Source organism: Lactuca sativa, chromosome 1 (genome assembly GCF_002870075.4).
Source record: "Lactuca sativa cultivar Salinas chromosome 1, Lsat_Salinas_v11, whole genome shotgun sequence".
Taxonomy (NCBI): domain Eukaryota; kingdom Viridiplantae; phylum Streptophyta; class Magnoliopsida; order Asterales; family Asteraceae; genus Lactuca; species Lactuca sativa.
This window is the reverse complement of record NC_056623.2, coordinates 84,824,799-84,896,887: the sequence shown is the minus strand read 5'-3', so window position 1 is coordinate 84,896,887 and position 72,089 is coordinate 84,824,799. Positions and strand designations below refer to the sequence as shown.

Here is a 72,089-nt window from a genome sequence, read left to right as displayed (position 1 = left end):
AGATTCCCTTGATATCTACTAACCATGCTCAAAGCAAAGGCTACATCAGGGCGAGTACAAGTCATAGCATACATCATTGAGCCAACTGCGGAAGCGTATGGTACTCGGCTCATTTCTGCTATTTCAGCTTCGGTACTCGGACTTTGAGTCTTACTCAACTTGGCATTACTTTGTATCGGTAATTCTCCCTTATTCGAGTTTTCCATACTAAAACGTTTTAGTACTTTATCTAAGTAAGTGTTCTGACTAAGTCCTATTAGTCTCTTACTTCGCTCTCTCACTATCCTTATTCCCAAGATATAGGAAGCTTCTCCGAGGTCCTTCATAGCGAAGCACTTCCTGAGCCAGGACTTAACTTCCTGCAAAGTCGGGATGTCGTTTCCTATGAGCAGTATGTCATCGACATACAAAACGAGAAAGCTAACTATGCTCCCATTGGCTTTGACATATACACACGATTCATCTTCGCTTCGTACAAATCCAAGCTCTTTGACTTTCTCATCGAAGAAAAGATTCCATCTGCGAGACGCTTGCTTAAGTCCATAAATGGACTTCTCAAGCTTACACACTCTATTCGGATGCTTCGGATCAACAAAACCCTCTGGCTGAGCCATGTAAACATCCTCAACCAACTTCCCGTTAAGGAAAGCGGTTTTGACATCCATTTGCCAAATCTCATAGTCATGAAATGCGGCAATAGCTAGCATCACTCTAATAGATTTTATCTTCGCAACTGGTGAGAAGGTATCATCATAGTCAACTCCGGGAGTTTGAGTAAAGCCCTTCGCAACCAATCGCGCCTTATATGTGTGTACATTTCCATCCACGCCGGTCTTCTTCTTGAAGATCCATTTGCACCCAACGGTCTTACGTCCGGGCACATTATCAACCAAATTCCAAACTTGGTTGTCATACATGGACTGGATCTCGCTGTCCATTGCCTCTTTCCGTTTTACAGACTCCGGGCCTGCCATGGCTTCCTTAAAGCTATTAGGTTCATCTAGATTTATTAGTGTACCATCACTAATATATGTATCCCTTTCGGTAGTAATATGAAACCATAAAACTGGGGTTGAACTCTAACTCTTTCGGAACGTCTAAAAGGTAAGGACTGGTCAATAGGTTCAACCGGAGTTTCCTCCTCGGTTTGAGTGCCAGCAGTAGAGGTTCCTTCATCTATCAACTCTTGAATCTCTTCAAGCTCGATTTGCCTCCCACTGTCTCCTTGGCTTATGAGTTCTCGCTCTCGGAAAACTCCTCTCCTCGCAACGAAGACTACATTGTCCTTCGGTCTATAGAAGAGATATCCAAAGGATTTCTGCGGGTAGCCGATGAAAATACATCGCTCACTGCAAGGTTCGAGCTTGTCGTGAGTATCTCGTCTTACGAAAGCCTCACAACCCCAAACCTTGATATGTGCTAATGAGGGAGCTTTACCTGTCCACATCTCGTGAGGTGTTTTGGCAACCTTCTTAGTAGGGACTCGGTTAAGGATATGGGCGGCAGTCTCTAAGGCATACCCCCAAAAAAGAGATAGATAGTGAAGCACGACTCATCATAGAGCGAACCATGTCTAAGAAGGTTCGATTACGCCTTTCTGCTACACCATTCAACTGCGGTGTCCTAGGTGGCGTCAATTGTGAAACTATTCCACACTCCTTGAGATAGTCGTGGAATTCAAGACTTAGGTACTCTCCTCCTCGATCAGATCGAAGCATCTTGATTTTCCTGCCCAATTCATTCTCCACTTCATTCTTGAACTGTTTGAACTTTTCAAACGTTTCTGACTTTTGCTTGATTAAGTAGATATACCCATATCTACTATAGTCATTGGTAAAAGTCACATAGAAGCGGTTCCCATCCTTTGTGGTTGATCTAAACGGTCCACATATATCGGTATGTATGAGGTCCAATAGACCTCACCCCTTTCACATGTACTAGTTAAGGGTGACTTGGTCATCTTTCCAAGTAAACAAGACTCGCATGTGTCATCTTCCCTAAGGTCGAATGACTCCAACACTCCATCCTTTTGGAGTTGGGCTATGCGCTTCTTGTTGACATATCCAAGACGAAAATGACACAAGGATGCTCTATCCATACTATTGGAAGAATCCATGCATAAAACATCATTTCTTAAGTTATCTACAATCATAACAGTTTCATAAATTCCATTACATGGTATTGCTTCAAAATATAAGACACCATTTAGATAAGCACAAATAGAACCATTCTCATTATTAAAAGAAAATCTAAAACCTTGTCTAAACAAACCATGAAATGAAATGATGTTTCTTGCCATTTCTGGCTAATAGCAACAATTGTTCAAATCTAAACATAAACCATTCCTAAGCACTAAAGAATACACTCCAATCTTGGTCACAGGCGACGATCTTCTGTTCCCCATGATTAGATTTATTCTTCCATGCTCCACATGCCTATTTCTTTTTAGTCCCTGCAATTCAGAACGAATATGGTAACCACAACCGGTATCAAGGACCCAAGAAATAGCATGAGATGAATCGTTAGATTTAATTGTGTATATACCTACGAAAGATGGCTTGATCTTTCCTTCCCTGATGGCTTACAGGTAGTCTGGGCCGCTTCTCTTCCAATGCCCTATTTTGTGGCAGTGGTGGCACTCTGCCTCCTTTGGGTTAGGGTTAGGCTTAGCGGTATCAACTTTGGTCCCACTAGAAGAGGAGCCATCTTGGGACTTTCCCTTGTGGTGGCTCTTAGACGGAGCCTTCCTCTTCTTGCCTCTTCCTTGCCCAATGGCCAAAACAGGAGCAGCGGGTGGATTGGGAGTGGGTGCAACAGACTTGTCCTTGAGGTTGCTTTCAGCAACCCTAAGGAGACCTTGGAGCTTACTTAGGGTGACCTCTTCTTTTTTCATGTGGTAGGTCATCCTAAATTGGTTGTAACACGGAGGCAAGGAGTTAAGCACCATGTCGATCGCTAAGTCTTCCCCAAAGTCAACATTCAACTTGCGAAGACGATTGACATATCTTTGCATCTTTTGCAGGTGCACGGTTAGAGATTCACCATGACCCATTTTGGCGGAGATCATGTTAGTGAAGATCTCGTAACGTTCCTGCCTCGCGTTTTGGTGGTATCTCTCTAACAAGTCTTGGTGTATTTCGTACGGATACATGTCCTCATAGGACTTTTGGAATTCGGCATTCATGGTGGCTATCATGATGCAATGTACCTTCGTCGCATCACGCTCGTGAGTTTCAAAACCAGCCATTTCAGTCGGAGTAGCGATTTCTGGGTTGATTTTCTCGAGCTTCTCATCGAGGACATACTCCTTGTCCTCATAGCGAGCAATTGTGCGAATGTATCTTATCCATTCGCTAAAGTTCGTCCCATCGAAAGTCACCTTTTGACAAAGGCTCATCAATGTAAACGAGCTAACAGCAGCGTTGTTCGCGTTCGACATCTATAAATAGAAATGACAAAGATAGATTAGAATTTGAATCCCTATTTATTAGGGCTAGGATCCAACAACAATATTTACAAATTAGAAAAGGGATGTCGTGATCTAACATGCAAACAATTTGAAGGTAAGTGAATGACGATTCACTAATTGTCCACCAAGAAAACCTAACTTTAAGTTCTTAATGTATTGAGAATTCCTAGGTTTGGATGAGATTCATTGAAACTTTTCAATGGCATGTTTAAATCTCGATATGCCCCTCTCGTTTGTGACTGGGATACAGAGGATCACAAAGTGGGTGTGAATTACCATGCAAATTCACATTGTGCCTTCATTGTAACAATCACCTATTCGATGTGCCGGTAAACCACACACGCTCCACTAACTTGTTAGCAAGGGTGCAAAGTGTAATTTCATGGGATTGCATCAATTCACTTTTCCTAAAGTAACTAGGATTGGGAATTTTTTGAAAAAAAACATGTAGTTATTTTATAGGTTCATTATACTTATTAATGAGGAGAGAGAGTTGCCCTATCCTACCCGTTCGGCTAACGACCCTCCACCGATCAAGCAAGTAGTGGGTGAGAGTGTTCACCCATTAAGCGCCATTTTATAGGCAGCAACTTTATACCCACCTTATAGACCGACTTCGTGAATGAGGCCTACTAACGGTAAGAGTAGCATTTTAATTATACATACATATATATATATATATATATATATATATATATATATATATATATATTAATCTTGTAATATTATATTAGTATAGGGTTGAATTTTAAACTTGTAAAATTCTAGGGTTTGAAATTTAAATTGTCTAAATTAAACTTTTAATCACAAAACATAAATTTCAAAACTTAAGGGCAAGTTTTAAACTTTTCAAAACATAGGGGATCAAATAACAAATAATCTAAATCACATAATTATCCATATGTGATTTATTTAATTATTTCTTGCAAAACAATTTACCAATTTAATTAAGATAATTAATCAATTATCACACAAGGAAATTAATATTTAATTAATTGATAAATATCTTCAATTAGGTCAAGAATATACTCATATATATCTCAAAATCGGATTTATATTGACCTAACAAGATTAAGGTAAGTTTTCAATAGATAAACAACAAGAAATCCCGAAATTAGCTCTTTCTGACGCTCGAACTCGCCGAGTACCACAATGGACTCGCCGAGTACCACCATGGGACTCGCCGAGTTCATCAGGCAGAATGAAAAAGTTTGAATTTTGCAAGCAACAAACAAGCAATCAATGCATCAAATCAATAGAAACCAATCTAGGCTCTGATACCACTGTTGGGTTTTATCCATATGAACATTCCTATGTGCACATACAAAACCCTAATGCTTGGATCTAGGTTTCTCTAATGAACATGCATTGAATCCAAGACTTCTAATGGTAATTCTATCATAATAACACTAAGAAATCAGAGTTATAAGTTTACCTTGAATCACTTGCTTGATCTTCTTGTCCTTGGAGCTTTAGAGTCATAATTGTCACTCCTCTAATGGCTTACAAACACCAACTAGCAAGAGGATGATTTGAGAGAGTGTGGAGGGATATGAAATTCGACCAGGGTTCTTCTAAGTGCAAGAGTACCGATTTCATCAACCCTATGGGTCTATTTATACTTGTAAGGCTCCTAGGGTTTCACCTTTAAACCCTAATTGGATAACTTAGGCCCTAAGCAATCCTAATCCCTTTCATGATAAGACTTGGACGATTTCAAGGTCTATCCAAAGCCTCAAACCGTCCACCCCTTCATCTTAAAGGAATTACAACCCAAAGTATAACTATCACACATTTGACAGTTTATGCCCTTCTATTTAATTAATCTCCTTAAGTCACCAAATTAATTCCTAATTAATTTATGACTTATATTAATCAAATAACAATATTATTATTCCTTATATTATTCTTATAATATATTAATAATATTCCTTCTCTCATTATAAATCATCCTGTCAAGTTGCTATGGTGAAGGCAACCCAAAAGGACCATGCACAACCGGGTCAAATACTTACCAAATATAGTTGCAGCCTTAGACACTATTCCAACATATATATATATATATATATATATATATATATATATATATATATATATATATATATATAACATTCGTGATTTGGTATGTTTCCCTTTTAGCCCTTTAATGCAAAATCTTTATCTTTTGGTCCGTGGATAGTACGTGGGCTGTACTCGATGTGTACACTTAGCGTACTAGCTCTTTTCTGGACATGAGATTCACCCACATACGTGGGGCGTACGTGGACTACGCATGGCATACGTGGTGTCGGGGCAAACCCTAATTTTTAGCTTGAAAGTGAGATTTGGTGGTGTTTTTAGTGAAGAAGAAGAAGAAGAACACTTGGTGGTTGCTTGGGAGTAGCTTGGGCTTCTAGATACAGGGTCATCTTCATCTTGGAAACTCATTTGACGTCAAAAGCTCCCATCTTGAGGATTCTTTATGCTAGATCCAACTTAGGGTGTTATTTATGCATTCTTTAGTCTTTTGAGCTAAAGTCGAGGTTTTTATCTACTCTAGAAGTCATGGATGTTAGATCTTCGCTCCATTGAGGTCCCTTGTTTATAAAAATGTAATTTTATGAGAGATTATGGTCCATGAAAGTGTTAAGATTCTTATTAAGCTTCTTTTTGAGTGTTGGGTCCTATTAAGTCATTCATGGGTGTAAAGTTGTCAACTTTACGTGTTAAGTCACCTCCTAGAATCAGATCTGACAGTTTAGCATGTTGACTTAATCAAGTAAGTGCTTAATGGGTTGGGTTGGTAATCTGGGGAGTACACGGGGCGTACCCAACTAGTACAATGCACGTACTGACCCTGGAAAGAGTACGCTAAGCGTACAAGCTTAGTATGCCCCACGTATTCAGCAACTTGACCTTCAGATTGACTTCTTCAAGTTTGGGCCATATTTTTGGGCATTTTGGATTAAGGCCTTATTGGGCGATTGGACTTCTTAATTTGGGCCATAGATAGGCTATGGGCTTTCTTGGGATTAGGTCCATGATAGTTTTTGGGCCCAATTTGGAAGTTGGGCCACATTAGGCCTTAGGATGCCATTTAAGGAATTAGGGCCTTTTGAGTAGATGGGTTGGGCCTTAGTTTTGGGTCAAGTAAGAAAGAGGGTAAAATGGCCTTTTACCCTAAATACTGGAGAAGTAACATAGATTCTTGATTATGGGTTGAGATCCAATTATTAATTAGGTACTATTTGATGATGTTAACACAGGGATTTTCTGGGCCAACAGACTGAGATGTTATCTGAGGATTTTACAGCTTGAGCTGTTTAGCGGGTCGAAGGCACCAATGTCGGCCATGGTTTATTATGATTAGGATGCTAGTTGTCTGCGTGACTCTTGCATATATGATATACATATGTATACCGGGTAGGGCCCGATGACTATCATGTATTCTATTTATCTTTGTGATTATTGCTTGTGTTTATATGATTATATGTTTATATTTATATTGGGTTGCGCCTAACGCCAGGCCGTGCCTAATGAATAAATGATCTGTTCCGAGTGGGGATCGATATCGGGTGGGACCCAATGCCGGGCGGGGCCTGATGTCGGGCGAGGCCCATTATATGTTTGATATGTATGGTATGTGGTATTTTGCGGAACTCACTAAGCTTTGTGATTATGGTTTTGAATTTATGTTTCTGGTACGTCTAGTTTGAATGGGAAAGCCCGGGAAGATTGTAGTGCACACACCACATCGTTCCGCATTTTTATATTACTTAGATGTACTTGGTTGTTATTGATACACTTTGATTCACCATGTTTTCTATGATGTTTTTATGGATAACGGTTTTATTAACTTAAAAGTGGAAATTTTTAGTCTTACTTGTAACATTCGTAATTTGGTGTGTTTCCCTTTTAGCCCCTTAATGCAAAATATTTATCTTTTGGTCCCTAGCTAGTACGTGGGGCGTACTCTATGAGTACGCTTAGCGTACAAGCTCTATTCTGAATGCAAGATTCACCCACGTACACGGGGTGTACGTGGAGTATGCATGACGTACGTGGTGCAGGGGAAAACCCAAAATTTTAGGGTTTGCACCTTATTTAAGCAACTTATACCACCTTAGGACATTCTATTGATCAACCTCCATCACTCTCTACCCTAAAAACAAAACCCTAAGTGCTTTTGGATGAGCGTTTGAGTGCTTTTTAGTCTGGGATGGTAGCATTGATGGGAGCTCGCATGTTGACCTTCCGGGACTACCGAGCATGTGGGGCTCTGGATTAATTAGGGGGGAAGTGATGTGATTTATGAGCATTGAGTTGGCATGCTGAATTAAAGAACATGGTGATTTTGTCACACCCCCAAACCAAGGATGGCGGAAACGTCCGAGGGTGGAAGACTTCATGTATAGTATCACAACAAGAGTATAATAGTGCTCAAAGTAAACACAACCAACATAAATATAATTGAAAAAGTTACACCACAGTATAAGTTTACATGTTTCTAAATCAATTACATTATGTTGACAGAAATGAAATGTTTGACGCCTTAGCGTCCCATCCTCAAAAGCAGCTGATTACCTGATTTACTGATTTCTTGAGAATACAAGTAGTTTTGAAAGAGTGTCAACAATTAAGTTGGTGAGTTCATAAGTTTTTGAATGAAACGTTGAAATCCTTTCTTTGTAAAATTATTGTTTACTCCAGAATAATCCAGGATTTCATGAGAATCTCTCATTGGTGTCCTTAATAGGGTAAAAGCACTAAATGATTTGTATAGTTTCTTTTCTTCTCATCTGTTTCTCTATTAGAATTCTCCTAATGAAATTTTTGTTGGATCCTCCTTGAATCTTCTATTGATTGCCGGAGGATCTATCTAAGGGGTTTATACGAGAATGGGAATGTCTAAAGAATCTATGAGAAGATTTAAATTTTTACGAAGGTGATCCTTTCTGGTCCTTCTATAATCACATGGTGTGTACCGATTATATATAATCCAGATCAAATAGACCTTCGATGTAGCACCTAGTTCTTGGTACGTAAAATTTATCTTTGTGTTTTTCATTTTTTTAGCCTTGGACTCAGCGAGTTGTAGGTCCGACTTGCCGAGTAGAGACAGGACCCGGAGCATGTTTAAGTTGGCGACTTGGCAAGTCCCCGTTGTCTGATGAAACCCTAATTCCAAGGGTTTGCACCCTATGTAAGCTAGCTTGTGCAGCCCAAGCTCACCCTTTTCACCCTCAGAGCACTCTACATCAAACCCTAACTGGTTTCTTGTGAGATTGAAGTGTTTAGAGTGATTTCCTTGAAGTTTTTGGGAGAAGAAGGAGAGTGGATCAAAAAGAGGAGAAGGAGACCAGATATAGTTCTCTGAGGTATATCTCTGCTCCATTCTGTTTGTTTGCTTAAACCCCATTAGAGCACCTTTTGAGATCTTCTTGAACCTTTTCCAAGCTTGTGCATGAAGTAGAATCCATTATAGGTTGATTATCTACTAGATCTAGTCATGTTTGAGCTCCAGAAGCTCAGATCTATAACCTTTATGGGACTTAATTGCTTGAATGTCCTAGATCTACCTTCTTAGCCCCTATTTCGCCTTTAATCCCCATTCTATGCATTTCTACACGTAAAGTTGGAAACTTTACGTGAAAATCCTGCCCTAAGAACTCAGATCTGTAAATGGCATGGACTGGATTCGAACAAAATCGAGTGTATACTATTTGCATGTGGCAGAATCGGCGAGTTGCTCATCGAACTCGGCGAGTCGGGTCGCGAGTCCCCGAGTTTTCCCCCTTTTTGTTTATGCTGAGTAGAGTAGTGAGTCCTGGGAGGACTCGGTGAGTTGGAAGCTGAACTCATCCGGAAGGAACTCGGCGAGTCAATGCCCTGACTCGGCGAGTTCAAGGCAAGCTTCTTAGATCAAGAACAGACTCGACGAGTTGTTTATACAACTCGGCGAGTAAAAGCATAAAGTGTTCATCGGATGAAGATGAACTCGGTGAGTTGTTCATACAACTCGGCGAGTAGGATGAAGGACTATTGGCCTTGGGTATAGAAGGAAAGCTCCTCGAGTCAACGTCTAACTCGACGAGCAGAGACGGATTTATGGTCAGACTAAGGGAAAGAGACTCGGCGAGTTGGCAAGCCAACTCGGCGAGTCTGGTCAACTGGTAGTTGACTGTGACTTGACTCTTGATTTGTAAGGGTAAATGGTCAATTTACCCTGAAGTCGGTTAGCAGTATTTGACTAAGGGTTTTGTGGGAATTATAGCCGGAGGATCTCCCGAGCGGCAGTAGCAGCAGACAGTCAGTTCCCACGCAGATCGACAGTTACTTTGAGGTGAGTTTCCTTCCAGTAGGAACGGGTCTAAGGCACCAAGGTCGGCCCGTATAGAAGAGATATTAGTATTAGAGTGTGGGCCGAGCCCGTATCTCTTGGTTGAGTTGATTATGATATATGCCAGTATGATAGAGTTGTCTATACTTGTTGTCTGTGTGATACTTGTATATTATGGGTTAGCGGCTGAGTGTGGGCAAGGCCCGTATCTCTCTGAGAGTGGAGTGTGGGCGAGGCCCGTACCTCCCAGATAGTGGAGTGTGGGCTAGGCCCGTTTGTATTCCGCATTATGACATCTAGCTGGGAGATTGTACTCTGACATTTTTTTGATTATGACAATGTTTTCTGACATGCAACATCTTTTGTGAAATGAAATGGTTGTTGAATGATTTATTTCTAAATGTTTTGCTAAAGTACATGTTTTAAAAACGAAATTTTTGGCTCGTATTTTTGGGATGTTACAAGTTGGTATTAGAGCCCTGGTTTGAGGGATTCGAACACACCTTCGGGGGTGTTTGAACTCAAATCAAGGGACTAAAAGATTTTGGAAAAAGGAAATGTTTTCTAGAAGGCTACTAAAGGGCTCCTAAGAAAGAACGAAGTGTGTGATGTGTGCGACCGGCCAAGTTCAAGTAAGTATTCCCCAAAGTACCCATACAAGTTTATGTTATGCTTATCAGTTTCAGTAGAACAACATGCTAGAATAGGACTAAGGATCTAGGAGTGATGCCTTATGTGCCTGCTTTATGTGCTTCAGTGTGTGAAAAGTTGCATGCTAGGATTGAGTAGACAGCATTAGGATGGCCTGTTTAGGTTATGCCTGATAGTGCAAGTTTAGCATTGTATGCTAGTCCAGTCTCTCTCTAAGAGGATAGAGTTGCTTGAGATTGTTTCCTTTATGTCCAAATGCTGTTTGCTTTGTGCTATGTGGGCTTTGAAATGATGGGAGTTAGCTGTTAGGTAAATACGATAAAGTCACATGTGATCAGGGTTGAATAATCTCAGAGTGTTGGATTTGACCCTATTGTGTAGCTCTTATTTAAGTTGTAACCGTGGTAGGGATGAGCCCCTTACTCGAAGGATTATCCGAGCCTCATCACATGTGATTGTATTCAGGTAATGGCTAATTGGCATCACCAAGAGGCCTTCAGCAGCTGAGGACTAGGTTGGGTGAAGTCAAAAGTTTCCTAGGGTAAGCCTAGGATAGGAGTAGTAGAGATCATTGGTAGTGAAAGGGACCTAGTGGAGTCAAGGCAGTCCTTGGAGAAGGTACAGATAGATGTGGAAGGTAGTACGGGCCCGTACTACTGAAAGCAGAGGATCCGTACCTGAATCGAGGAATGCCAAGATAAGACCAGGGAACTTGTAGTAATTTTGATCCCTCCAGAGGTATCAGTATCGCTAACAGTTGTCATTTCTTTTGTATTTCAGAATAGTGGTACTACGTTCGAGGCCAGCAGTTGGCAGTACAGGAGAGGGATCAGGTTCGGGATCATGTTCCGAGCCAGTGGATGAGGGGCTACGCGAGTTCATCACATCTGAGATCACCAGAGGCATACTTGAGTCGACCCCCATCATCTTCGGGTCGATCAAGGAAGGGATATTGGAGTTGATGGAGGATCGCCTCCGGGCATTCAGGAGCGACATGGAATCTGGCTAGTTGGGATCTCGCACGCTGTCCTTCAAGGACTTTTGGGGCAGTGGTGCGCCGGATTTTCACGGGGCGAAGGACCCCATAGCTGCCAGACGATAGATTGCCAACATTGAGTCTGCCCAGATGATTAGCTTCTGCCCTGAGGGGTCGAATGTGAGGTTCGCAGCAGGGTGTTTACGAGATCAAGCTAAGGAATGGTGGGAGTCCGTGGGGGACTCATTGGGAGCCTCGGCTGTCGAGGCTATGACTTGGTCGGACTTTGCGACCAGATTCAGGACGGAGTTCGTGCCAGCTGTTGAGCTTCAGCAGCTGGCCAGGGAGTTCTTAGATATGAGGCAGACGACGGAGACTGTAGTGGAGATCACCGCCAAGTTCCGGGAGAGGGCATTGTTGGTGCCCCAGTATGCGGGTGATGAGGATATGAGGAGGACCCGATACCATGACATGCTACGGGCTGATATCCAGGAGCATGTTAGCTTTTCAGCTTGCCCTACCCTTGAGTCCATGATTGCCAGGGCAAGGGAAAGGGAGATTGATTTAGAGCACATTCGGAAGAGGAAAGCAGAGGCGGGGCAGGTGGTTGGGGCTTCGGGGAAGAAGCCTAGGGGATCAGATGGTAGGCCGAAAGGCCAAGGAGGGCCGGGCCGCTGCGGGATATGCGGCAGGACGCATGAGGGAGCATGTAGGATGGTATCAGCAGGCGGGTACAAGTGCGGCAAGGCAGGGCACTTTAGCAGGGATTGTACTACTCCTGCTTCGGCTATTCAGACATCGGAGTTGCTGTGTTTTCACTGCAACCAGAGGGGCCACAAGAAGGCCAATTGCCCCCAGTTGATAGCATCAGCGCCGATTAGGGCGTCGGCTCCAGCTACCCTGCGGATTACGGATGGCCGGCAGGCTAAGGCAGAGGCTCCAGTGGTGAGGAGCCGGGCGTTTCAGCTGACGGCAGATGAAGCACACGCCGCACCCGATGTGGTGACGGGTATGATTCTTTCCCTCTACTTTATTTTTATGATGTTATGATATTGATATGTGCTCTGTGTATATGTATTAGGATCGTTCCATGTGAACGGTATTCCTGTCTAGGTGTTGTTTGACGCGGGTGCAACCTGATCATTTGTTTCCCTTGCGCTAAGCAAGAGGTTTACTGAGTCTTCGGGCATGTTGGATTGCCCTTTAGAGGTTGAGATTGCCGATAATAGATCGGTGCGAGCGTCATCAGTATTCAGGGATTGTGTCCTGAAGCTTTTCGAGGAGCGCTATTTGGTGGATTTAGTTCCCATCCCGTTGTAGGGGAACAAGGTAATTATAGGCATGGATTGGTTGAGCCCTAATGGGGGGGGTGATAGATTGCGCACATCAGCTAGTGCGGATCAGGACCCCGAGTGGGGGAGAGTTGGTGATCCACGGTGAGAGGCCACAGCATGGACCTACAATGTGTTCAGCAGCGACAGCTAGGCGCTACCTTCAGCAGGGATGCGCAGGGTATGTCGCGTATGTTATGGATACCCGGGAGACGGGTAAGGCGATAGTGAGCGAAGTACCAGTAGTGCGAGACTACACTGATGTGTTCCCGGAGGAGCTTCCTGGAATACCTCTGGAGCGTCAGGTGTAGTTCAGGATCGATCTAGTTCCCGGTGCGGCTCCAATAGCCAAGGCACCCTATCGGTTGGCTCCTCCTGAGATGCAAGAGTTGTCTACGCAGTTGCAGGAGCTGCTAGACAAGGGGTTTATTCGACCGAGCAGTTCACCCTGAGGAGCCCCGATCCTATTTGTAAAGAAGAAGGACGGGTTACACCGGATGTGTATAGACTATCGGGAGCTGAATAAGGTAACGGTGAAGAACCGTTACCCACTCCCGAGGATTGACGACCTCTTTGATCAGTTGTAGGGAGCATCTTGGTTCTCCAAGATCGATTTGGGTTCCGGTTATCACCAGATGAGGGTCAGGGAGGAGGATGTACAGAAGACCGCGTTTCAGACGCGTTATGGCCATTATGAGTTCGTGGTGATGCCGTTTGGGCTCACCAATGCTCCTGCCGCGTTCATGGACCTCATGAACCGCGTGTGCAGGCTGATGCTGGATCGGTCTATGATAGTTATCATCGATGACATCTTGGTTTATTCCAAGACGCAGGAGGAGCACGAGGAGCATCTGAGAGAGGTTTTGGAGACCTTGAGAAGGGAGAGCTTGTACGCCAAGTTCTCCAAGTGTGAGTTTTGGTTGCGCGAGGTGCAGTTTCTTGGGCACCTCATCAACCGGAATGGGATTTCAGTAGACCCGGCCAAGGTGGAGGCCGTGATGAGGTGGGAGGTTCCGAAGTCTCCATCCAAGATTCGGAGCTTCCTAGGATTAGCAGGCTACTATCGAAGATTCATTCAGGATTTCTCCAAGATAGTCGTACCCCTGACACGGTTGACTAGGAAAGTCGTGGTCTTTTGATGGGGGCCTGAGCAGCAGGCAGCGTTCGAGATTCTAAGACAGCGATTGTGCGAGGCGCCGATCCTAGCCCTGCTCGAGGGCGTAGAGGATTTTGTAGTATATTGTGATGCGTCGATCTCAGGCCTAGGTGCAGTATTTATGCAGAGGGGGCATGTCATTGCTTATGCCTCGAGGTAGCTGAAGCCTCACAAGGAAAACTACCCGACACATGATTTGGAGTTGGGGGCGGTGGTTTTCGCCCTCAAGATTTGGCGGCATTACCTCTACGGGGTTCGATGTACCATTTACATGGACCACAAGAGCTTGAGGTACCTCATGAATCAGCCGAATCTGAACATGAGGCAGCGTCGGTGGTTGGATGTGGTGAAGGATTATGATTGCGAGATCCTTTACCACCCAGGGAAGGCCAATGTGGTGGCCGATGCGCTTAGCCGCAAGGCGGCGCTGATCAGGGATATTTGCACGAGGATGACTGTGGTGAATCCCCTGTTGGAGCAAATCTGGGAGGCTCAACAGGAGGCTATGAAGGAGGAACATCGGAAGAGTGAGCGAATAGTGGGTCAAGTCACCTCCTTCGATTATGATAGCCGGGGGTTATTGACACTACACCGCAGGGTGTGGGTGCCATATCTTGGAGGCGTGCGCCAGATTTTGATGGAGGAGGCGCACAAATCCCGATTCTCTATTCATCCAGGGGCGACGAAGATGTATAGGGATCTTCGTCTAGACTATTAGTGGCCCTGTATGAAGCGGGACGTGGCGTGGTACGTCGAGCGGTGTTTGACCTGCAGGAAGGTCAAGGCCGAGCATCAGAGACCGCACGGCAAGATGCAGCCGTTGGATATCCCGTTATGGAAATGGGAGAATATTACGATGGATTTTATCACAAAGCTTCCCCGGACGGCGCGAGGAGTGGATTCGATTTGGGTCATCGTGGATCGATTGACCAAGAGTGCTCATTTTATTCGGATTCAGGAGATTATCTCGGCCGAAAAGTTGGCCGATATCTACATCTGGGAGATAGTGGCACGGCACGGGGTGCCAGTGTCAGTGATATCAGATCGAGATGTGCGGTTCACTTCCAGGTTTTGGAAGAAGTTTCATGATGAGTTGGGCACTCGTTTGCACTTTAGCACCCCCTTTCACTCGCAGACGGATGGTCAGAGTGAGCGGACCATCCAAACTTTGGAGGATATGTTGCGGTCTTGCGTGCTAGACTTCGGTGGTAGCTGGGATACCTATCTTCCCTTGGCTGAGTTCTCGTACAACAACAGCTACCACGCGAGTATTTACCGTCCTCCATTCGAGATGTTGTATGGTCGGAGGTGCAGGACCCCGGTATGCTGGGGTGAAGTTGGCCAGAGGGTCATGGGGAGCACCGAAGTGGTGCTCAAGACGACCGAGAGAATCCAGCAGGTTCAGAGCAGGCTTCAGACTGCGCAGAGTCGGCAGAAAAGTTATGCCGACAAGCGTCGATCAGACCTGGAGTTCCAGGTCGGGGATATGGTTCTCCTGAAAGTGTCGCCTTGGAAAGGCATCATTCGATTCAAGAAGCGGAGCTCAGCTAGATCCACAGCACCTTCCATGTCTCCCAGCTGCGGAAGTGTCTCGTGGATGATTCAACGGTGGTACCGTTAGAGGATATACAGGTTGATGACAGCCTGAATTACATTGAGCGCCCAGTCACAATCCTCGACCGGAAGTCGAAGGATCTACGGAACAAGAGAGTGGAGTTAGTGAAGGTGCAATGGCAGCACCGAAAGGGGTCCGAGTGGACTTGGGAGCCGGTGGAAGAAATGATGGAGCATTACCCTGAGCTGTTTCAGGATCGGGCACCAGACTTCGAAGACGAAGTCTAAAATAAGTGGGGGAGATTTGTAGCACCTAGTTCCTGGTACGTAAAATTTATCTTTGTGTTTTTCATTTTTTTAGCCTTGGACTCGGCGAGTTGTAGGTCCGACTCGCCGAGTAGAGACGGGACTCGAAGCATGTTTAAGTTGGCGACTCGGCGAGTCCGTATTCCGGACTCGACGAGTCCCCATTGTCTGATGAAACCCTAATTCCAAGGGTTTGCGCCCTATTTAAGCTAGCTTGTGCGGCCCAAGCTCGCCCCCTTTCACCCTCAGAGCGCCCTACATCAAACCCTAACTCATTTCTTGTGAGATTGAAGTGTTTAGACTGATTTCCTTGAAGTCTCTTCTCCATTCTGTTTGTTTGCTTAAACCCCATTAGAGTACCTTTTGAGCTCTTCTTGAACCTTTTCCAAGCTTGTGCATGAAGTAGAATCCGTTATAGGTTAATTATCTACTAGATCTAGTCATGTTTGAGCTCCAGAAGTTCAGATCTATAACCTTTATGGGAGTTAATTGCTTGAATGTCCTAGATCTACCTTCTTAGCCCCTATTTCGCCTTTAATCCCCATTTTATGCATTTCTACACGTAAAGTTGGAAACTTTACGTGAAAATCCTGCCCTAAGAACTCAGATCTGTAAATGGCATAGACTGGATTCGAACAAAATCGAGTGTATACTATTTGCATGTGGCAGAATCGGCGAGTTGCTCATCGAACTCGGCGAGTCGGGTCGCGAGTCCCCGAGTTTTCCCCCTTTTTGTTCATGCCGAGTAGAGTAGTGAGTCCTGGGAGGACTCGGTGAGTTGGAAGCTGAACTCATCTGGGAAGGAACTCGGCGAGTCAATGCCCTGACTCGGCGAGTTCAAGGCAACCTTCTTAGATCAAGAACAGACTCGACGAGTTGTTCATACAACTCAGCGAGTCAAAGCATAAAGTGTTCATCGGATGAAGATGAACTCGGTGAGTTGTTCATACAACTCAGCGAGTAGGATGAAGGACTATTGGCCTTGGGTATAGAAGGAAAGCTCATCGAGTCAACGTCTAACTCGACGAGTAGAGACGAATCTATGGTCAGACTAAGGGAAAGGGACTCGGCAAGTTGGCAAGCCAACTTGGCGAGTCTGGTCAACTGGTAGTTGACTGTGACTTGACTCTTGATTTGTAAGGGTAAATGGTCAGTTTACCCTGAAGTCGGTTAGCAGTATTTGACTAAGGGTTTTGTGGGAATTATAGCTGGAGGATCTCCGGAGCGGCAGTAGCAGCAGACAGTCAGTTCCCACGCGGATCGACAGTTACTTTGAGGTGAGTTTCCTTCCAGTAGGAATGGGTCTAATGCACCAAGGCCGGTCCGTATAGACGAGATGTTAGTATTAGAGTGTGGGCCGAGCCCGTATCTCTTGGTTGAGTTGATTATGATATATGCCAGTATGATAGAGTTGTCTATACTTGTTGTCTGTGTGATACTTGTATATTATGGGTTAGCGGCTGAGTGTGGGCAAGGCCCGTATCTCTCCGAGAGTGGAGTGTGGGTGAGGCCCGTACCTCCCAGATAGTGGAGTGTGGGCTAGGCCCGTATCTCCCGGCTAGCGGAGTGTGGGCAAGGTCCGTATCTTCATGAGTGTGGGCAAGGCCCATATCTCCTAGCTGTATGTTCTATGCTTGCATGGTATGAGGTATTATGGGGGAACTCACCAATCCTCGTGCTTACAGTTTTCAGTTTTGGTTTTAGGTACGTCTTCGTCGAAGGGGAAGGTGCTGGCGCGGTAGCGGTACATCACACACACACACCTGTTTGTATTCCGCATTATGACATCTACCTGGGAGATTGTACCCTGACATTTTTATGATTATGACAATGTTTTCTGACATGCAACATCTTTTGTGAAATGAAATGGTTGTTGAATGATTTATTTCTAAATGTTTTGCTAAAGTACATGTTTTAAAAACGAAATTTTTGGCTCATATTTTTGGGATGTTACATTCGAATAAGTAATCCTACTCTAAAACCACATCCAAACAAGGAAAAGGAAGTAGAGTGAAAATCACATATTCTAAGTCTATAAAATCTCAACTATATATAACCTTAACGTATCCACTTAGTAATGATAGACATACAAGAGAAGATCTTTTTAACATTTCCCAAAAGTTTATTTAAAATATTTCCATGGTATTTTAATTATAAGTTTTATTCTTGGACTTCTAGATATAAGAAGTTGATAAGTTTTCAGTTTTCTTGTTATAGCATCCTAAAATACTCCTATAGTATTTTAACCTTTATGTTTGGTTCTAGAATTCTTCTGGTACCTAGGTAAGTTTTAGACTTGTTTTAACACTACAATCACTCCCAAACACATGTTGGTCATATCTCAAATAAATATAGTTGATCAGACTATATTGATCCCAGATATGATTACATAAATGTCCAAGTTTAATTGTAATGTCCAATATCCAAATACTTTTGTTTTGTTCCTCTTGTGATATTCATTCTAGTATATATATTATGCATGTACTTATACTTTTATAAAATGTTGTTATATTTTTAAAGTATGACTCTTGGTCAGAGTGTTTTTATCCCAATTGGTTTATAGTTGTATATATTTTATGACTAATATACTGAGTTTACTATAAACAATGCTCGGATACCAATCTGTCACACCCCCAAACCAGAATGGCGGAAATGTTCGGGGGTGGAGGACTTCATGTAAGTATCACAAAACATGCAATATAGTAATCAAAGTACAAACAACCATTGCATTAATAAGTATAAGTTTCACATAAGTGTTTAAACATTACAAATTCAAACACCAAAGTAGGTACAGTAGAAGACAAGAGTCGCAGTACGGTACTAGGTAGTCTTCTCAAAAGCTTCGGGAGTGAACCTGTCTACTGGATTCCTGAGAATACAAGTTATTTTGAAAGAGTATATCAACATTTAAGCGGATGAGTTCATAAGTATTTTAGTTCTATAAAGTATACTCTAAGTTCTTGGAAAAGTTCGTTGATTCCTCAACAAAATCCAATATTTACTGAGGTGATAAACTGATAACCTCAATAGTTCCCTCTGCAATTACTTAGTTTATACTAATTATATATAACCTAATATCGAATAGACAGTTAAATGGGTGTATCTGCCCTAAGCCCACAACCAAACAAGGAACAAGAAGTAAGGCGGAAGTCACACATTTCACTGTCAATCGGATATTACTTATTTATAACTCTGAGGTAAAAACTAATGAATTATAGAATTAACCACTAAATGTCCTTTATGTTATACTAGTTTACAGAGAGTGAATGACTAAGTTCCAATTGTAAAAGTAGTTTAATCCCATAAACCGTTTCATTTGTAAAATTAGTTTAATCCCATAAATTGTTTCATTTGTCAAAGTAGTTTAATCCCATAAATCGTTTCATTTGTAAAAGTAGTTTAATCACATAAACCATTTCATTTGTAAAATTATTCTTAGTTATATCCGTTCTACATTAAAACATTAGTATTAATCTTGGAAAATATTATATTATCCATAATACTACTTTGTTGTTTTAAATGTTCCAAAACCATAACTACAAGTATATTTGCCATACCTGATTTCATGATACGTAGTTTATACTGTAAGTAAAAACTAACAGATGGTATATTTGGTTAGGATATAATTATCTTTTCTTACTGTTTTAAGAGAACTATATTACTAAGTAATTTACTCGTTGTTTTATCCATGTGAGTTCTATTAACCATACTAATATGACTGATGTGCTAGATGCGACGTTCTTCAGGCGTCAGAAAAGATATGAAATTTGTCACCCTAGGCCTACCGGCCAAACTGTAGCGAAATATGAAGGTGTGGGATTGTCAGTCCTATATAGATCTATACACAAATTCACGCTCTCCTTCCAGGAGATTCTGGTTAATAAGTCAGGACTTAAGGTCATACTTAGATAAGTACACCATGAAGAGTCTCACAAATTTATTGTTTCAACGAGATTATGATGTATTATTACCCTGTGATTGCTAACCTTGGTACGTTGTATAGTACCCTTGTTAATGCAAACTCGATATGATGTATTATTACTTCTTTAATATATTATCCATATACTAAAAGTATTATACATATCTTGGTATAGATAAATGAACTGTTAGTATTTTCCTTGGAATAAAAAGTATACAATCGTGAATCATACTTGTATATTTAGTTTTGAATCATAAATTATACCTATTATAATTTATACGTTCTACGTGATTAGCATGTTCTCTCCTAAACGTACCTCTTTGCTCAGCATGATACAAATGTAATGATACCAACTGAAGTAACCTTTTGTATTCCCATATGTGTAATGTATATAATTAAGAAGGAAATGACTTTTGGACAATTAAGCTCACCTAAAATCCACATCCAAATAAGAAAAAAGAATTAACGAAGTTCCTTTGTCCTCAGCCCCTTTAAGTTTTATATATATATATATATATATATATATATATATATATATATATATATATATATATATATATATATATATATATATATACTTATACATATATGAATATGATATCGATAATTATAACTTGAAATAGTTTATAAAACCCTTTTTCAAAGAATTTAACAGTAATAAAAGAGTACACATGACTTTAAAGATTTAACATGGCTTTAAGTCATTTTGGAAGTATTTGGAAATCCTTAAAAGCATAAGGAAATCCTTTGTGTAATTATTATAACATACAATTATTAACACAATTTAGACTGTGTTCAACTTGTATTGCCCCCCTAAAAAGCATTTAAAAACCATTAAAAAGGTCTATATAGGGGTATGAACTCACTTGATAAGTGGTGATTTGGGCAGCGTTTCGTTTCTATGGAAGATCATTCTCGAAGAAACCGCGAGTTTTTGAGTAAAAATCGGGCTTAATGCGGGCAGCACTTTGACTGGAAAGAGGTTAACTTCTTGAGAATTCCGGGGCTTCGGGGCTTGCTTCGGGTTTTAGATACGATACCGGGGCCTTGGGGGTCGTAAGAAAGTTTAGGGGGTGAAAATGTGAAGAAGGGTGAAATTTTGGGTGAAAAACATCAAAAATCCGAGAAGTCTCACACCCTTTATATAGGGGTGCGAGGGTGTGATCCGAAGGGTGAGTCAGCAGCCACGCGTCATCAACTGTGAAGCCCACGAGGCCGAGGTTCGGATGCGAGACAGCGAGGCAAGGCGCATGTCAGATCCGGGGGAGGCGACTACTGTTCATGTGAGGGGTGTCAGCCGGCTACTGGACCTCGGATGCGGTCCAATCAGAGTGCAACACAGAGAACTTCGGTCCAATCAAAAGGTGACAGGTGGAAGCCTCGCATGCGAGGTGGAGTGGCCGAAATGTGACCATGCGATTTTTCCCGGTTTTCCATATTTTCTCGATTTTTGAGCCAAAAACTTGTAAAAATCATAATTTTTGCATAGAAACTCCGTTTTTAATGTTCTTTATATGCACGCGTAGGTAAAATTATACTCTGTGACTTTTGTTTAGACTTCGTTGGCTAATTTTGAATTTATTTTTAATATTATTATTTTTAACAGATTGGGACAGGAAAATCCGTTAAAAAATTCATAAGTTCTTCATCCGACGTCCGTTTTTGTCTGTCTTTTTACCGTTGTAATACTATTGAAGAGACCTTCAATTCTGGTTTAGGTTGTGCCGGCTAAAAATCACTCGATCTTTATTTCGAGTTTTTGGCTGTACATTGCTATACTGAAACTTAGAAAAATCATAACTTCCTCATACGAAGTCAGTTTTTGGCGTTCTTTTTTATGAAAGTTCTCGGTTTAACATAAACTAAAACTTTCATTTAGCTTGTTAAGGATAAAAAGCCTTTTATTGAAAATTTAGTTTTTACACTGAACAGTGTTTTGCCGGTTTTGTCGCGGATCTTCGATTGGTTATAACTTCTTCGTTATAACTCGGATTTCAGTGTTCTTTATATTTTTGGAAACCTTGTTACAATCTCTACCACATGGTTCATCCCAATCATGGTTATTGATCAATTTATTTTTGACCTAAATTTGACTGGTGTCATACCATGGCTCCTGGAGTAAGACCCTGGAGGGTTTCCAGTGCATCCCTATATGTTGTATGCATGGCTTATATGGCTTATGTAGCTTTTATAGCTGATATGGATTATGTGATTATGTAGATTGTGTGGGGTATGCTCTTGGGAACTTACTAAGCATTAGCTTATAGTTTGTTGATTGTTTCAAGTACTTCTGAGCCTAAGGGAAAGAGCAAGGCTTGATGGCGCGGCATGCACTCTCTTAGGTGTTTTGTGGGACACTCTGATATTTGAAATAAAAATATTGATATTATGAATTTGAAAAAAATTGTTCTTGATATTTTGTGGTTTATTGGAAATGTTTTGATTATTTAAAAATGAAAATTTTCTTTTAAAAATTCGAATTGTTACAAGTTGGTATCAGAGCCATGGTTTGAGGGATTCGGGCACACTCTCGAGTGTGTCAGGATTCAAACTAAGGCCCGTGGACACTGAAGAACTCGATGAGTTACTCGGGTAACTCGGCAAGTTGACTCGCGATTTCAGTTTTATGGACCTTGAAGGAAGTTGACGAGTTGCTAGATACACTCGATGAGTTGTGGTCAACATGGACTGTTGACCTCGACTTTGACCAGGGTTGACCAAGTTTGACTTTAAGGGTATTTATGGTATTTCGGGATTTTGAAAGTTAATCACATGATGGGTAAAGCAGTTGAGTTGGAGCTGCGCGTTGGGATATCTGATCTTAACTTATCAGTTCAACATTCTCGAGAGGTGAGTTTCCTCACCATACCAATGGGTCAAAGGCACCAAGGCCGACCCATTATTTGTTATGTGACATGCTAATTGGTTATGGGATATGTGGTATGCTAGTTGTAATTATAGTACTTACATGAAAGGCCACTGGGGGTTCCCGATGCACTTGGGTGTAAGACCTCGACGGATTTCCATGGCATCCTTAGTAAAGACCTCGGGGGGTTCCCGAGGCACTTGTGTGTAAGACCTTGGAGGGTTTCCATGGCATCATTGGGCTAAGACCATGTGGGGATTCCCATGGTTCCCGGAGTAAGACCTTGGAAGGTTTCCACGATATCCTTATATGTTCGTATGTCTGATTTATATGGTAAAGGGATAAGACCATGTGGAGGTTCCCATGGCACCTAGAGTAAGACCCTGGAGGGTTTCCAGGGCATCCCTATATGTTATATACATGGCTTATATGGTTTATGTAGTTTTTATAGCTGATATGGATTATGTGGATTGTGTGGGGTAGGGTGTTCGCGGTGCGGTTTGGTGCGGTTTTGAGTCGAAACCGCAAACCGCACCACATGTGCGGTTTGAAATTTTAGAAAACTGTAAACCGCACTGCGAAGGTTCTAAACCGCATTATGTGCTACGGTTTGGTGCGGGCGGTTTGTGTAGTTTTTGTGCGGTTTATGCAGTTTGAAAAAGGATATGTATTTTTAATATTATGTACATAAAATTTATACATAAATATATTAGTTATAGAATCAAGATAAGTTGGTTTTACCAATGTATTAACAAGACTAGTCATTGTTACATTAGATAATCAAATAAATAATCTATCACAAATTTGTTTATAAAAATTGAAATTGGTGATATCAAAATTAATTAGTAATAAAACCAAATTCGTATCTTCTGTGTAATTTTTATGTGTTTGTATTATATATATATATATATATATATATATATATATATATATATATATATATATATATATATATATATATATATATATATATATATATATATATATATATATATATATTTGCGGTGCGGTTTGAACCACAATGTTATAATTGGAAACTACAAACCACACCGCACAGTGCGGTTTAACAAAATTTCAAACCGCAAACCGCACCACACTAGTTCTAACCCGCATTATGCGGTGCAGTTTGGTGCGGTGTAGGCGGTTTATGCGGTTTGTGCGGTTTGATGCACACCCTTAGTGTGGGGTATGCTTTGGGGAACTCACTAAGCATTAGTTTACAGTTTGTTGATTGTTTTAGGTACTTCTGAACATATGGGCAAGGGCAAGGCTTGATGGCGTGGCATGCACTCTCTCAGGCATTTTTTGGGACACTCTGATATTTGAAATAAAAATATTAATATTATGAATTTGAAAACAATTGCTCTTGAGATTTTGTGGTTTATTGGAAATGTTTTGATTATTTAAAAATGAAAATTTTCTTTTGAAAATTTGGGTTGTTACAAAGAGGTCCAAGAAAACATTCTAAACTGATCAAAAGGGTGTTGGAGCCAATATATGAAACATACAATGCTCTTGGGACTTTGGAGAGTAATAAAGTTGCAAACTTTATTCCCAACTATCACTAAAAACTCATTAAAATAGACCAAAACACCAAATATACTTAGGGTGTGTTTCGTACAGAGAAATGGAATTGCAACAGAGAATGGAAATGCAGAGAAAGAGATTTAAGCTAGAGAAAGGGAATTGATTACATTGTTTGGTAGAATTGGGAATCCACTAGAGAAATGTTGTTGAAAATCATTTCTCTTGTTTGGTTGTATTATGCAGTGAAATGGAAATCTTTTATTACTTTGTTTATTCCTTTTTAAACAACATTTTTTTATTAAAGTTACAAATAGATCCAAACTAAAGAAATATTATCACGCCACATAATAAATATAATATATCAATATGAATAATGAAATAATAATAGAGTTATTCAATTATTAAACATAATATCAACACCACATAAAGAAAATGAAGTTTACATAAAAACATGGAATAAATTAATTGTTGGCACGTCTTGCAGTCCAATCAGTAAACATAGTATTAGCAACAAGATCTCGACGGTCAGTCCATCCTTGCGATGTCTCTACGGTAGAAATAATCTTGTCATGTTTGTCTCCAAATTGTGTATGATTAATAGGGATTTCTTGATCAAGGGGGTCTTCAGTCATGGTTGTACGTATGAAATTATGCATCAAACAACATGCAATGATTATGCGTGGCATAGATTCTATTGGATGGTATGCATTATCACGTAAAATAGCCCATCTAGATTTGATCAATCCAAAACATCGTTCTATTACGTTCCTTGCCGATGAGTGTCATGTTATATAACTCTTTAGCATTTGTAGGTGGTCGAGACTAATCATTAAGATTGTAACGTTGTCCGCGATAAGGTGTTAAAAAACCTTCACCATTTGTATAACCCGCATCACAAAGGTAGTATGTTCCTACAATAGATTCTACATATTTAGTTAGACTGTATTGATAATAATATTATGTAGCTTTATGTTTTATGTATATCATACCATGAGGTATTTTAAGACCATGTGGTCTACTAATAGCATCACGAAGTACTCGACTATCTGCTGCGGAACCCTCCCATCCTGCTAGTACATATATAAATTGAAGATCTCTCGAACACACTCCCAGTACATTAGTACAAATCTCACCCTTGCGTGTTCGATAAGGTTTTCTGTTTGCTGCAAGGACTTTAACTTTGATATATGTTCCATCTAATGCTCCTAAGCAACCCTGTACATAAAACAAATTTTTTTATTAATATTGGAATTAAATAAATTTATATTAATTTAGTACTAACCTTAAACCACCTCCACCTCTCGTCAGTTTCATCATCGGGTATTGGTACGGGTTTCTTGTAGAACTCTTTATGTAATCTGACATACCACATGTAAGACTAACTTGAAGTATCGACTTACAGTTTCACCTGACCGTTTGAATCTTTCTACTATAATCCTATTTTTTTCATTATGTGCAAGTATATGTAAGAACATAGCAACTTGCTTATCAACTAACATGTTTTTGCTATTTTTCAACCCTCCTCTTTGTTCAAGCATGTCACATAGTCTTGTAAATGCATTTCTATTCATTCTTATGTTAAACCACACTTGTTTTATCACTTTTATAAACTATATCATGAATACTATCACGTCCATTATGGTAACTCATTAAGTATTTTTGCCATAATATTGTAGCTTTTCTAAACGGTTCATAGCAAAATCATACATCATCCACCAACGAATAATAACATACATTACATAAAATGCTCTTACGACGGATGTCATAACATTTTGTCTATTTCATACAATCCGTTGTTGCAATGGTGTTCGTGTCATCTACATATATACAAACAAGGAAGAGTTGGGACAAAAAAGTTAAAAAAAACAAAATGTTTAAATATATTACAAAATCCTAACAGCCACTGTTTGGAGTTGCATAACTCAGCCAAAACCAAACCAAATAAGCGATTTCTTGAGTCTAATACGTAGACAACACAGAGGACTACAATCGAGAAAAAATTTCACCTTATTCCAAGCTCGTATGAAGATTTTATAAGGTTTCAAAGTTGGACAAAAAAGCTAAAAAAAAGCTAAAATATTGTACAAAAATTCTAACAGCCACTGTTTGGAGCTACATAACTCAGCCAAAACCAAACCAAATAAGCCTTTTCTTGAGCCTAAAAACGTATAAAAGACAGAGGACTACGATTTGAGAAAAAAAATCACCTCATTCTGAGCTTCTATGAAGTTTTTATGAATTTCAAAGTTGACAAAAATTGTAAAAAAAAGTGTTGAAACATTAAAAAAAATAATAATAACAGCCCTTGTTTAGGCTTGTATAACTCAACCAAAAATTAACCAAATAAACTGTTGTTTGATCCTAAAACATAGCCAAGACAAAGGGCTACAATCTGGAAAGAAAATCACCTCATTCCAAGCTCTTATGAAGACTTTATGAAGATTCAAAGTTGGACAAAAATTCTAAGAAAGTGTTGTCACATTATAAAAAAACTAGCAGCCCCTGTTTAGGCTTGTATAAATCAGCCAAAAAGTAACCAAATAAGTTGTTGCTTGATCTTAAAACATATCCAAGACAAAGGACTACAATCTGGAAAGAAAATCACCTTATTCCAAGCTCTTATGAAGACTTTATGAAGATTCAAAGTTGGACAAAAATTCTAAGAAAGTGCTGTCACATTATAAAAAAAAACTAACAGCCCATGTTTAGGCTTGTATAAATCAGCCAAAAGTTAAGCAAATAAGCTGTTGTTTGATCCTAAAACATAGCCAAGACAAAGGGCTACAATCTGGAAAGAAAATCACCTCATTCCAAGCTCTTATGAAGATTTTATGAAGGTTCAAAGTTTGACAAAAATTCTAAAAAAGTGCTGTCACATTATTAAAAAAAACTAATCTATAAGTATTGCCAAACACAATTAATTTTAACATATGAAGAATCGATTGTCATGAATATGTTTTAACTTCAAAAATAGAATTCAAACAGGTACAAAGAATCGATCATACCAAGATTTTAACACAATTCCAAATCAAAAGAAGAATCGATCATAACAAGATTTTAATACAATTTCGAAATTAGAATTATTGAATTGGAAGTATTCATAAGAAGATTAACAATCATACCTTCGATTGGAAGAAGATGATGCCAAAATCGCCCAAGAAGAAGCAATGCGTGAATGAAGCAACACTGCTGTGAAGACTTGATCCTATGTATCGATCGTATGTAGGGCAATCAAAATTACGTGGGCCGATTGCATGGTAATCGGCTTGAAACCTTTTGAGTGTTGATCGATTGCAAAATCTTGACCGATTGCACATAGTGGGGTTCGAATGGGGGGCAAATCGATTTCTCCGCTTTTTTTTTTTTTTGACATTCTCGGTTACGCCTCTTTTTTCTTTTCTCTCTTTTCTCTTTTAAAAATAGAGAATGGATATGATGGAAAGGGAACTGAATTATTTCTCAATTATTTATTTTTTGTATCAACCAAACAAGAGAAAGGGAGTCAATTCCTATTCTCTATTTTTAATTCCCTGTACCAAACACCCCCTTAGATCCAAGATGAATATTCAATAAAGCTTGGAACTTTATAACTTAAAAAGGTCTAGAAGGTATATAAGAGTTGAGATCTCCAATTGTCAAAGCTTCAATGATCAATTTGCATGAATACATTGCTCCAAAACCACGAAAAACTCCAAAAATGGATGAGAGAGGAGAGGGGAGGCTCAAATCTTGAAAATGGAAGCTAGGGTTTTTCCTAAGAGGTTTTAGATATGATGAGGCTAAGAAAATACCTTAAAAGGTGAATCTTTACCTTTAAATACATTGAAAACCCTAAAACTTTTGTAGGCTTTGGGTTGCACTGTTCTCATGTTGTGAGAATATATTCTCACCTCGTGAGCACTCTCACGTCGTGAGAATGGGTTTCACCCAATTTCGCTCCAACTTCAATAGTCATAACTTCTTCGTTTCTACTCTGTTTTCAGCGATCTTTATATCCACTGAAATGTATTGACGGACCCATAATTCTATCTAGTTAATTTTAGCTTAACACATGTCGAACTAAAAACCATAATTCATGAAAGAAGTCTAAACCATCATTTTTCCCATTTTACCCCTTGACTCCAAGACACAAACCAAGGATTTAATCATCATCCAATAAGGTCTAAACCCCATACCTTTGATGCCCAAGACCTTTACTTAATCCATTTATTGTCCATAATCCCAAAATAAGAAACTTCTCAAATCAGAATGTTACGGCCAGAGAAGAACATAGTGACGGTGGTGGTCGCATGAGAAGAACACAGTGGCGGTGGTGGTATGAAATAGCCCTAAAATCAAAAAAATTCATCAAATGGATTGCAAATCCCATTTAGAAGATAAAAAGAAAGAGGAAAGAGGGAAAGGAGCACCTACCGTCAGCGACGAAGCCTAGAAAAGTCTTTTTTCGGCATCGGTAAAGTCGACCTCCGGTGAGGGTGGAAACATGTTGCCGATAAATGGTGGACGAGGCCGGTGGCACCGGTAACTTGCTAAAATCATCGGTATACTCGAGTTGGGGGAATCAACGACGCCGGAGAATCAAAGGTGGGAACAATCGATTGTGTCTCGTGTTGGTTGCTCTGGGATAAGAGACCAATTAAAGGGATAACTCTTTTGCACCTAAACCCTAATTACAGCGACGAGTTGGAGGGAAGTATTGTCGGTCATATTTTGTAGACCATTAGCGATGAAAATGTCTTCTCTACTGAGAACGTTGCTATTGGGTATGAACGATCAACGAAAGAATGTAGAGACATGATTGACTCTTGGCATCGACACACCGATTGCTGACATGAAGCTTTTAGTGACGCCACCTTTAGCGACGAAGCTGACATTAGCGGCGACATTAGGCACGTTAGACCGGATATCGCCGCTAAAGCCAGTGTCGTCGTTAAAGGCTTTATTTCTTGTAGTGATTGACAAATAATGCTTTGCCAATGGACGGTTTAAGAGGGCGGCAACGATAGGGGTGAATGCCTCGTCCAATGATGAGGAACTTTTGAAGGGGTTGAATTTCTGATCCAAACACAAGTTGTATTGGGTTAGGAGGAGCCTAGTCTGGTTGGTAAAAGATTTCACATCATTATGTTTGATGCTTTTGGGTTTGCTAGAGTTTAGTTGAAATGCAAGCTAGACTTAAGGTTAGTTTGGTAATTCCTAAAGGTGGTTATTAATTATTAGTTAGTAACCAGAAGTTAGTTAATTATGGAAGTTAAAGCTAGTTATTATGTATTTAGTTAATTGGTAGTTATTGTTATTAAATAACCACCAAATTTGAAGGGTATGACGGTTATGAATGGTTGCACCTTTTCTTGTGTATAAATATGTCCAGAATATTGTAATTGTGCTGTGGAGTTCATAAAACTTATGTTAGTTCTTTGTGATAACAGTTTCTATATTCTTCATTCTTAAAAAATGAAGATGTTTTAAGATTAACTCCAATAGCAATTTTCTAAAATGAAGAGCATTAACATCTACCCGCCATGATAGTTCAAAAATCCTAAAATTCAGAAGGAATATATATATATATATATATATATATATATATATATATATATATATATATATATATATATATATATATCAAGTCCATAGTCAACCTACATTTAATGTTGATTCTAAAAATCTATTAGTTTGTAATCTATTTAGTTTGCATAAATCTAATAATGAATGAAGTTATTGAATCAAAATTAGGCATATAATCATGTATAGATACATGTTTGAGCATAAACTAAATATCCTTATGAAAACTAGATGTTTGTGCATTTCAGAATATGTAAAAAAATCCTTATTGTGGTCAAGCTTTTTCCATAAAACATTGTTTTATTAATGGAAATCATATTTGAAGAATTTCTAAAAAATATTCGTTGAGAGGAAAGAATGACGCTTTATGGTGGGGCTATAGTGACAAGAGGTGGTTTTAGATCGGATTAGAAAAAGAAATTTTTTTATATCTTTTATGCCTCCAATGTATCAAAATCCTAGATCTGCCACTTAAGAATATCTCACAGGATCTATATTAGAAACAAAACAAAATAACGGTTCCATATATGTCCTTATCATTGTATAGTGAATGCAAAGTGCTTAGTTAACCACTTGGGTAGTGGTGATTTGGTAAGGCATGTGGAAGATATGGTGGATAACCTATTGACCAATGTTCAAATCCTAGCACCACTCAGTCCTTGTGGCGGTGGAGGTTTGTCTGCAGTGACTCCAGGACATGAGCAAAGCCTTATGTTTGCAGCGGATGATTAGTCAGTGCGTGAAAGCTGGCCCGGAAAACCTCGTTAAGGAAATTCCCATTCCAAAAAAAGTGCTTAGTTGAAGTATTGCTTCGGTAAGATGCCAATTCAGAGGCTTCATGCCTGTTTGGAACACGGAAAAAAAACAGGAAAGTACAAAATGCTTATTGATTTAAACAACTATGTCAGTTTCTTACTTATTCTTCTCATGATAAAAACAGGTTTCTTGTTGTCTCTTTAAAGGTAACTACCAAACTCCATCTCCACTTCTTTAAGAATAATAGGGTGATGGCGGGACAGCTTTTTAGGCAAAACAAGAGCTATACGCATTTACCCCAACAGTCAAAGGAAGTTCAAACCTATCCAGCTTACTCATCTTAGAGCCTACTTTGTTTGAATAGGTGAATTTCAGCGTTTTGATGTGGTATTTCCAACAAAAATTTCATAGTGACACTTGTCTTCACACGCACAATAACAACCTTTATCATCATATCCACATTATGTCAACGATTAGCTTCAAATGATTTACAACGAGTGGATATTCCACATAACCTTGATTAACGTGATAAAGTCCTGGAACATTGTATTTTGAGGGTATTTTTGTCAATAACAGCTGATGACTTTTTTTACATCCAAACACCACTAACCCCATTGTGCATCCTCAACAATCATGACGAGAGTTCGTGTGGAAAGTGAAAGTCAATACTATCAGTAAATTTCACCACACTGGTACCTGATGTTTTTAATTAATATAATATATTTCTAAATTTTAATATATATACTAATTAAAGCAATATAAACAATTGAATTATTTATTTGGTGTTGGATTATAAATTTTAAGTTCTTTTATAGCATTGTCTAGATTTTATTTACATTGTTATTCCAAAATAACAGACGAGATTAATTTATGATTGATATTCTGGTGCGGAAAAGATATTGAAGAGGAGGACTTTGAAGAGGAGGGTTTTGAACAGGACCATCACCTATCCGGTGTTTCACGAACGCCCTCACATTAGCTGAAGCAACCTTTCTCCCATTAGAGAGTGGAAGCTTCTTCTTCCAACATTGGGTGTCCCTATATATTGCAACAGCACAGAAACAATCTTCCAGGCAGGAACTTTTACAGGTGTTTTCATTACTTGGGTTCATGTGCATGTAGTCTGAAAATGGCCAATCAATATTTTGGAGCTCGATGAAATCAAACATGCCTCGCCCATTATTGGAGTCAACTTCATCACATGTTGGAGTGAAATCAGCCTTGCAATCACCACTGGGATTATTTGGATCAACCAATGAGAAACCCTGTGGGCATTCACAGTTTGGCCGGTTACCATCAAAACTGCAAACGTTGTTAAACCCACAAGCTCCAGTGCTTGAACGATCACTTAAATCCACACATATGTTATCTGGCACGAACCATATAACTTTCCAAGTTGTATTGGAGGTGGGATTCTTCGGGAAGTAATATTGGCGAAAAACCCCATCAGAGTCTAGAGTAGCTCTTTGATAATAATCTCCAGAAGGAAGTGACCCTCTTGGAGTAAGATCAAATCGTTGGCCATTTCTTCTCAATATATACATGTATCCCGTTGCATCGAAGATCACTTGTTCACCGGAGTTTGTTGAATTGGTGGCATCATGAGTGTCGCTGGTATAGTAAGCATCATAAGCATTACCTGAAAGTATATTTCGAGTGTTAAGCACAAGATTTCCATCTTCTTGGAAACGTAACTGGAATTGTCCACCAGAGAAGTTTGTTTTGCTGATTGTTGAATTTATCCCTTCGCCCGACTCCATAAACATAGTAGGCAACAGCGTGTCTGCTGGATAATCAAAACTACCCCATAACTTGCGAGAATTGCTACCAAACATCACGAAGTTACCTGTATCATTCATAAAACCTGATGCAACACCCGAAATGGATCCAGACCTCCATACCTGTGTGCCCAGAGGATCAGTGAGTACGAGTCCACTTTCACGAAGTAGCTCAACTTTGGATCCTGTAGGCACCATCTGACCTTCTTCTGGATACCAGACGATGGTCTTGTCAGGTATCTTCTCGTACCATATGGATAACAAGAAATTATCGGTTCCTTGAACTTGTTGGAACCCAAAGGCAAACTCACCGGATGATGAAAGCCATGGTTTGACGTTGGGTGTGGCGGTGAGTGATGCACCAACAGATACAGAACCACCATTCTGTTGTGCAGCTATGAAACGTAGTAGGAATATAGTTAGAAAGACGAGACGCAGTAGGACTAGCGCCATATGAAATGGGTGAATGATAGACAACAGTGAGGAAATTAGGGTTTACTAAATAATAAGATCATTGATTCAAGGTCAACAGAAGAAAGACTTTTGGAGTCCACAAATAATGGAATAAGTGTTTTATGGGGTAGAAGATTCCATACTAATTATGACGATTCCTTACTAACAATTGTTGGACCATTTTTTTTTGTGGTCATCATTCAATGGGAATCCAATGTGTATGATCGATGAGGTAGCAATGAATGCAAAAATAGCCTAATGGAAAGCAATATGGAAGACGTAAAATATCTGGTATGTGATGTTACATTTCAGAATCGTACAAACTTTTTGTAATTTCAGTCTTCAAAGAGGATCCTGAAGCATTTTTAATGTTTGGAAAAAAAAAAAAAAAAAAAAAAGTAAGACAAAATTGAAAATTTTATCAAAAGTGTTTAAAAATCACTTTGATGCAAAAAGTTTTTGACCAGCATCATTCATTTATTTTGTTACGTTTTTTTGTCCAAAACATTTTAATAAATCTTAAAAAGACCGATTCACCTTTTTAGTTTTGTTTTTTCATTTTTTTAGATACAAAAATTAAAAATAAAATAAAAATAAATAAAATACCATCTAACCCCATCCTCTCTCCCACACTCTTCATATTACCATATCTCTCTCTCTCTCTCTCTCATAATTCTCTCTCTCATAATTTTGTTTTCATTCAGACGGAATATATGGACACATTATCATTGCCGAAATTTATGAATGTCGCCACCACCGTTGGAAGTTACTAAATCCGCCGCCAACGTCGAACTAACCACCACTACCGATTGGGGTCACTACAAGATAGTCGGGGGCATTACCGGTGAAGTTTGTCGCTGCGAAAGATAGGGATCTTCGTTTCTAACGTTATTAGCGGCGACATGTCGCTGCAAAAACGTCGTCGCTAATGGTCTGTTGGTCGCCGATAATGCGAAGACGTCGCCTCTATTGGTTTGTCAACGCTAATACTTCCTCGTCGCTGTTAAAACATAGATGCCGCTAATACTGTTCTGAAGCCGCTAAAGACGTCGGTGCAAAAACTATTTTTCGTTTTTTTATTTACAATTAAAATTATAAAAACATTATATTATTTATAAAATCTGGTAGGATTTTATAAAAATATTAACCCATATACAATAAAAAAACAATAACATTTATAAAATATTATTTCATCCAAAATATTAATCCATACAACCTAAAGTATTCTTCCAAACAAAACATTTCATAAACCCTAAAATTCGTACTCGTCATCATCACTCTCATCATTTCTTTCATTATTATTTGGTGGTTACAATGAGCGAAACCACTCTTCCAATGCCGCAGAACATGTCTGGTCCTTTAGTATCGTTTACAGCATTTTGAACTACAAAAACAAAAAAAAAAAAAAAAAAAAAAAAAACGAAAAACGAAAAAAAAAAAAAAACAAAAATATATTTCCAACATATCATAATAGTATTATACTTTCCAACAATTACCAAAATAAAAAAATACCAACATATCTAACTCTAAACAACATAACATTATAGCATTCTACTTACCAAAATTTACCAAACTACAAAATATCAACATATCAAACCATAACTAACATATCATTGTAGCATTCTACTTTCCAAAAATTACCAAACTACAAAATATCAACATATCAAACCATAACCAACATATCATTACAAAATATCAATATATCAAACCATAACCCATATATCATTATAGCATTCTACATTCCAAAAATTACCAAACTACAAAATATCAACATATCAAACCATAACCAACATATCATTATAGCATCCTACTTTTTTTCATTTTACCATTATAGCATTATACTTTTCAACTTAAACGAACAATTACCTGTGATTGTGGTGGTTCTTGTATCATCGGTTGTTCCTGATCGTACATAGACACAACGGTAGGAGGTTTACGCCTAATGCTTCTGATATGTCCGCGTCGAACACCCAATATTCTTTCAAAACATTTTCTTATATCAATTGGTGTTAGACCGCTTGCTACAGAAGAAGCTTGGGTTTTGTTGATTGATCTCCTCGAGTAAAGCATTATGTATTTTCAAAAATTGATAAACATCATAAAAATTAGATTACTAAATACCCTTGACGATATAAACATTTATATAAAAATACAAATTAACCACGTACGTATTGTTGCTCGACTGCAGGACTATAAAATACCCCTTGGCAATTAGATTTAGCCTTATAAAATGCTTCGATTCAAGTGATACCCTATTTAACATTAAAAACTAGATTAATTATACTTTAAATAAACATTTAAATATATCGTTACTTACTTCTTTGAAACATGCATTGTTGTATGAGCTCGACCCCCCTCTGTTTACAACTAGTTGTTTTGCGTGGACTTTTGTGTTTGACGTCGAACGCCTTAAATATCCGGGCGATTGAAAATGTTTGACGGCCTTCACCCAATTTTCAAATGACATACCTTTGGGGGGAGGTGTTTAGTGCCATTGGGATATCTGCAGGCCCCCCGATTTCCTTAAAATAAGAATTGGGTTTACTTTTTCGGCCTCTGTAAACTTTTGCAAGACTAGAATCAATGCTCCGCAACAATTGTGCATGCTCCAGATCCAAGTTAACCTTATCCAAATCAAACTTATTCTACAAATACAAAAAATGTTAGTTAACTAAATAACAATCACAACTAAACTTAAAATATTATCTAAGCTAGCTTTAGATGCATAATTTTTGCATTCCTTAATGTAGGGGAAACATTGTCCTAACTAGATACGTTCAAAGGGACGTTGTTCCACAAATACCTACCAATTTCATGTGTCAACCAATTACCAGCCTTCCCGATAGGGGAATATGTGATCTCCCTATTGAAAGCCAAATCCACGAGCTTTCCCTTGTTTGCCCGTATCCATTTTCCTAGCTCGATGTTCTTTGACAAGTCCCTTCTTTTCTTTGGAATCTCGGCTGAAAAAATACAATTAAAAATATTAGGCATGATAACTTATAATAAATTAATAAAAATAACTAATAAGTATATCATAATAAAACTTACCATCCTGTTCATGTTGCCTGTGACCAAAGCCTCCTGGAGGTGGTGGATCCCCAGCTCCATCACCTCCGTGTCCAAGGCCCATAACATCGGCCATCATGACAAAGAGTATTGTCTACAAAAACCTCATTTGTAGCCTATAAAATTACAAGATGTACAATAAAGAAATACAATATTAATAAAATTAGTTACCCTACAAAATTATAAGGCATGTAATGTAGACAACAAACATAAATAAAAGTTAAACATACAATATGAATAAAAGTTAGATATCAAATAAAGTTTCTATTACAAAAAAAAACATTTGATTTTTTTTAATCAGAAACTCTATCATATACTTAAATGTCTTCTTCATCAGTATCATAATTAGAATCGTCATCATCATAATCAGTCTCTTCATCGGAAACATTATCGACTCTACAAGTTGGCGGAGGTACTTTAGTATCGTCCTCATCATCATAATCAACATTGTTTTGTGCTACATCAACATTGTTTTGAAAGTATTGTGTGAAGTCGATAAAAATTCTAGCTCCAGATGAACAGTTGTTTTGAACTATGACAACATTTTCGGCCTCCACATTGTCGACATTTTGGATAGATTCAATGTAAGCATTTTGGACACGAGCATTCTCGGATGGTAGATCCCAAATACATTGATGATTAACATGTTCAACGACATAACAACGGTTGGTGTTTTGGTTTCTTCGATGATGAACAAGCTCACGGATGTAGAACACTTGTTTGGCTTGTGAAGCATATATGAGTTGATCATCTTGGTACGCTTCTTGTTATGTGATGATACTTATGAAATTATCATCAGGAATATCTCCTGTATCAAACCACTTGTACCGAAATATTACAGTCGAATAATGATATGGATATTGCACCTCCATAATCTCTTCTAACTAGCCATAATATTTCTCTCCATTCTCGCCCACTGCTAGAACCCCAGAGTTTTGCGTTTTGCGTTGTGCATCACAATTAAGTACCATAAACCTAACACCGTTGACTATGCACATGGTGTAAGTATAAACATCCACTTGTGAACCCATTAAAAGGACCGACAACTCTTTGTGGAATTCTGGAGAGTTTTCTTTTTCCATCTGAAAAACCTATTAAACATATGCTGATGTGTTATGCATTCTTGATGCGTTATATTGATCAAATATATTTGTTTGTTAATTATTATTACCTTTTCAAGAAACCAGACGGGAAATTTGGTCTTTTCGTCACTTTTAGGATGTTTAAATTTGAATTTTCTATATTGATGACAAAAACATATATATATATATATATATATATATATATATATATATATATATATATATATAATTGATGAATGGAAAAAAAGTACCAATAAATAATTAAAGATAATTAAGAATAAGAACACTTACTCGATGTATTGTCTGACTTCTTGAAAACTATTCAATATAAACCATTCAATATTACCTTTTTCCCTTACATCAAGATGTTTAATTTGCATTGTGCTGGCTGGTCGACACTTGGACTCAAACATCCAAACTTTGTTTTTTCAATGACAACATCCTTGTTTCTTTCAGGGCGATTGAATTGAGTCTGCACATCTCGAAGGTACATCGAACAAAATGACAAAGCTTCTTCAGCAACATAACCTTCAACTATACAACCTTCCGGCCTCGCCTTATTTCTGACGTAGTTTTTTAGCTTTTTCGTATACCTCTCGAACGGATATATCCATCTCATACATATTGGGTCTCCGACAATCGCTTCATTAGGTAAATGCGAAACTAAATGAATCATAATGTAGAAAAACGTTGGAGGATAAATCTGTTGGATTAGTGTCTAAGGCTGTAACTATATTTGGTAAGTACTTGACCCGGTTGTGCATGATCCTTTTGGGTTGCCTTCACAATAGCAACTTGACAGGATGATTTGTTAAGAGAGAAGAGATATTATTGTTAATATATTATGAGAATAATATATTAAAGAAATAATAATGATATTTGATTAATATAAGTCATATATTAATTGAGAATTAATTTGGTGACTTAAAGAGGTTAATTGAATAAAGGGGCATAAATTGTCAAATGTGTGATAGTTGTGTTTTGGGCTATGTATCCTTATGGATATAAGGGTGGACGGATTTTAGGGTTAGGAGACCATAAAATTGTCCAAGCCTAATATCTAGGAGGATCTTGGATTGCTTAGGGCCTAAGTTATTCAATTAGGGTTAAAGGTGAAACCCTAGTAGCTCATAGTATAAATAGATCCCTTGGGTGAGGGAAATCGGTATTCATGCAAGGCAAGAAACCCTAGATCCGATTTCTCACCCTCCTCTCTCTCTCAAGAACATCCTCTTGCTATTTGGTGTTTGTAAGCCATTAGAGGAGTGACAATTGTGACTCTAAGCTCCAAGAAGAAGAAGTATCAAGCAAGTAATCCAAGGTATTGTTCTAGATCCGAATTCATATGATTAGATTCAAATTTTTACATTAGATCTAGTATTGTAAGTCTTGGATACAATGCATGTTCAATTAGAGAAACCTAGATCCAAGCATTAGGGTTTGCATGTGCACATAGGAAAGTTTTTTTGGCTCAAACCCATCAGTGGTATCAAAGCTTTGATTGATTTCTATTGAATTGATGCATTGATTGATTTCTTGTTGCTTGAAAAATTTGATTTTGTGATTCTGCCTGATGAACTCGGCGAGTTCCACTGTGGACTCGGCGAGTTCGAGCGTCAGAAGGAGGTAGTTTCGCGATTTCTTGCTGTTTTACTTGAGGATACTTGCCTTAACGGTTTTGGGTCATTAAAATCCGGTTTTAATCATATATATGAGTATATTCTTGACCAAGCAAAAGATAATTACCAATTAGTTGAATAATAATTTCCTTATATGATAATAATTGATTATTTGAATTAAATTGGTGAATTGTCTTGCAAGTAATATTGAATAAGATCAAATTGAGATAATCTAATTAGTTGATTTGCTATTTGATCCTTATGTTTTGAAAAGTTTAAAATTTGTCCTCAAGTTTTGAAATTTAAGTTTTGTGATTAAAAGTTTAAAAATTTAAATTTCAAACCCTAGAATTTTACAAGTTTAAAATTCAACACTATACTAATATATTATTACAAGCTTTATATATATATATATATATATATATATATATATATATATATATATATATATATATATATATATATATATATATATATGATTTAAAAATGCTAGTCTGACCGTTAGTAGGCCTCATTCACGAAGCCAGTCTATAAGGTGGGTATAAGGTTGTTGCCTATAAAATGGCACTTAATGGGTGTACACTCACACCCACCGCTTGCTTGATTGGTGGAGGGTCGTTAGCCGAACGGGTAGGATAGGGCAAACCTCTTCTCATTAATAAGTATAATGAATCTATATAAAGTAACTAAACGTATTTTATAAAATTTCCAATCTTAGTTACTTTAGGAAAAGTGAATTGATGCAATCCCATGAAATTACACTTTGCATCCTTGTTAAGAAGTTATTGGAGCGTGTGTGGTTAACCGGCACACTAATTGGTTCTAAGCAAAGGTGGCAAGGGTGATTCATTCTTTGTCATAGTTCGATGGAGCGTGTGTGGTTTACCGGCACATCGAGTAGGTGATTGTAACAATGAAGGCACCATGTAGATTTGCATGGTTATTCACACCCGCTTTGTGATCATCGGTATCCCAGTCACAAACTAGAGGGGAATATCGAGATTTAAACATGCCACTGAAAGGTTCAATGAATCTAAAATAAATCTAGGAATTCTCAATACATTTAAAACTTAAAGCTTATGTTTTTCATGGTGAAGAATTAGTGAATCGTCATTCACTTACCTCCAAATTATTTGCATGTTGGATCACGACATCCCTTTTTTAATGTGTAAATAATGTTGTTGGGTCCTAGCCCTAATTTTTCAGTTTGGGTTTTGATTAGGGACTTAGTTCTAATTAACTTTGTTCCTTTCTATTTGTAGATGTCTAACGCAAACAACGCTGCTGCTAGCTTATTCACGCTAATGAGCCTTTGCCAAAAAGTGACTTTCGATGGATCGAACTTTAGCGAATGGATAAGATACATTCGCACAATCGTGTGTTACGAGGACAAAGAGTATGTTCTCGATGAGAAGCTCGAGAAGATCAATCCAGAAACTGCTAATGGCTGTCTTTGAGACGCATGAGCGTGATGCAACGAAGGTTCATTGCATCATGATAGCCATAATGAATTCTGAATTCCAAAAGTCCTATGAGGACATGTATCCTTATGAGATACATATAGACTTGATAGAGAAATATCACCAAAGCGCGAGGCAAGAGCGCTATGAGATCATAACGAATATGATCACGGCTAAAATGGGAAGTGGAGAGTCTCTAACCGTGCACTTGCAAAAGATGCAAAGGTATGTCGATCGTCTTCGCAAGTTGAATGTCAACTTTGGGGAAGATTTGGCAATCGACACTGTTCTTCACTCCTTGCCCTCATGCTACAACCAATTTAGGATGACCTACCACATGAACAAGGAAGAGGTCACCCTAAGCAAACTCCAAGGGCTCCTAAGGATTGCTGAGAGCAACCTCAAGGACAAGTTTGTTGCACCAACTCCCAATCCACCCGTTGTTCCTTTTTTGGCTGTTGGGAAGGGAAGGGGCAAGAAGAGGAAGGCTTCTTCGAAGAACCACCGCAAGGGAAAGCCCCAAGATGGTTCCTCTTCTAGTGGGACCAAGGTTGATCCTGCTAAGCCCAACCCAAACCCAAAGGAGGCAGAGTGTCATCATTGCCACAAAATAGGGCATTCGAAGAGAAGCTGCCTGGAATATCTGCAAGCCATCAAGGATGGGAAGATCAAGCCATCTTTCGCAGGGATTTACACAATTAAATCTAATGATTCATCTCATGCTATTTCTTGGGTTCTTGATACAGGGTGTGGTTACCACATTTGTTCTGATTTGCAGGGACTAGGAAGAAATAGGGATGTGGAGCTTGGAAGAATAAATCTAATCATGGGGAACAGAAGAACGTCGTCTGTTACCAAGATTGGAGTGTATTTTTTAGTGCTTAGTAATGGATTGAATTTAGATTTAAATAATTGTTGCTACTCGCCAAATATGGCAAGAAACATCATTTCTTTTCATGGTTTATTTAGACAAGGATTTAGATATTTGGTTAATAATGAGAATGGTTCGATTTATGCTTATCTAAATGGTGTTTTATATTTTGAAGCAATGTCTTGTAATGGAATTTATGAAACTGTTTTGGTTGTAGATAACCTAGGAAATTATGTGTTGTGTATGGATTCTTCCAATAGTATGGATAAAGCATCCTTGTGGCATTGTCGTCTTGGACATGTCAACAAGAAGCGCATAGCCCAACTCCAAAAGGATGGAGTGTTGGAGTCATTCGACCTTAGGGAAGATGACACATGCAAATCTTGTTTACTTGGAAAGATGACCAAGTCACCCTTCACTGGCGCTTGTGAGAGGGTTGAGGGTTTATTGGATCTCATACACACCAACGTGTGTGGGCCCTTTAGATCCACCACAGAGGATGGAAACTGCTTCTACGTGACTTTCACCGATGATTATAGTAGATATGGGTATATTTACTTAATCAAGCACAATTCAGACACGTTTGAAAAGTTCAAAGAGTTCAAACATGAAGTGGAGAATCAATTGGGCAGGAAAATCAAGATGATTCGATCTGATCAAGGAGGAGAGTACCTAAGTCTTGAATTCCACGACTATCTCAAGGAATGCGAAATATTTTCACAATTGACGCCACCTAGGACACCGAAGCTGAATGGTGTGGCAGAAAGGCGTAATCGAATCTTGTTAGACATGGTTCATTCTATGATGAGTCGTGCTTCACTACCTATCTCATTCTAGGGGTATGCCTTAGAGACTGCCACCCATATCCTTAAACGAGTTCTTACAAAGAAGGTTGCCAAAACACCTCACGAGATGTGGACAGGGAAAGCTCCCTCGTTGGCACATATCAAGGTTTGGGGCTGTGAAGTTTTCGTAAGACGAGAAACTCACGACAAGCTTGAACCTCGTAGTGAGCGGTGTATTTTCATCGGCTACCTGCAGAAATCCTTTGGATATCTCTTCTATAGACCAAGTGACAATGTTGTCTTCGTTGCGACTTGCGAGGAGATGGGTTTTCCGAGAGCGAGAACTCATAAGCCAAGGAGACAGTGGGAGGCAAATCGATCTTGAAGAAATTCAAGAGTTGAGTGATGAAGGAACCTCTAACGCTGGCACTCAACCCGAGGAGGAAACTCCGGTTGAACCAATTGACAAATCCTTACCTCTTAGACGTTCCGAAGAGTTAGAGTTCAACCCCAGTTTTATGGTTTTCATATTACTACCGAAGGGGACACGTATATTAGTGATGGTACACTAATAAATCTAGATGAACCTAATAGCTATAAGGAAACCATGGTAGGCCCAGAGTCTGTAAAATAGAAAGAGGCGATGGATAGCAAGATTCAGTCCATGTATGACAGCCGAGTTTGGAATTTGGTTGAAAATGTACCCGGACGTAAGACGATTGGGTGCAAATGGATCTTTAAGAAGAAGACCGACATGGATGGGAATGTACACACATATAAAGCACGACTGGTTGCGAAGGGCTTTACTCAAACTCCCGGAGTTGACTATGATGAGACCTTCTCGCCAGTTGCTAAGATAAAGTCTATTAGGGTGATGCTAGCCATTGCTGCATTTCATGATTATGAGATATGGCAGATGGATGTCAAGACCTCTTTCCTCAATGGGAAGTTGACTAAGGATGTTTACATGGCTCAGCCAGAAGGTTTTGTCGATCCGAAGCATCCCAATAGAGTGTGCAAGCTTGAGAAGTCCATTTATGGACTTAAGCAAGCATCTCGCAGATGGAATCTTTGCTTCGATGATGAAGTCAAAGAGTTTGAATTTGTACGAAGTGAAGATGAATCATCTGTATATGTCAAAGCCAGTGGGAGTATACTTAGCTTCCTCGTTTTGTATGTCGATGACATACTACTCATAGGAAATGACGTCCCGACTTTGTAGAAGGTTAAGTCCTGGCTCGGGAAGTGCTTCGCTATGAAGGGCCTCAGAGAGGCTTCTTAAATTTTGGGAATAAGGATAGTGAGAGAACGAAGTAAGAGACTAATAGGACTTAGTCAGAATACTTACTTGGATAAGGTACTAAAATGTTTTAGTATGGAAAACTCGAAGAAGGAAGAACTATCGATACAGAGTAATGCCAAATTGAGTAAGACTCAAAGTCCGAGTACAAAAACCGAAATAGCTGAGATGAGCCGAGTACCTTACGCTTCCGCAGTTGGCTCAATCATGTATGCTATGACTTGTACTCACCCTGATGTGGCCTTTGGTTTGAGCATGGTCAGCAGATATCAAGGGAACCCGAGCATAGCTCATTGGATTGCGGTCAAGAATATAATTAAGTACCTTCGGAGGACCACGGAATGGTTTTAGTCCTTGGAGGGAGTGATGACTTAAAGGTGTGAGGGTATAGTGACGCCAGCTTCCAGACCGACAGGGACAACTATCGTTCGCAGTCGGGCTGGGTCTTTACCCTTAATGGAGGAGCGGTGACTTGGAAAAGTTCCAAGCAAGAAACCGTAGCTGATTCAACGTGCGAATCAGAGTACATTGCAGCGAGCGAGGCGTCAAAGGAGGTGATGTGGTTGAAGAACTTCATTGGTGATCTTGGAGTTGTGCCTACCATAAAGGAGCCTATGGAAATTTTCTGTGATAATGAAGGAGCGGTTGCCTTGACCAAGGAACCAAGGGATCATGGTAGATCTCAACATATCGACAGAAAATATCACTTTATTAGACACCGAGTAGAAGAAGGACACCTCGTAGTGAAGAGGGTATCGTTAGAGTATAACCCAGCAGATCCGCTTACGAAGGGACTGAGTAGGGTTAAGCATTTGCAGCACGCTAGGAGCATTGGGCTGAAAGACGATATTAGTTTAGATTAGGTAGTTTTGGAAACATGTAATAGATAAATGTAATTGACATTTGATGATTAAATAAAGGAGTATTATTTATGAGTAAAGCTACTGTCTTACGTTAATTGTTTAACTATTGTTTCATTTTGCATGTTTTGACTTCCTGAATAATTGAGTTATTAAGAATAATCGAATTATTCGAATGGTCCACAATCGTTCATATGTTGGAAGTAGGTATGAATGAAGATTTTCATGAATTGTTGTGTAGATTGTCTAAGAGGTATTAGACATAGCAAAGGTTTGCTGCAACGTTCATGAGTGCTTATGAACAAGTTTTGAGCATTGGAATAAACCCGCGCTTGCTGGAATCACTTTATGGAATGTCAAATGTGACAAAAAGTGATCGCAAGACGATAATATCATACGGTCTTAAAACCAAGATATATGGTTTATTGTTTATTAATTGGTTGTGCATTGACCATGCGAAACCGCATCAGTAAATTGATGTCATAAAATGCATTGTTGTGTATGATTGATTAGTAAATAATAAATGCATATAAGTCGAAGTTTATCTGTTACTTTTATCCTAAGAGGATAAAAGCGATATCAGGGCCCCTCGATGATTTGATTTGACTTATGTGCCAGGCCCGGTCAGGACTGAATTGATGTGTTCAATTAAAGTTCTATGTCAAATGAATCTGAGATCAAGAAACCAACAGCTGGACAATAAGTTCCATGAGATTGTCCGCATAATATCTAAACAGAGGACTGTACGATCCCTTATCTAAAGGACAGGATACTAATAAGATCAGAGTTTGACAGCGTCTTTGAGAGCTATGATTTCTAATCGGATTGTGTTTGCGTATATAGTTACTAGACTTATCCAACTGGGAGACTGTTGGATTAGTGTCTAAGGTTGTAACTATATTTGGTAAGTACTTGACCCGGTTGTGCATGGTCCTTTTGGGTTGCCTTCACCATAGCAACTTGACAAATTGATTTGTTAAGAGAGAAGAGATATTATTGTTAATATATTATGAGAATAATATATTAAAGAAATAATAATGATATTTGATTAATATAAGTCATATATTAATTGAGAATTAATTTGGTGACTTAAAGAGGTTAATTGAATAACGGGGCATAAACTGTCAAATGTGTGATATTTGTGTTTTGGGCTATGTATCTTTATGGATATACTGGTGGACGGATTTTAGGGTTAGGAGACCATAAAATCGTCCAAGCCTAATATCTAGGAGGATCTTGGATTGCTTAGGGCCTAAGTTATTCAATTAGGGTTAAAGGTAAAACCCTAGTAGCTCATAGTATAAATAGATCCCTTGGGTGAGGGAAATCGGTATTCATGCAAGGCAAGAAACCCTAGAGCCAATTTCTCACCCTCCTTTCTCTCTCAAGATCATCCTCTTGCTAGTTGGTGTTTGTAAGCCATTAGAGGAGTGAAAATTGTGACAATAAGCTCCAAGAAGAAGAAGTATCAAGCAAGTAATCCTAGGTATTGTTCTAGATCTGAATTCATATGATTAGATTCAATTGTTTACATTAGATCTAGTATTGTAAGTCTTGGATACAATGCATGTTCAATTGGAGAAACCTAGATCCAAGCATTAGGGTTTGCATATGCACATAGGAAAGTTCTTATGGCTCAAACCCATCAAAATCAACTGTAACTAGCACAAGATTCTAATAATGTCTTTTTTGCTTTCCTCATATCTTCCACCTTTAGTGTTATGGAGCAAATTTGCTTGAAAAAACGTAAAATATCTACAACCGGTAGAAGTTTCTTTGTCCAATAACGCTCTAACTCCGGTCGGTATCAAACATTGCATAAGAATGTGATAGTCATGGGATTTCAACCCAATAATGTTAGTATCATTATCCACCACTTTCTTACTAATGTTAGATCCAACCCCATCTGGAAATTTAACATATCTTATAAATTGACAAAAGATTTTGCGGTCAGGTTTCTTGAAGGAGTAGCTTGCATGTGGTCTAGTGAACTTGTTACCCTTTTTTGGTAACCATTGATTACGCCGGATATTCAAATCTATCAAGTCCTCACGTGCATTTGATGTGTCTTTACTCTCATCATTCATCATAGAAGTAGCCAAATGACTCTCACCCACATTTTTCTCGACATGCATCACATCAAAGTTATGCTTAAGCTGCAGAGAAGACCAATACTCGAGCTCTAAAAATATGCTACGTTTCGACCAGTTCAACTCGAATACTTGCCGATCCAGGTTTTCCTTGAGAGTCTTAGGATGTTTACCTGGTTTTCGAAGTAGTAGACGACCTACTTGCTCTTGTATATCTTCATCAGTAAAGTGTCTCAGAGCAGGTCTTGTCTATGGTTGCTTGTTAAATTTCAAACTAATCCTTAATGGATCATCAACATCTAAGAACCGATCATGACCAATATAAACGACTTTATTTACTGCACGGTATGAGGGAGTGTCTTCATTGCAAGTCGGGCATGCTCTATACCCTTGTCCGCTCCAAACCGATAAACTACTACGAGCTGGAAAGTCATTTATTGTCCATAAAAACATAGCTTTCATTGTGAAAAATGTGTTTGTCAATGCATCTTTAATACGTACGCCTGAGTGCCATAAAAACTTAAGCCCTTCCAATAACAACCTAAGGAAAACATCTATGTCCTTTCCAGGTACTTTAGGGTCGGGAGTCAACAAGACCAACATGAATGATGACTCTTTTATACAAATTCATGGTGGCAGATTCTATGTGGTGAGTACGAAAGGCTACGTACTATGCGGATTACACATGTTACCAAATGGATTAAAGCCATTAGCTACCAGCCCTAGGCGTACGTTGCAGGGTTCACTCGAAAAGTCAGGGTAATCTACATCAAACTTTTCCCAAGACTCTCCACCAATGGGATGACACATCACACCATCTTCTGATCTCCCGGTACTATGCCATATCATATTATTGGAACTGTACCTTGAACAATACAATTGTCGTAGTCTAGGGGTCACTGGAAAATACCTTAACACCACCTTCTTACCCTTGGTGTTTTTATCAATCCACCGACTCTCTTTAAAAACGGGACAACTTTGCAATGACTTGTGTTCCTTCTAGAAGAGAAAATAATCGTTTTTGCACACATGTATAGACTCGTACCCCAAACTTATATTCTTCAGTTCTTTTTGGCTAAATAATATGAATGTGGAACCTTGTTGTCTTTTGGAAATGTTGAATGAAACAACTCAAGGAGTTGATCAAATGAACTATCAGTCCATTTGTTGTTGACCTTGATATGCATCAACTTTGCTAAAAAATCAAGGAAAGAAACTTACAACCAAGATATAACTTGGTTTCGATTGCCTCTAACAACTGTTCAAAATCATTATCGACACTGCTACCCCATGTATTCGAGGTTCCTTCATCGATGTTGGTATCATTTTCTCTTGACTCCCACATAACATCATCAATAACATCAGCCATCTTGTTACTTGGCGACTCGACACCTATAACCGAAGGAATTAAAGGTTAACTGTGATATATCCACAATCCGTATGACCGACTGAAACCATATATATGAACATGGCGTCTCATTGATTTCGGATCCATGAAGTAACGATTATCACATTGCTCACACGGACATCTGGTTTCACCTGTACAATCTAGGTGTAACATGGATCTCTGGACAAAAGAGTCGAGTCCTAGCTGGAGCTTGGGAGATTGACGATGTGGATTGGTAGTCCAACTTTTATCAATAGACATGATGCAACTGAAACATAATTTAGTGTTAAAGGTTTACTCTATGGAAAACAAAAATCAAGTAGAGTATTCATAAAGTCGATGATTCAAAAAGTATCCCAACATGGGAACACATGAACAAATAATCAGAAATGGATAGAGTATTCACAAAGGTAGGGTTCTAAACCCACTTTTTGAATACCTTATCTCATATGTGAACGTGTATTACATGATTGTATTCTTATGAAAAATTTGGCAGCATTTCCCCTTAGCTCCCAAGCATATATATATATATATATATATATATATATATATATATATATATATATATATATATATATATATATATATATATATAACCGAGGAGCAAAAAGAAAATTGTTTGGTTTTATGTACTCTAACATCCCTATGGTGCACATACAACCCTAATGCTTTGGATCTAAGTTTACTCTAATTATGCATGTAATACTCATTTTCGAAAGCATGAAGCCTAACTAACATGCAAGGGTGATATTTGATTCATAAAAAAAAACTAGTTAGAAGATTACCTCTTATTTGTAGCTTGTAGTTCCTGGCCTTTCAAGTGCTTAGCACCTCATGTGTGATACCTCAAACATTTAAAAAGACACCATGAATAAAAGATGGATATGAGAGAAAAGTTATGAAGCTCAAATCGGCTAGGCTTAAACCTTAGGAGGCTTAGGGCCGATTTTGCAAGCTTAGGGGTTCAATATATAGTTTGGAATTCCTAGGGTTTCAACTTGTAAACCCTAATTCACTTGGGCCTTTAATCCAATAGCAGATTAGCCTTATGGACTAACACTTCATGGACTCCCACAAAAACTTAGTCCATCACTAATCAATCATGGATCATTGGCCCAAACTATATGTATCACTGATTTACATAATCAGTCCCCGTTAATTTAATTAGTCTCTTTTGATCACTAAATTAATTATCGAGCAATACTAATTAAATAAAATGATTTCTCAATTAATATATTATACTTGTAATATATTAATAAATCACAAATAACTTCTTTGTCAAATATCCATCCTATCAAATTCTTTTGGTGAATGCAACCCGAAATGGATCATGCTACTATCGGGTCACGTACATACCAATTATAGTTATGGGCTTAAACACCTAATCCAACAGTCTCCCACTTGGATAAGTCTAATAACTATTATTGCAAGTGCAACTCCAAAACCCGAATAGCAATCGTAGCTCTCAAAAGCCGTTGTTAACTCTGATCAATAATGCGTCCATTAGATAAGGGATCATATATTCCTCCATTCTAGATATCGTATGGACATGAGATATGGATTATAATCATTCTCTCTTTCCATGTGTTGTTTCCCAATTTCTAATTTATGACGACTAGCTAATTGAACAAATCAAATCAGTACACGCTTGGCCAAGCGCTTAGGGTTGTCATCACTAAATCATCGAGGGGCCCACAGATATTGCTTTTATCCCTCTTAGGGTAAAAGGAACGAATAAACTTAAACTCATATGCTTGCTCTATTTACTCATCAAAGCACATACAATAAGATGTTTTATAACACCAAGTTAGTGGTGCATTTACATATTATCAATGTGCAACCGACTTGTAAACTGCAACTATATGTCTCCGTTTCAAGAATATAAGATATTATCGTCTCACTAATCACTCGTGATAAAATCCATGAATTGATTCAGACGACCATGGGTTTAATCTAATACTCAAATCTTATTACAGGAGTACTCATGAACACTACAACAAACTTTGCTATGTCTAAACACTTTAAACAATCTATAGACGGATTCATGACACTCTTACCTTAATACCTACTTCCAAAGTATGATCGACTATGGATAGTTTGAATAATCTTATTATTCGGGAAATTAAAACATGCAAAATGAAACACAAGAATAATTGAATTTAATATGTGTAGTGGTGTTGATTATGATGGCATGTGCGGAATATGAAAGATCTAGTGAATCATCATGTAAAATCAAGAACACATGGAGTAAATAAATCTTTGTAAGCTCTTATTAGATCTAGAAAGATTATACAAAATGGGTCTTGTATACAAATTCTCTCTCTAGTCTAACACTCCAAAATGGACTCTTACATAATGAGAGTCACTCATTTCCTATTTATAGAAAAAGACTCAACCCATTTACACATACAAAGAGGAAAGCCTAAAACAATACATCCAAGCATGACTTTGCACCCTAACATTCTCCCCCTCAAAGTTAGGATTGGATGTCCGGCTTTAATCTCCAACAAGCTAGCGCGATCAAGACCAAACTCCCCCTCGAAGTAACACCGGTCTTCAAATCTGCAAATGAATATTCGACAAACCCGAGAAGCTTCGAATACCCATCATTTCTCCCCCTTTTTATAATCAAAAAATGATTATAAAACCCACTAAGGATGAGAAGCGCCTGAGGAATAATCTTCACAATACTCCCCCTTGATGTGTACCAAAAATGAATCACCAAAAATCTTGCACGGAAAAACAATCACGAAAAAGCCAAAAAAAATTCCAATTTATGAAAATTTTTGACTTTTTGGGTGAAAGTTGCAAGATTTTTCAAAAACCGGGTAGAAATTGTCATTTTCTGAAACTTGCAGGGACCCATTGCGCCAAAAACAGCCTAATATGCGAAACTCTATCCCATTTACGAAACTGGGCATAAAGTGTAAATCCGCACAAACTGTAGGGACCAAAATGAATATTCTTCAATTACTCAGCAAAAACAGTCCATTTTCGAAATTGGGTATTTTCTGATAACTTTTCAAAACTGTAGGAACTCACTTCGAAGATTCTGCATTCTAATCAAATTTTTGCTCTAAATTCGAAACCGGACCAATTGTGCCATGTTTTCAAAATTTCAGGGACTATTTCGAAACTTGTTTGCTTTCTTCGTCCAATTCGTTTCACATGGACCAATTCGCTTTTCATGTACTCCAATACCTCGCTAGTAAAAACGAAGCACAACCCTTGATAACGAAAATTTTTAGACTCCAAAATCAAATTCCCAAATATACAAAGCATCACAGACTTCGTTTTCGCTTTTCATTCAACATCCCAAAACATGACGCTTCGCTTTTGTGACTAACCCAACATAAATTCGATTATCACACATCCTTCCATTTGCCAACGAACAGTCAAAGACTTCGTTTTTAGTGCATATCTATCAACCTTGAACAATCGACTCTAAAATCCAACTTAATCCTTCGAACATCGACTATCCACCTATAACTATTCGAAATCAAAATTAATCCTTCGTTACTTAACAATCAAGCCTTCGTTAGTTTAATCCTTCATCACACACCAAAAACCAAACTCATCGATAATACAGAAACCATTTGCACATCAACCCAACAAGGCTTCGTTTTTAGATTTCAAACCAAATCAATTACCATCACTTCGTTACCAATCATTCCCAATACAGTTGATCACATACTCTTCGACAATTCTCAACAAAATCAGTCGACCGGTTCATTCCTCAGTCGATTTTCATTCAATTAGGCACCCAAGCCTTCGTTAACAGATCTTCAATCTAACCTGTTCTTTTTGACGAATCGAGATCCATTTTCAACGAACGAATCAAATTTGGAAGATATTGGTTCTTTTGTCGGAATAAGAAAATCTCCAAAACGAACATTGTACCACCCACCATGCGAGATGTACAACTCATTCTTCGTGTTCTTCGTCGATCCAAGAACATCTTCAAAAGAACCACCAACACTTTTGGGTTTTAACTTCAAATTCAATTCAACACTTGGAGATTGTTGCTTTGGAACCCAAATTTGCTTCACGGATTTTGGCTTCACAACATATGACGATTTTTGTGAGTAAACCCGCTTATTCTTCCGATTCATCTTCTTCTTCTTTTTCTTTCTCATCTTTTTGCATCTTGAAGACTTGACTTCATGAACAAACCCACTTTCAACAACATGAACATTTTGAGTTTGAATCAAATCTTTTGGAGTTTGATACTTGTGATTTTATTGGATCATCGGCTTCCGATAAGGAATCATTCCTTCAAACGAATCACAAGAACACAAAACATTATCGGTTTGAACTCCAATCGAGCAAAAAACTTTTTCATCTTGAAAATCAACTTGAACTCCTTTTTCTTGAACATCATCATCATCAAGAACACCATCCCGAGCTTCACGATAATCTGCATAAAATTCAAGTTTATTTCTTCCATATTTGCATTCAGCACGAGAAATTCCTTTTATGACTTCTCCATCTCTTCTATTTCTTCGTCTCTTTTGATATGTTGTAACCAAATGATCAAACAAATGTTTGGTTCGAAAAATTGGACAACTAATTAATTCTCCAACATCATTCTTTTCTCCATTTACAACAATATCATATTCACTTTTCAATCCAACAGTTAAGCTATAAAGAAGATATTCAAATGAGCATTCACTTTGAACATCTTCACTATGTATCATCCATTTCTCCATGATTACAAGAAGTTGAAATTTTCTAGAGAGAGAAAGTGATTTTGAATGGGTTTTCTAGAGAGAGAAAGTAACACAAACAAGTATTCTAGAGAGAGGAAGTCGAATTATGGATCAAATCAAAGAAAAATTCGACTTCTAGAACACAAAAATACTCTCTAAAAACAAAGATCAATGAACAATAAGAATCACCAAATCAAAATAGCCATCAAGGATCAATTCTTTATGAAAATCAAGAACACCCGCTCTGATACCAATTGTAGTGGTGTTGATTATGATGGCATGTGCGGAATATGAAAGATCTAGTGAATCATCATGTAAAATCAAGAACACATGGAGTAAATAAATCTTTGTAAGCTCTTATTAGATCTAGAAAGATTATACAAAATGGGTCTTGTATACAAATTCTCGCTCTAGTCTAACACTCCAAAATGGACTCTTACATAATGAGAGTCACTCATTTCCTATTTATAGGAAAAGACTCAACCCATTTACACATACAAAGAGGAAAGCCTAAAACAATACATCCAAGCATGACTTTGCACCCTAACAATATGGTCTCAAAACTTTTAAATATAAATAAAACACCTTTTATTTAATCACCATATTGATTACACATTATTCATTGTCTAATGTTTCGATTAATCAACTTCATACTTGAATTAAAAAAATAGTTATCCCATGCTCGAAGCATGCACACTATGTTTACCTATGGTTGTTACTTTGTGAAATAGATCAATTGAAAACATTTCAATGATCCTCATTTCACAATTCCAAATCCTTAGTGTAAGAATACCTAATTCTTGCCATTATAAGAGTGTGTTAGATTCTAAACTATCATGCAATGATCCCTTTGTAATGTCGAGGTACCAAAGTCACAGAGACTTTGCGAACGATATTACAAAATTTTCCACTAGATATTGATAACAAACAATTCCAAGGAAGCGAAGTCTCAAATTCAAAGTACTTTCCTTTGAACATCTTTCTTGCATAAAGTTTTTAACCTACACATAGATTCTTAATATCCAACTCCTATTATGAAAACATTTCCATATTTCCCATATGACAACGCATTATTAATAGAATTATGTCTATTCATAATAATGTCAATATGGTCCATCCATTACTATACTTCCAACTGTCCTTAAGCAACCAATTCTTAGCGAACCTTAGATTGTCCTTGACAGTTGTTTAACCACTTTAGTCATATTCGGTTCTAGTCCTTTTCCCTCTTAATGCCCTAAGAATTTGGAAATTTAGAACAGATGAATATTATAGCATAAGCAATCGATCCTATATTCGAAACATATGGAACACGATTCATAATTGTCACATCCCCGGACCAAGGATGGCGGAAACGTCCGGGGGTGGAGGACTTCATGTGTAGTATCATAACCACAATGGCAATAGTGATGAAAGTAAACACAATCAACATATATATAATTGAAAGAGTTACATCAATGTATGGATTACATGTTTCAAAATCAATTACAATATGTTGACAAATATGATAAGTTTGATGCCTCAACGTCCCATCCTCAAAAGTACTTTGATACCTGTTTAGCGATTTCCTGAGAATGCAAGTAGTTTGAAAAAGTGTCAACACAAAGGTTGGTGAGTTCATAAGTTTTTGACAGTAAGTGTTGGAAAGTCGATCTTTATAATGAGTTGCATGCTACCAAGAAAATCCAATATTTTCCTTATAAAAGTCATGTAGTCCTAAATACTAGGACATAAGGTATACAAATGAAGTATATAATTGTTGATGAAAAAGGTGGTTTTTAGAATCGTCATAAAACCATTTTTGATATGAAGGCGTATAAGTATTTTTCCATACTTAAAGTAATTTCAGTAGGCTAAATGAACATGACTCGCTAAATTAAAGTTAGAACCCGTAAATCTTATGATTGTCAATACCCCATGTGAGCTATTATAACCATACTTGACTTGGGTGGCCTCGTAATGCGACGTTCTTCAGGCGTCGCCGTTAAATGACACTTGTCACCACAGACCTGCCGGTCTAGCTGTAGCGAGCAGCTCTGGTGTGGGTTTGTCAAACCCAATATAGATCTATACACAACTATCACGTTCTCCTTACAAGAGACTCTGGTTACAATTTACAGGACTTTTTGGTTTTGTTACTTTGGAAGTAACCCGAAGGGAATGACTCACAAATTTATTCATTAACAAATTTACGGGAACTAAACGGAAAATCTTTGATAAATGAGTTTAAGAGGTAATGATACATAAACTATACCTATTATAGTTTATCCAAAACGTTTGTATTATATAAGAATTCTTTTATGAAAAAGCGTTAGGATTATAAAATCCATTAAACTATGTTCATTATAGTCTGTATATGTATTCGTGCTCTAAATGAATGAATAATCTTATCATGAATGACTTATTTTCAGTTTAAGATGATAAAACTTACAACATATCACATTCAATACTTAGAACTTGGCATTATACACTTTGCTCAACATAATACAAAGTGTTGTAAAAGTTACAAGCTGTTAACAATTTTTCAGCCTTTCTACACTGTTTTTGAAAGTTCATAGAAAAATCATACGAAGTCGAAAACTAAATCCGTAAACTCTGGGAGTTCCCGAAATGTGTCTAGTTTACTCATAATTTTTATCATGATTTTTAATGACCCTAAACTTAGGTGGAAAAGTCCATATTCACAGACTGGTCCGGATTGGTGTTTGAAATGATAGGCAGTTTTGTAAAAATCACCATAAATTGTAGAAAAATCGTATGGAGATGTGCAAGTAGTCATTTTAAAGCTAAGAAGTGGAACTTCATGCACCTAAAACAGTTTTGAAAACTAAAATGTTTAAGGTGTCCAAAACAGTCCGCGAATGGAGTCTAACTTTTCTGATGAAAGTTGTTAGAAGAATTTAGATATGTTCTTGATGTTTTAACTTGTATTCCCCCCCTAAAAACTTGAGAAAACATGAAAATGTAGGGGTATGAACTCACCTTGTGTGATTTCAGTAGATAAGTGTTGAAGAAGAGAAGTGTTCAACCCAAGAACACTAGAAGAATCGCTTGAAGATTCGAAGCTCTAACACAAATATAATGGAATTTGTGTAAGATATCCATGATTTGAGTGGAAATAATTGAGATAATCATAAAGGAAATGGATTATGCTTACCAAAAGTGGAGGAAACTCTCAAGATCAGCCCTTGAATCTCGAATTTCTAGAGAGAGAAAGGAGTTTGATCTTCTTGTAAATTGAGAACAAATGAGAGAAAATGAGGAGAGGGGATGAATATCCAGCTCTCAAAGCATGGAGATGGCTTGTGAGGGAGGTAAAAAGTACAAGGTATGGTGGGGAGGAGTGTGGGTTGTCATGGAGTGGACATGGGGTTGCTTGCGTCATAACTAAGGTAAGGTCAACACTCTTCTTTTTGTACTTTACCAACTCCTTTTTAAATAAGATTTTATCCCTAAAATGTGATTAAATCATTAATTTAGGGGTCTTATAATTAAAAATAAAGTTTTGGGTGAAAATCTCATGTTAAAATAATTAGAAATGGGTTTAAAATGCAAAAATATGTAAAAATAGGCGAAATCCGAGCTGCCCAGCGAGACCCTTCGGATCTCGGCCGAGGCTCGGTTCTCTGGGCGAAGGTTCGGTCGGATGATGCCTGGTTCGGACGCGCTAGGCTGAGTCAGAAGACGGGAGGCGAAGGCGAAGCTCGGTCCGAGGAGTTGCTGTCCGAAGCGAAGGCGAGTAGTGCAGGCGGGTGGTTCGGTCCGAAGGGGAGTAGTCCGACGCGAAGGTAGAGCTTCGGTCCGAGGCAGGCTAGAACCGAAGGTACTGTAGTGAACAGTAATGAACAGTACTTTCGGTTCGGACCCTTCTTCCTTGCATGGTTCGGTTCGGACCTTTCCTCCTTGCATGGTTCGGTTCGGATGAACAGTACTTTCGGTTCAGCTCATGAACAGTACTTTCGGTTCGGCCCTCATGAATAGTGCTTTCGGTTCGGAGGGTTCGTTTCCTTGAGTCCGTTTTTCGCGTAGACTTCCGTTCTTGGGTTATTTTCGCCAAATTCGAGGGTCGGGATGCCCCGAGTGATTATAGAAAGTTGGGAGAGATTTCGAGAGAGATTTGAGAGAGATTCCTCGTTCTCAGAGAGATTTGGGAGAGATTTGACGTACTTGGAGAGATTTCGCATACGAAGAGATACGTGAGAGAGATTTCACATACTTGGAGAGATTTGGGAGAGATTTGACATTCTTGGAGAGATTTCACATACAAAGAGATATGTGAGAGAGATTTCACATACTTAGAGAGATTTGGGAGAGATTTGACATACTCGGAGAGATTTCACATACAAAGAGATATGTGGGAGAGATTTCACATACTTAGAGAGATTTGGGAGAGATTTCACATACTTAGAGAGATTTGGGAGAGATTTCACATACTTAGAGAGATTTGGGAGAGATTTGACATACTTGGAGAGATTTCACATACAAAGAGATATGTGGGAGAGGTTTCACATACTTAGAGAGATTTGGGAGAGATTTCACATACTTAGAGAGATTTGGGAGAGATTTCACATACTTAGGGAGATTTGGGAGAGGTTTCACATACTTAGAGATATGTGAGAGAGATTTCACATACTTAGAGAGATTTGGGAGAGGTTTCACATACTTAGAGATATATGGGAGAGGTTTCACATACTTAGAGATATGTGAGAGAGATTTCACATACTTAGAGAGATTTGGGAGAGGTTTCACATACTTAGAGATATGTGGGAGAGGTTTCACATACTTAGAGATATGTGGGAGAGGTTTCACATACTTAGAGAGATTTGGGAGAGGTTTCACATACTTAGATATATGTGGGAGAGGTTTCACATACTTAGATATATGTGGGAGAGGTTTCACATACTGGAAGATAGAGTGAAAACGATTGAGAGTGTTTTCGTGTGTGATGAATGAGAGTGTTCGGCTTCGCAATGCAAGGTCTTTAGACCCCGTTGTGCCATGATTTAGGATCTTACGCACTCCCTATGAGTATGCAACATTGTATTATTGTTTTTGTTCATTGTTTAGCACTAATGCTAAGGAAATTTAAACACATGAACTTTCCAAGTGGTGTTTTCTCATTAGAATAGTGAGTTATACAGTAATTACATAATATAAACCCTATCATACAAGGTTTTAATCGAGTTGACCGGTTTGACTCGTTGACCTTGACCGGCTTAGACTTGACCCGATTTTGACTATTGTCACAATAATGTCATACATAAAGACATGATACTTGTCCAGTCTTTTGCTATATTATTTCCATATATAGAATTCCCAATGTTGAAATATTTCAACATGGTATTCATATATATCCATGACTAAGTTTGATTAATACTTCAATCTAAACATTTAGATTTGAAATAAAGTATAAGTATCCTCTCCCTTACTATAGCAAAACAACTTTTCAACCTTTGCAACTTTGAAAATTAGAACTTTGTTTCCTATTAATAGTATTGCTAACTCGCAACACTTACCATAATAATTATGCTCCCACTAGCATAACAATTATTTTGTTATTAGCATAACATTTATGCTCCCACTAGCTTTGACATGTATCCAAAATTAGTTGGACTTCTAGAAATCAATACTTTATTGACTTTCTTACCAAAGTTCAGATTTCTGATACGAGATGCTTTGATAAGCCTTTATCTAATCTCATACACCTTTTATTAGAAAGCCCATATGTGTGTCTAAACTATTTCAGAACTTACAGTAATAAGTTCCGAATGTTCAAACTATTTTCCATTTCTCACAATTCGAACTATGAAGACGGATGCCGTAATCATAATCGAATTTGAGACGCAATTAACACAACTGCTATCTCCTTAAAATATACTTAGTGAAAGTGTTTCCTCGTAATCATTTTTATGAATTAGAGGGAAACCTTTGTCACTTGGATTTTATGGTGTATGTGTTCCTATCCATGTGAATTTGTCATTATCAGAAGACAAGGTCTATGACAAATTTAAACTCATGTGGACTAAACCTGTTTAATCTTAATTTCCTGCCACTTGACAGCACAAGGGCCTACCATGTCTTCCAAGCTATTGAGCAGATCACCCATATTGATCAATGAAATTCCACTAATCAAGGGGCCTTGCCATATGCAAACAATTGGGAGCACATAGAACTCACATGCATAGTCAACTTTTAACTGGAATAGGCACAGAAACAAGAATATGTCAACGCGATAGGTTACAAACCTCAAGCCGTGTGCTAGTGATAAACGATAGGTTTATTCTTGATTATTTCTTGAAACTTTTCAAGGTTTTTAAGACTCCCACTAACTTCTTAAAGTATAAGATTCTCTTGTCAAGAAACATTCCTGACAAACAAATATCCAACAGTTAGTGCGGATTCTTATCAAGAATGACACTTCATATAATTGGTCTTATTTGGTCTTTGTCTTAACCAAAACATCACAACTACCAATTTGAAATGTGTTATAAACCTACTTAAGATATGTCATTCAAGGAACAATCTTGGAGTATGAATCTATGAATTGATTTTGGAACGAAGTATGATTCTCCTTAATTGATACCATTTCAACAATTTTCGATTCCTCTTCTTAGCCATATAAATGCACTAAGGTGTCCTTAGAGGATCAATTGTGATATGGTTTTCATAATCATTAAGATGGTCATCAAAACACGATACTAAAGTACTCTCCTTTCCTTTCAGATTGGAGAAACTTTTATCTTTCTGCCTAATTTGATTCTTCTTATTCGTTCTGCTATACCTTGAAACGTTTTCAATGTTTTAGAATTACACTTAAACTTGTAAGCATAACCATATTTACTAAACTTTTAGTAAATCCTGACGAATAGTCTTATCGTTCTTTGTGGTTGACCTGATCAATGCACAACAATTTGTACTAGATCCCCTAGTCCTTCACCTAACTTACATCTATATGTGAACAAGGAATTAGTCTTAATTTCCCAAAGATGAAGGTTCCCATTCATCAAACAATACAAGTTGCGTGATTCCAAGTTTCTGTCCAATTGAAACTTGGTGATGAGAATCTTTCCTTATTTGGTAAATTTAGACACTACCACAAACGAAAGAATCAAATCCATATTGCTAAAAATAGAAACATACAAACATGAATTTTCACAAATTCCATCGCAAGGAAATATAAAATAAGATAAAATCAAAAAAAAAAATCCTTTATTTATAAAAATGCAGAAAATCTTGTCCTTACAATGCAAGTACATATGAAAACTATGTTTCTAAACATTCCTAAGCAATCTATCATAACTCCTAAGCATCAGCTCGAAACTCAGATCATCGAATCATCCGATCGAAATCCATCTCTTCGCAATCAGACTCAGCCTGCTCTTTCTTTGAGCTTCCTTTCTCTTCTTCGATCGTACAAAACATCAAAATGTGATCTCACTACATCATGTATTAAGAATCTTCAATTAGGAACTTAATAGAGTTAGATAGTGGACTTACCTGAAGAAGAGCCATACATTTAGAATTTGCCATCCTTGTGGTCCTTTAGGTAGATACGACAACTTCACATCCAATGCCCATTCTCTAGGCAATAGAAACGAACAGACTCTTTCAGAATGGCACATGGGACAATCTTAGACTTAGCCTTTCTCTTTATCATTTGATCAAACTGTTTGACCTTGGTTGATCCCTTTCCATTGGGAAGAGAAGACTTTTCTGGACTTCCAATGTTTCCATTGTCAATGTCCATGGAAGTTTAGGAAGTAGATCTTTCATTCAAATTTGCTTAACCAGTGCGCCAAATCATTTCTGATTCAGCAACAATTATCAAATAGGTAAGATCGATGAAGGTCACGTCGTGGTCTGCCATATAGAAATCTTTAATGAACTCACTATATGACTTAGGAAGTGATTAAAGAACCAAGTCAATGGCCAACTTCCTCGACACAACGACTCCTAACATTTTCTAGCGTGTCAATGTATGACTTCATCTCCAAGACATGTGCACACACAGACCTTCCATTTTGGTGTTTACTTGCCAATAGGGTTTAAGTGACCTTGAACTTTTCAAGTCTTCGAACATGTGGGTAAGGGAGAACTATTAGAGGAGGTGGAGGAAGTGAAGTATCATTTCCATTTCCACGATCCAATCGTAGGACATCATCTTCATGAGGAGAGCTTTTTCCATTAGATTCGGGAATACCATAGTTGTCAGAACTAGACATCTACAAGGGAGAAATACAAGTTTGGTTGATTTAAGTCCTTAATATAACACCCAAATGAAATATTAAGGCTAGGACCCGACACAATATTCTACAATTCGAAAGAGGAATGCCGTAATCCAATTGAAAATATTTGAAGGTAGGTAAATGACAATTTACCAATTTCTACCATGAAAAATGAAAATGAATATTAGGTTTTAAATGAATTGAAATTCTTAGATTCTTTTGAGATTCATTGAACTTTTCAATGGAATGTTTAATCTCGATTATGCCCTTCAAGTTTGTGACTGGGATACCGAGGATCACAAACAAGGTGTGAATAACCATGCAAATTAGCTTGGTACTCTCGATGTCATTAATCACCTAATCAATGTGCCGATTAACCACACACACTCCACTGATCAATGATAATTTGCGAGAAACCATTTGCCATCCTTCATTAGTCCATATTAGTGTGCCGTTTAACCATACACGCTCCACTAACTGATCAATAAGGTGCAATGTGCAATTTCATGGGTTAGCATCAAATTCACATTTTCCTAAAGTAACTAAGATTGGGAATTTATAAAGTGTTTAGTTATTTTGTATTTCATTATACTTTTAATGACGATTTAAGTGTCCTATAAAACCCGTTCGGCTAACGACCCTCCACTGATCAAGGGTGCGGTGGGTAAGAGTAGATACCCAATGGCGGTCATTGACAGGCCGCTTCCTTAAACACCCTTTATAGACCAAATTTGTGAATGAGGCCTACTAACGGTAACACTGACTTTTTTACTTACTCATATATAATATATTAAAATTTTAATTTTATATAGTATAAGGGTGTATTTTAAACATTTAAAATACTAGGTGGTTTATTCTATTAATTAAACTAGACTTTTAATTTAATTAAACTCAAACCATATACTTATGGATTTATTAATACTCTGTTAATTAATGTTTTAATTAATTATCAACAAAACCATAATTAAAAAAACTTTTAATTCTAAACTTAAGTTATAAAGTCAAAAGGTTTAGTATTTAATATTTCACAATTAAAACTTTTTTAATCAAATTTTAAGTTCCAAAACTTGAGGGCAAGTTTTGTAACTCTTCAAAACCTTTTGGATTCCAAAACTTGATGACAAGTTTTGTAACCTTTCAAAACTCTTGAATTCCATAACTTAAAGAGTTAATTTGATTCATGAATGAGACTTTTCATGTTCCATAACTTGAGGACAAATTATGAAACTCTTCAAGAAACATTTAGATCAAATTTTAACTAATGAAATTATCATATAATTTATTATTACCAATTTGACCTAATACTTGTGTAGTAAGATAATTTCAAATTTTACAAATAGTTAGTTTTTCATATAAACTATCAATTATCTTAAAATTTTGACAATTATCTTTTAATTAAGATGAGGATAATTATTTTCATAACATAACAATTGGAATTTTTTTATCAACAAAACAATTTATAGTAATTATCCAAATCCAAATTAAACCATGAAAATGTGATATTGGGTTGATAAGTTAGGAATTTAGCAAGAGTTGTGATGTCTTAATGGGTTAATAAGTTAGGTATTTAGCTTTTAGATCTTCTCTAGCCATGGAAAGTCATAAAGGTGGAAACACTATGACTTAACACAATGTTTTGAGGCTAGATCTGAGTTAGGGTGAAAAGTCCGTAAGGGATTAATTGCTTAATGGAAAGGATGGAACTAGATAGAGTACGTTGGGCATAATTTTCGTACTTGGGCGTACTAAGCCATCCTATGTACGCGGGGAGTAAGTTGAATATGCATGGCGTACTCAACCAGCCTTGGACTTTGACTTTTGTTGACTCCGTTGATCATTGACTTTTTTACAAAGTTTGACTTTAGGTCAAACTTGAGGGTTTTGATTGGTGATTAAGATTTTATATGGTTCTGATGTTAGTGGATCCATGAGAGCAAGCAATATAGCAGGGAGCGTATCATAGTGTTCTCGGGTTTCTTCCTCTAGCCATGGAAAGTCATAAAGTTGGAAACACTATGACTTAACACAATGTTTTGAGGCTAGATCTGAGTTAGGGTGAAAAGTCTGTAAGGGATTAATTGCTTAATGGAAAGGATGGAACTAGCTAGAGTACGTTGGGCATAATTTTCGTACGTTGGGCGTACTAAGCCATCCTATGTACGCAGGGAGTAAGTTGAGTATGCATGGCATACTCAACCAGCCTTGGACTTTGACTTTTGTTGACTCCGTTGTTCGTTGACTTTTTTACAAAGTTTGACTTTAGGTCAAACTTGAGGGTTTTGATTGGTGATTAAGATTTTATATGGTTCTGATGTTAGTGGATCCACGAGAGTAAGCAATATAGCACAGAGCGTATCGTAGTGTTCTCGGGTTTCTTCATCTCAGGTGAGTTTCGCCTCACTATACTCGTGGGTCGAAGGTACCAATGCCAACCCATTAGTTCTGGTTCTATGTTAGCAGAGGGGTGCCTTAGGGACTGTATATAGTCATGTAAGATAGATTGAGAACTCTTGATCTAGTCCCTTTTTCCTGTTCCTTTTTTGGTTCCTGTCCGAGTGTCTATCTTACCTCTGAGTATATACGGTCATACATTACATGGATTGTTGATGTCGAGTATGCTGTTATGTTGTGGTGATCCGTTAGATTTGTATCATGGTATCGAGTATGTTACTTTGTTGTAGGGATCAATAGAATTGTATCTTGTCTGTACTTGCTGGTTATCATCTAGTGGAGTGCCCTATGGACTATCTGTGGTCATGTAGGATAGTCTGAAAACTCTTTATCTAGGCTTTCTTGCCTATTCCTTGTTTGGTTGTGGCTCTAGAGTAAGATCATCTATTCGGGTAGCTATCTCACCTCTGGTTACTTATGGTTACACATTTCATGGAGGTTAATTTGTAGCGGGACTATATGTTGTGAGAGGACTAGCAGGCGGTAGTGAGTTGTATGATTGATGTTTGCCTTGATTATTTTCCTACTTGATCATATATTGTTTATATTTCGACTTATGGTAGTGGTGGGTTGAGGCGGTCATGCTTTGTGCTATAGGCCAAGATACTCGGTGTGGGCCGACTGTAAGCCGAAGTCATGGAGGCTCGGGAGTAGCGGTTGCATTGAGGCGGTAGGCCAACAAACCCTGGTATTCTGGCCCGGATAGATTGAAGCCGACGAGGCGGTCCAGTCAGGCCATAGGTATGAAGAGCAGACGTTATGCATTCTTTTATGTTTATCGTATGGGGTATTTTGGGGGAAATCACTAAGCTTTGTGCTTACTTAATCCTTTATTGTTTCAGGTATCATCGGTCATCATGGGAAGGTGAAAGAATGACTGTACACATTCATCAACAACAATGAAGATTTTGCGCTTTAATATTACTCTAACTTTTATAAATGTATTTGGAATAAACGGTTTTCTCCATAATGAATTTATAATTGGGAAGATTTACTTAAATAAAATGAAAATATTTTGTTGTGAAAATGGGACGTTACAGAATCAGTCATTAGACGGGAATTCCTCGACCCAATCATTCATCGAATTGGAATGCCCTGGTCTGTTGGCTTATACACAGAGTAGTAAAGCCCCAACCCAAGCAGCACTATGTCGATATATGCAACAAGTAAACATATAACCAGTAAACATTTAATCATGCAGATCTAATGGATCAGCACAACATAGAAACATCCAATATACTACGATACATAACCTAGTGGGCCAACATTGGTGCCTTCGACCCACGAGTATAGTGAGGAAAACTCACATGAACAACTTGACAGAAGCCTAACAACTACCTCAACATCATAACGGTCAACCTAAGCTTCCTAAAACCAAACTGAGACCATCCCTTAGTCAAATACTTAATCTACCTAAGTTTGACCAAAAGTCAATCAGGAAAAAAGTCAACAGTCAAAGTTACGTCGTGACCATTCCTTGGTCACGTTGTGAGAATGCAATGACAAAACAATCGTGATTTTGGACACCGTCACATCGTGACACATCCTATTCACATCGTAACTTCTGGTCAAAAGAACAAAATTGTAACGACCCAAAAATCAAGGGTAAAAATTTCATTTTTATTATACTCAAAACATAGATATCTTTTAATCCAAATATTCCAAAAACATTGCTAATTAAAAATATTTGTCAGAGTTCATCCCAAAATCACATAATGCGGAAAACACGGGTGTGTGTGCTGCGATCAAGCTAAGCCCATCCTTTCCAAATCAATGATACCTGAAACCATAAAAAAAAACTATAAGCATGAAGCTTAGTGAGTTCCCCAGAGCATACCCTAGACAATCCAGATAACCACATAATCCATATCAGCTATAACAGCTACATAAACCATATCAATTACATAAGTATTATAAGGATGTCGTGGAAACCCTCCAAGGTCTTACTCCGAGTGCCATAGGAACCCCCTCATGGTCTTATCCCACTGCCATGGGAACCCCCACATGGTCTTCACTAACTACCATACAAAACATACATAAAAACATATGAGCTAAACATGCAAACACATTAGGATGCCCTCGAAACCATCCAAGGACTTACACCGGGTGCCACTGGAACCCCCACGTGGTCTTAGCCCACTGCCACGGGAACCCCCACATGGTCTTAGCCTGGAAAGCATGGGAACCCCCATATGGTCTTATATCCAACTTCCTCGGGAACCCCGAGGGGTCTTCCATGCAGGTATCACAAAGACAACTAGCATACCAAATAGTACACAATCAACTAGCATAACACATATATAACTACTTGCCATGGTAACCCCCGCATGGTCTTCACATAAATACATAATATATCAATAGCACATCAGCAATAATCATCACAAATAGATAAATGGGCCGGCCTTGGTGCCTTAGACTCATTGGTATGGTGAGAATACTCACCTCGAATGTAGAAGCTTCCCGAATGACATCCTTAGCTGCTACCCTTCCGACTTCCTAAGCTATCAATACCAATCGATATTCCTAATTAGCAATTGGGTTCCATACTATAATCCTTAATCCATTTCATGGGGTAGAATGACCATTTTACCCCTGAACCATCATGATCCAAAACTAACGCCCAAGCCCCAAAACATAGCCCAACATTATAATGTCTATAATCCGTCAATGGGCCTAACCCGAGAAGGCCTAATACCAAAAAGGCCTTGAATACTGAATGATCAACCCTACTCAACTTCTAGTCGAATTCAAAGTCACCATTCAAGGTCAACAGTCAATGTTGACCTCAACTCATCGAGTGCATCCAACAACTCTTCGAGTCAACTGAGTAAATAGTTATCTCGCCGAGTTACCTATGTAACTCGTCGAGTTCCTTAATGTCCAGAAGACCGCAAAATCATGCAGACCAAAACTCTAATCCTTCATTGCACTTATCCATAATCTCAAAAATGGATAAACCCTACCCAACTCGTCGAGTCGACTAAGGGACTCGATGATACCATGTAAGGTTGCTAACTTTACATCCATGCAAGGAATTAAAGGCTAAAAACACTTAATCAAGGCTTGTCAAGGGACTTAGAGCATGAAGAAGGGTCAATACTTGATAAAGTTAGCAACTTTAAGTCCCCAAAGGCCCTAAGATTCCCAGATATAAAGCCATATCTTCCTATCATGCTCCAAACCAAGAATGGTACCAAACTAGACTAATAATGGCCATAAACTTTCATAGAAAGATATCTAAGCAATGGAAGGTCAAGGTTTCGACTTTATACCTTAAAATGGTTGCCACACTGGAGGAAATCACGGATCTACTGCCTTCCACCTAATCCAACCTCTTCAAGCTTCACGTTCCTTCCAAAAGAGCACCAAGAATCACTTTCCAAGCTCACATACACACCAAATGGGACATGAGACATGATTTAGGGTTTCCCTAGATAAAGGAGGTGATAAAGGATGCTATAAGTGAGGCTTAAGGCCTTTAAATAGGGTAAAAACCCTGAAAATTAAGGTTTCCATTTTCAGCTCCTACTCGTCGAGTTGGTGCCTTCTAACTCGTCGAGTAGGTACTTCATCTCGCGTCCAATATGATTTCTACTTGACGAGTTGGAGCTCCCACACTCATTGAGTCCTATACCAAAACTCTAAAAATGTTGAAAACTGACCAATACCTAAACCAAGCGTTACAAAAATCTTCATTAACTGCTTGATTTCTTCAAACCAAGGCCCATAACCTCATATATAGTTCCTAAATAGCTTTATAATGGATAAAGTTTCCAACTTTATCCATTAGGATGAACCGAACAACCAAGATCTCGTCTAAAAGTCCTAGAGGAATGAAGAATGCATCTTTCTCAGCTAAATACATTAAGCCCAAGTCTCCAACCTTCGGATCTGAATCAACATGATGTCTAGATGGATAAAGTTTCCAACTTTATCCATAATAACGCCACAATCATTCAAGATCTAAACTTTAATACACCAAAATGACCTAAAGGACCAAGATAACTTGCATAGATACAAGGGAAGGAAAAAGATCATAACTTTCCTAGTCCAAGAGGTCCAAAAAACATTCTAAATTGATCAAAAGGTGTTGGAGTCCATATCTAAAACATACAATGTTCTTGGGACCTTAGAGAGTAACAAAGTTGCAAACTTTATTCCCAACTGTCACTCAAAACTCATGAAAATGGACCAAAAGACCAAATACACTTAGATCCAAATATGAAATGCAATAAAGCTTGGAACTTAATAACTTACAAAGGTCTAGAAGGTAGATGAAAGTTGAGATCTTCAATTGCCAAGCCTCAAGGATCAATCTTGCATGAAACAGTTGCTCCAAACCACTAAAAACTCCAAAAATGGATGAGAGAGGAGGGGGAGGCTCAAATCTTGAAAATGGAGGCTAGGGTTTCTCCCAAGAGGTTCTAGATATGATGGAGGCTAAGAAGATACCCTAAAACATGAATCCTTACCTTTAAATACTTTGAAAACCCTAAATATTTTGTGGGCTTTTGGGTGCACAATTATCACATCATGAGAATATACTCTCACCTCGCGAGGATTCTCACGCCGTGAGAATTACTTCTCACCCTGTGAGAACGGGGTTTCACCCAATGTCATTCCAACTTAAACAATCAAAGCTTCTGTGTTAAGCACAAACACCGCTCCTTGGGTGCGGTCTAGATGCGGTTGAGGCCACACTATGACCTTAAGAGGGAGCGTTTCTTCCTTTGTTTTGATTGGTCACTTGTCGTTACCGTTTCCAAACGGTCAAAATTCAAAAAAATAACTTTTTTTACTACCACTATAAATACCTAATCATATTAACCAAAATCACTCACAAACACTTTATTCTTTTACCATCTTCTTTATTTTAAAACCCACAAAAATGTCATCCTCCAAAAATTCCACCAACAAAAGAACACCAACTAGAAAAACCACAACTCCAAGACCTTTACTCGATCAACCGGTTTATTCGCCTCCTTTTTACCGCTACGGGGATATGTTTTCCTATTTTCCCTAGGATTTTTTTTAATGTCATGTTTTTTTTTAAATAATGTAATGGTTTTATTTTTAATTAATGAAATCTTTTATTTTTAATTAAAACTAAAAATTTTATTTATTTAAAAAAGGTTTGTGGCACCTAGGGGTGAGCATAAATTGGTACCCGGCCAATTTTAGTAGAACCGGAATCGGAATCGGCGGTTCCTAAAATATTGGAACCGGAACCAGAACCGGTTACATCAGTTCCTAAATTTTTTGAACCGCTCCCGAAACCACCGGAACCGGTTCCGGTTCCGGATACCCACTTGCTATAAACTTTCAAACTATATGAAACTAAAAATCATATAGAGTTCTTAACCATTGTGTATACAGAGACCTCACAATCATTGTTTTAAAAACATTGAAATTTTTTGGTGCTAGACAACATGTCTAAATACTCAAATGCATTTAAATTTTTAATTCAAACATTCATGTTTGAGTTGTGATGAAATAAGAAGCATTCATTTTTATAAGCTAACAAACCATTCAATCTTTATTACATCGGACGATATGGGATAAATCACCGAATTGATATTTTTATTAGAACGAGTGTTAAGCCTTCAATATTAATAACTATTATTTTTAAACTATTATATCCTAAAAAATATATGGATTAAAAAGCTCCACCAAGCATTTAATCAACCCTTAACATAATGATAATCTTCATTATTCATTTTCTTTTTAATGTTTCCAGTAAATACGATAGCTTAAATTAATGCTTTAGTTTTATTTGGTCTTCATTTTTTTGTAGAGCGTACTCAAACTAATTCAATAAAGAGGAACATAGTAGAGTTTATTTAGTTTAAGAAAGAAAAAAAAATAAACGGTGATCGATGATGAGTGTAAGAAGGAATGAATATATATATATATATATATATATATATATATATATATATATATATATATATATATATATATATATATATATATATATATATATATATATATATAATTCCGACAGGTACCCAACGGTTAACGGTTCCGAAAAAATGAGAACCGGAACCGCTTAAGGCAGTTCCAAAACATTAGGAACCGGAACCGGAACCGCCTAAGGCAGTTCCGGTTCCGGAACCAACAGTTTCTAGACGGTTCCGATTTCGAAAACGGGTATCCTGTTCCGCTGCTCACCCCTAGTGGCACCACTCCTTGGGTGTGGCACGAAACCATACTTTTGTGGTAGTCGCTGACGTGTCGCTTGCATGGCAGTAAAGAGAATACAACTTTTGTGGCACCACTCCCTCCAACCTAATTTGGAGCTGACAATGACGAAAGAGAATCCATAGAGAAGTAAAGAAGCTCACTTCTCCCCATATTCAACAAAACTTATGGATGTTGAAATAATTTAATGTCAATGAAATACTTTAATTTCGTCACATAGTATTTTATGACTTCGAAATACTTTTAACTTCCTCATATATTTTTTGAGTGTGGAACTATGATGTGAGGAATTTAATTTGAATACTTTAATCTCTATGAAATACTGTAATGATATTGTTTTTTATGTCTTCGAAAAAACTTTAACTTCCTCAAATATTTTGTCAGTGTGGAACTATAATGTCTATGATGTGAGGGATCTAATTTTTCAAATTAAATTTGTGGAAAATGAAGTGTTTAATTTAATGTCATGGAAATAATACAACAAAACTTATTAGGTGAAAATCCTAAAATCGAGAAGAAAACATAACCCTTTTATATTTTTTTAAAAGGTAAATCTAATTTATGCCTTAATTGCTCCTGAATCAATTTATGCCCGAAAAAATGACTTGAATCCTCGACTTCAAGGAGAAAGACAGTATCTGATAACAAGTGCGAATCTACATTGATTGAAAGAAGGTCCATGGAACCATGTTTTTATAATAGAAATGTAATATAACGTTAATCTACACATGGAAAAAACTCATCTAACTAAACACGTAGAATCGACACCGTTACCACTTATTAATCTTTTTAGAATGTTGGGTATGGGCAACGCACAAACACCGCACCCTTCATCCGTTTTTGGGCGTTATACAACTGCCGTTGCTTCCCGTTGCCATCTCCACCTTCGTCTAATATCGTTTCTTTGTTTTTATCTAAAAACGTCGGTGTGACCGACCAGCCTTATGAATAAATTGTCCCCCATTTTAATTAATGGTGAGTTTGATTTCCCAAATTAAATTCATCTTGATTTTCCATAAAACAATTTAATATATCTAATTCCAATCATCTTAACGAACTAATTCATATATGAATACAAGAATTTGAGTCACGGCTAATGGAAAAAAATATTAAAAAAAAAAATAGTGATAGGCAAATTATATGGACCATCGCTTTTAAATTATATTTATTTTAATTGATATTTTTTTAAATTATGTTTTATTTTTGCTATTAAAATTATATTTGTCTTAGATGGTATTTTTTCTTTAACTTGATAGTTGGTATTAAAAGTTAAAATTATAATTATTTTATATGATATTATTAATAACCATACCTGATATATAATCAAATCTTTTCAACTATTTTATTTATCATCCAAACAAATTGGACTAATTGGACCCCAGTAAATTTGAATCCTAGATTTGCCCTTCTTTTTATTAATAACACATTCATAAATTTGAATCCTAGATTTGCCCTTCTTTTTATTAATAACACATTCATATATTTGACATAATCAACTATTGAAAACAAAACTAGACATTTATTAAACACAACTAATACTAACAAATAGAAATCTCACTATATTTTCATAAACATCCGTCAACAATCAACACATACAAAAAGAACCTAATCTACTAAAAAGGAAAAAAAATATATAAAAAGAAACAAGAAAGTATCCGATGCGGGACTCAAGTCTCAACGATACAAACTAATATCTACAACACACTAGGTATAAGACCCACATATTATATTAGTTTATTTAAAAAAACTAGATATAAAATTCTAAACATTTGAGAGTTTGAATTTATAAGAAAAATGAGAAAAATATTGAATTATAAAAAATAAAGTGTTTTTTTTTTTTCTAAATTTAAACAAATAATTTAGATAAATAAATAAAAGAAATTAATAAAGCTGTAATATAGTAATTTTGAAATTAAAAAGAAAGTTCATTAAAGAAATTAATATGCATTTATTATTGCACTTAAATATTATGTGAAATTAATAAAATAGAAAAACCATAAAATGATATGTGTAATAGAAATTAATTTAAAATAACCACAAAATAATATTTGACAAATTGAATGAGAAAGACAGGCAGAAAAAAAAAACATTCATTTATCATAGTAGAATTAGAGTAGATTTGTATTACTAGTATATTAGTATTTAGGAAAGAGTACAATCAATAACTGCAATAGTACAACAAACAACAACATCATCCATAGTTTCAGCCTATTCATTTGTGCCATTGAATTTTATTTAATCTTCACGGCTATCCTTCAACTTTACTTGATATGACTCCAACAACAACATTTTTTGATTACTTCAACCTACAACCAAACATACCAAATTAGGTAGCCTACTTTATATAATTTCAAGTTTATGATTAAATCGAATTAAGAAATAAACATATTTCTCAACATCAACGTACATATAGGATTTACCTGGACATACTTCTTTTTCCCTATCACACCTTTATAAACTATCCCGAAAGCCCCCTTTCCCAATTCATCCTTGAACCCATAGGTAGCTTCAACTAGTTCTTGATATGTAAAATGAGGCAGATTGGTTTCAACATCTTTAATTATTGAATATGTGTTTCTAGGCTTCTTCTTGTAGATTACAAAAAAAACCCACACAAATCACACCAATCAATACAAAGATTACAAACACAGACATACCTAAAAGGACCGATACCACAAGTACCAAACTTGTTTGATCTTTTCTTTCTCTGGGAAGCCGATGAGGGTTTTGGAAAGGACCATCAGCTATCCGGGATTTCACGAACGCCTTCACGTTATCTGTAGCACCCATAATCCCGTCAGAGAATGGAAGTCTCTTCTTCCAGAATTTGGCGTCCTTGTAAATTGCAACAGCACAAAAACAATCTTCCAAGCAGATACTTTTGCAGGTCTGTTCACTACTTGGATCCAAGTTTCCATAGTCTGAATGTACCCAATTAGTATTATTCAGCTCGAAGAAACCAAGCACGTCTCCTCCATTATCAGACTTACCTTCATGATAACAGCTTGGAGTAAATCTGGCTTGCAACCACCGTTTGGATCATCTGGATTAACAATTGAGAACCCCCGTAGACATTTACAGTTTGGCCGCCCATCTTGGAGGTTGCAAACATTGTTAAACCCACAAGCTCCACTATCTATATTCCCACGGATGTCCTCACATATGTTCTCTGGTATATACAATACAACTTCCCAGCTTGCATTGCCTTTTAGTGTTTGAAATTGGGTAAAACATTCAACTTGCATTAACGAAAAGCTATACAGAGTTTATATACAAGGATTAAACTACGCACTATCTTTTAACATAAACCCAACTAATAGCTAACAATCTAACAGATTAACAGCTAATAGTGTCTTA

General features: G+C 37.7%; 1 protein-coding gene across 1 annotated transcript; it reads right to left on the bottom strand.

Annotated features, from left to right (window-relative positions):
• Positions 1 to 31,255: 31,255 nt before the first annotated feature.
• LOC111887873 (G-type lectin S-receptor-like serine/threonine-protein kinase LECRK3) lies at positions 31,256 to 32,623 on the bottom strand. The gene has a single exon (XM_023884012.2). The coding sequence runs from the start codon at positions 32,621 to 32,623 to the stop codon at positions 31,256 to 31,258; it is 1,368 nt and encodes a 455-aa protein (XP_023739780.1).
• Between the last annotated feature and the right edge of the window lie 39,466 nt (positions 32,624 to 72,089).

Bases quoted from the DNA above. Each gene is read 5' to 3' on its own strand.
- LOC111887873 (XM_023884012.2), bottom strand. From the start codon at position 32,623: ATGGCGCTAGTCCTACTGCGTCTCGTCTTTCTAACTATATTCCTACTA.